Below are 71,168 nucleotides of genomic sequence, written 5' to 3'. Positions count from 1 at the left end.
CACTCTGATTTCTCCCCGCAGGTCGAGCGGCACAGGCAGCCCAATGTGTCCAGCCCAGACACAAGCCCCGCTTCCCCACTCTAGATCCTGAATGCGACCAAGTGCTCTGGACTCCCGAGCAGGGTGGGAAAGAGGACTCGCATCTGGTAGCCTCCGGGCTCCTCGCCTGCTCGAGGGATGGCATTGCAGGCAAGTTGCCGGCCGTCGCCATCGCCGCCCCCTCATGCGAGTGGACCTGCCCGGAGTGGTGGGCCGGGGGAGGCTCGCTCTCTGTGGGGATGTGGCCCGCACGCGCGGCCCCGCTTCCTCCTCCCCAGGGCTGAGCTCCTTACCCACGATCTCGGTCTCGCGCACGCGGATCCCACTTATTCCAAAGCTCGTGCCACTAGCCGGGGCTCTCACACCGTGCCAGGGCCAGGCGGCGCGGCCCACTGACGTCATCGCGGCTCGCCGCCGCCCTCGACTTCCCTGTTCCCTCCCCTCCCTCGGGTCGCCGTGGTTACCGAGGACTGCAAGCTGCTCGGGCGAGCGTGGGGCATTAAGTGGGAGAAGGAAAATTAAAATTAAAACTCACCTGAAGGCCGCCTCTCCGGATATGAAGCTATCTTTCGAATTTTTTAATTTTTCCCGCAGCACACCAGGCAACATCTCGCGGCACACTAGTGTGCCGCGGAACAGTGGTTGGGAAACACTGGTTTAGGGAGCATCCCTGACATGTGCAGCGTACAGACTGCAGCCCCTTTGCAGCCGCAGTGCTGGGAAGCTGCCTTCTTCAAACTTGGGTCCCCAGATGTTGTTGGACTACAACGCCCTTGATCCTTGACCACTGGCTGAACTGGCTGGGGATCATGGGGACTGTAGTACAGCAACATCGGGGGACTCAGGGTTGGAGCACAGGGTGTGTGGGACATTGGGACATAATCTTACATGAAGGCTTTAGGATGAAACAACGAATATGCCAGGTGCGTGCTATATTTTCCAAGATTTTCCTTCTCACACTTGAATAAGATTCAGCCAAAATATTAAATCCTGTCTCCACAGACAGGAATAGGATCTTCCATTGGGATTTGAGCATTACCAGCCTCCCCTGACTTCAGCACACTTAGAGACTAAGGACCTTCAGGATAAGCATGATTCACATGTAGCCGTGAGGTTTCCTATTGGCCGTCCTTGAACTCCGCAGCTGAGTTTAGGGATGAGCAAATCAGTCCATTTTGGTTTCTCTACATTTCTAATTTTTCTAACCAAGTTCAGTTCTCCAAATTTCCATGTCACTTTGCAATTTTGTTTATAGTTTTCTTGAAAAGGTGTCTGCATTTCAGTGCAAATTTCTCCTAATAGGCATGGCTTTGAATGCAATTTTACTTAATTCATACATTTTTGCAAGCCATTTCCCCTAATATAATGTGTCTTGTATGTTACTTTCAAAAATGTATGGAGTTCGTTCAATGCAGTTTTATTCAGAATAGACCCACTGAAATGAATGAACTTGAATAAGTTAGGTCCAAAAATTTGAACAGGTCTGTTCTGAGTAAAACGTAATTTAATACTATCCATGCATTTTGTGCACACGGTATATTCATTTTTGTAGACACTACTTGGCTGGAGAAGCACATTGCAGAATTCAGAGAAGTGCAAATGTGAGAGAATGACTGCCTTTTGGTTTACTTGCTGAATTACGCAGATTCACCTTCAAATGTGAACCTAATCATATCACTGCCCCAACAATCCCTAGCTAAGTTCTTTTCTCTTAATTGAAAACAAGCCTCTTCAAATCCCAATGTGAAATTCGTTGTAATACACAAGCGCTAGCTGTATATGTTGTAATGCAGCTATGATAATAGAGTGTGTCAGAAAGTTTAGCAAGCACAGACAATTCCCATTGGGGCCTGGCCATAGAACCGCTGGTTGAATTCACAAAGCCTATTCTGTGAGTTTTAATCCTCCCTTGTACCAAGTGGGGAATCCTCAAGGGAAACAGCTAGATGCTTTGGAAGGCAAAGAAATAATGGTTCACTGTTCCATATCTTGACATTTGTGGGGGGACCTTTCTGTGAGGAACTGAAATCTGTGTGCGTATGAAGCAATCAGGTGTCTGGTTCTCACGGTCTGAGAACTCAATATAAATTATCACAAATCCCAATATTTGCTAGGATCAAAAGATTAGGCACCGACTTCCTGGCGACTTTGCTCCACAGACAGACACACAAACAGTAACTAAGGCAGTGAACTTACCTGTGCATCTATTAATGGTGAACCGTTGCTCCTTGTTTTTCACTAATTGTGGCATCCATGCTATAAAATGAGCCAACGTCTAAGTATTTCCATCCCCATAATAGCTTAATTCACTGGAGGTAGGCATGGAAATCTCCCAGAGTGATTCAACACAGTGGCGTAGCGTGGGGGGTGCAGGGGGGCCGGCCGCACCGGGCGCAACATCTGGGGGTTAGGGTGCGCAAATCCATGGGTTAGGGTGCAGGGGGGCCGGCCACACTGGGCGCAACATCTGGGGGTTAGGGTTAGGGGTGCAAATCCATGGGTTAGGGGGCGCAAATTACTTGCCTTGCCCCGGGTGCTGACAACCCACGCTACGCCACTGATTCAACAGTCAATCCCTCTTCCCATGGAACTCTGGGAATTGTATTTGGGAGAGGAATAGGGGTCTCTCAGCACCTTTAACAAACTATAGCTCCCAGAATTCTTTGGGGGGAAGCAATGACTTCATAAAGTGGTATGATCCTGCTTTCAATGTGCAGGTGGAGCCCTGGCCTAAGAATTCAACGTGGGGCTAGATCTCGGTTCCTCATTTCCTTGGAAGAAGTTTCTTTTCCACAGGGCAAATTAATCCACAGTCTGAAGATATTCCGAACCATTTGTAAGACCAGTTCAGCCTGCCTACATCTGCTTTAAAAATCTACGCATGTTAAGCATTGTCCCGTGAATAATGGTTTCATGTCCAGATAGAAAAAAAGAGACTGTCTAGATCGCAAAGAACAGTTTGAGTGTTTTTCTTTCTTTCTCCCAGGACCCAGTGAATCACAAGCTAGTCATAGGCAGAACTATTATTTACAGGAACGGTTTCCTCGGTGCACAAATTCATTTAATGGGTCGAAGGGCGGGGGTACACACACCTGAATCAATCACATTTGTAATGACTTTTCCAACATGTAAAAAACGGTCCTGAGGTTCAGCCCATTGTTTAAGGGATTATTGAAAAATGCAATGACTGAACATGATTCAACAAAAGCTTGGATAAGTTCGTGAAAGCAGTTGGGGTTTCCGCGGTGGAATTCCAAACGGGAGGTGGTGTCTGAGCCGGGGATTGCAACCTAAGCCTAGAAGGATATTTGAACGCGTTGCCCAGACACAGCCGAGGAGCACTCAGGATCAAGAGGGATGGGTGTACTGCCGATGAGGAATGCAGAAGGAAAGACCAAGCTTTTCTCTTGAACAATGCTCCTTTGTTTGGGGTTGGCTGTGTTGCCAGGGACACGTATATATATACACACACACACAGAGAGAGAGTATCAAGCTCAAAGAGGTTCTTCACTTATTAAAAGTTTCTGATTTTCTTTCCAACAGGCAGTTATCAACTTGATCCAGCCCCTCATTGAGCCGAGTATTTATCTGAACATTCCTTTCAGGGAGATTAAAATAAATGGAAGCAGCACACCTAGCAGAGGTCTTGCCACTTGTGTCTGTTCCAGAAGGATGTGTTTCCCCCCCTGTCAGTATAGAATCCAAAGGGGATTCTCACAAGTTTTGTGGATGACATGGTGGTAGTGGGAGAGAGAACTGAGTACGAGGTCTGAAGTTCTGCATTTCTTTTTTGAAAAAAAGGACTGCTGCCCGCACAACTTTGTATCTGGCGCTGGGGTGGGGATCAGCAAGATAGGAAGGTTTGAGACGAAATGGAGACAGAGTAACATGTATTCCTTGAGAACATAAAAAAATATTTGTCGAATGGCCCATGTCCCCATGAGTACTGAAATGCCAACAGATCAACTTCTTTAGAAAACTTACTGATTGAGATGGCGCCCCCACACTCCAAACGAAGAAATGAGACCCAGGATTGGGGGGGGGTGTGTGTGTTAAAAATAAACAGCTATTTTGTTGAACTTTTGGGGGCTTCTGCAATGGTCTGTCTTTTAATGCAACACAAACATACCCTCTCCTGTATATTGCTATTATTACAGGACGTGGGTGGTGCTGCGGGTTAAACCACAGAGCCTAGGACTTGCCGATCAGAAGGTCGGTGGTTTGAATCCCCACGACGGGGTGAGCTCCCGTTGTTCGGTCCCTGCTCCTGCCCACCTAGCAGTTCGAAAGCACATCAAAGTGCAAGTAGATAAATAGGTACCGCTCTGGCAGGAAGGTAAACGGTGTTTCCATGCGCTGCTCTGGCTCGCCAGAAGCGGCTTAGTCATGCTGGCCACATGACCCAGAAGCTGTACGCCTGCTCCCTCGGCCAGTAAAGCGAGATGAGTGCCACAACCCCAGAGTCGGTCACGACTGGACCTAATGGTCAGGGGTCCCTTTACCCTTTTACCCTGCATTTCTCTCCAAGGAGCTCACACTTCTCCCCCTCTCCATTTTACCCCCCACAACAACCTTGTAAGTTAGATTAGGCTGAGAGGCAGTGGCTAGCCCAGGGTCACCCACGGAGGGCTTCGTGGCCGAGTGGGGATTTGAACCCTGGTCTTCCAGGTGCCAGTGCAGCACTCTGACCACTGCACCACACTGGCAAGCTAACATCAGTGCTACAGAGGGCTGAGGGTGGAAGGGGACAGAAACCCTGGAGGGAGGGAGAATGGAGTGGGTGGTTGCAATCCTGAACAGGGAGCGCTGCACCCTGCAACATTTTGTTGCAATCCCCTAGTTTGCAATACACATCTGGCCAAGTTGTGATGCTCCTTATTCCATCTGAGTCCCATTTCCCACCCATAGCTCTTCTCAGGCTTAGCATGATGAGATCCTGGACGTGGGTAGTCTGGACATAGGGTGGTTAGAGCGATGGACTAATGCCTCTGGGAGAGCTGGGTTTGAATTTCCACTGAAAAGCACGCTGGGTGACCTTGGGCCCAGCCACCTACTGCCAGGCTGATCCAGGCTTTTTCTTTTTCAGCTGGAACTCACCAGAATTCAGTTCCAGCACCTCTCAGGCCATTGTAAGAGAACAAGGGAAGCGTTCACGGTGAATTCCGGCACCTCTTTTTCTAGAAAAACAGCATTGAGCTGATCTACTTCACAGGGTTGTCATGAAGATAAAATGGAGGAGGGGTGGGAACCTTGAGCACCACCTTGAGATCTTTGCAGGAAAAGCTGGATATAAATGTAATAGATTAATTAAATGAACCAGAAAAGAACTGGAGGCGTGGAAGGAGAAGAGTTTTCTCTGAGAGAGATCAAAATGTCCAAATCCATTATGGAGGCGATTGGGTGGAAGCTTTCCTTTCCTTTCTCTTTGACCTGAACCCTGGCAGTGAAAAAAGATTCCAGGCAAGATTTCTTAGTTAATGTTGGACTCTGGGCTTAATGACCTTACTGACGGCAGGAGGGGAGGAAGAGGTCTTTAGATGGAGATATATCTGAAGAAGATATGGATGTATCTGAAGAAGTGTGCATGCACACGAAAGCTCATACCAAGAACTAACTTAGTTGGTCTTTAAGGTGCTACTGGAAGGAATTTCTTTATTTATATATATAAAAACTTCACTTCCTTCAAAATGAGGTATGCCTGTCTTGCTGCATTTGAAGTCCCTCCTGCTCATTGTGTTGAGTGAGGACTCTCGGCATCTGCCATGAAGTCCAGCCCTGAAGGCACTTCTGGTTGTGAGGGTGAAACTAGACACGGATGCCTGCCCCCAAAGTCCTGTCCTGAGCGCACCACCAGTTCCAGGGCTTGACCGCAGTACTAGCCAATCCCTCCTGAGCCTCACCGCTTTGGCCTTTGCAAAACTCTGCCCATCAAAGCTGTGGTTTCGATACAACTCTGCTGAACAGAAGGCTGGGTGGGCAACAGCGCAAAGCGCCCACCCGGAACGAAATCATGAACGATGCTTTATGGCTTCGTGAGAGACGTCGAGACCGGCTTAGTCAGTGCCGTCCTTTTGAGGAAACCATGACAATGGCACTGTTTCCAGAGCAAATCTATGGGAACATGCTGCGGCACACCCTGTCTGCCAAATGAATGACAAGCCGGAAAGCCTCGACCTGAGACACATCCCGGTCCTCTGTGATTTGAACAAAGATGTGATTGTACAGCGTTCAGGGCTAAATGGAGCATGACCTGAAGACACTCAGAAAACCATCACAGGAGAGGGATGGTTAAACTGCTTAGGGATCATGAAGGTTGCCAACTTTGCTGATGCTTTCCGGGAATGCCTCTTGAAGACATCTCAGGGCTATGCCCACTAGGCAGGCTTGTTTGTGGGTTTCCCAGGGGGCTCCCCTCCAGACTGGTGGTTTTTTGCAAGGATATTCTGCATCATGTTATTGCCTAAGATGCCATTGCAAGGGCTTAGCTAATCAAGATGTCGAGTGCACCTTTGCAATTAATGCTCAGACCTTTTCAAAGTGCAAATTGCACCAGCTAGGGAAGGGGAACCAATCATTAACGTGGTAATAGCAGGCACAGATGGGGGTGGGTTCTGACTATTTCCTCTTGTGCTGGGGCTCTGAGGAAAAGTTTCCCCCTGAAACTAGTTTTGGCGTTGGGAGGAAATCCCCCACTGACATCAGTGGGGGAATTTCCCACAAAGCAAGCAGCAGTTTCAGAGGAAAGACTTTATTCGAGATCACAGCAAGCAAGGAAAGGCCTAAACCCACCCACTAACCTACTGCAATCCCAATCCCAATCAGCTCCCTACCAGCCATGCTATTTTCATTTTTTAAAAATTCCCATATATTAAATGCAAAAATTGCACTTAGCTTCATTTTTGGTTTGGCTCTAAATAACTGCACTGATGAAGCTTTCTTGGTGCTCCATCAAAGACATACCTATCTCCACCCCCATAGTTCAGCCCGGACGTTGAGATCCAGCGCCGAGGGCCTTCTGGCGGTTCCCTCACTGCGAGATGTGAGGTTATATGGAACCGGGCAGAGGGCCTTCTCAGTAGTGGCAACTGCCTGTGGAATGTCCTCCTATCAGATGTCAAGGAAATAAGCATCTATCCTGCTTTTAAAAGACATCTGAAGGCAGCCCTGTTTAGGGAAGCTTTTTAATATTTAATGCTGTATTGCGTTTTTAATATTCGATTGGGAGCTGCCCAAAGTGGCTGGGGAATCCCAGCCAGATGGGTGTGGTATAAATAAATTATGATTGTGATTCTGATTGTGATTGTGATGATGATGATGATCTACAGGAGCACAGGAAGCAGCCTTATACCAAATTAGACAACTGCTCCATCTAGCTCAGTGTTGCTGACTCTGGCTGACAGCAGCTTTCCAGCCTTACTTGGAGACATTAGGGATTGAACTTGGGGAAGAGGGGGTTGCAAGCAAACCAGGTGATCTACCACTGATCTATGACCCTTCCCTAAATCTGGAGCACAGGGCTCTTAATCTCAAGCTTGCCCTAAGGTAGGCAAAAAGATTCCTGAATTGCAGGGGGTTGGACTAGATGATTCTTGTGGTCCCTTCCAACTCTACAGTTCTACGATTCTATGAAATCTGAGCCTCTGGAAGCAGAGTGTTTTCATTTGCCCACCAATCAATTTGCCCACCACCTACAACCCCTCCCTCCCCTTGCTCTGATGTGTGTCTCATTTCAAGGTGGGCTGGCAAAAAAACACCCAACCACCATTTCCCATGCACTGGATAACAATCAGCTTGAGTTTAGTTTTTAATCCCAGTCACATTACATGAGCTTGCTGGAAAAAAAATTTTTCCACGATTAGCAAGGGTTTGTCGAAACTTGCTTGCTAAAATACCGAATCCTTCGTGATATATAGATCTGGCAAGATGCTAGCGACTATCAATCATTTCCCTGGCATGTCTGCTGATAAATCATGGCCAGAAGCCAAGTGCCTTCTGAGACATGTTTTCCAAACCTGGAGGTTCAGCATCTTGTTCCAGAGACATTCGGAGCCGCTTTTTCTTCTGCACGGAGAAAGCAGTGCCAGCCTGTGCAGATTCTTAAGGTGTGGGTCAACAGGAGCGTCTCTGCAGAAGTTTCGACTCCCAGGATGCAAACAGACGTTCCATCTTTTCTTACTGGGCTGGGACTGCAGCTGCCCATGAAAGGGTTCAGCCTAAGCGACCGTTTGTGGCAAGAGATTTCACCCCGTCAGCAAGAACAACCTTTGACTAATATGAAAAATCCCTCATTTTTGTCACCCACTCTCTCAAATACAATAGTCCTTTTTATTGTTATTACTCAGGATACAATCCTTTTGCAACAAGAGAACACTTGAATTTTTTAAAAAACAAACAAACACCAAGGCTCAAGGCACATCTGCACACCCAAATTTCAAGAATCCTAAAAGTGGGCATCTGGTTGTGAGAACCAGAGTAATGTAGTGCTTAGACTGAAAAGGCCTGGGTTCCAATCCTCCCCTGGCCATGGAGTCTACTGGGTGACCTTGGGTCAGTCACTAACTCTCAGCCTTACAGGGTTCCCGTGAGGTGAAATTGTGGGGTTGGGAGAGATGATGTATGCTTGCCTCGAGAGCCTTGGAGGAACGGTGGGATACAAATGTTGCAAAATAAATGGACAAATAAATCATTCGGATATGAAGCGAGAATACTCTGCACATGCTTTAAGTTGCTTTTTAATTGCACTTTGAAAGGTTATGTTTCAGCTCTATCACATGCATGTTTACTCTGGGATAGGGATGGGCTAAACAGTTAATTTCAACTTCTTGCAGTTTCTCATTTTTTTCAGTTTTTATTTCACCACATTCCCACATCAGTTTGCAGGGGGCAGGAATTCAAAGTCCCATGAAAATCCACCAGCATTTTAGTGTTTATTTCTTCTACTGTGCACATTTTTTGTACGCAATTTTGTCTGGTTCAAAGCAGTTTACCCTAATAAAATGCACATCTGTATGTTATTTTCACAAATATATGCATTTTTAAGGACAATGTATATTGCAAGTGCATTTTTGCAAAAGGCTAAGGAACACTGGGGGCATATACAGAGTGATTCCAACCGGTTGCTGTTTTTGGGTGGGATCTAATCACATTCCAGAAAATTCAAGTTCCACAATTAAAGTTGCTGCTCTTGAACAACCCCACTCACTTCCCAAAAGAGCAGACTTTGCAATAAGGAAAGTGATGGGAAAACACAGTGGAAAGTGTGACAATCACATGATGCAATGCGGAATAACTTCCCTGCGAGGAAAGCAGAATGATTTTTCAATAAACATCCAAATAACCACACAACAAGCTTTTCATAAACAAATCAGGAAGAACAGGTCGTCTGGAAGTGACCTTTGTGGCACTTCTCTTTCTCTGTCTCTTAAAAAACCTCTGTCCCTTCAAGTATTCAGTGCCTTTTAAAATGTGCCCTCTATCATTTCCCATTTGCAATTTTCATCTGTCTCAGGCGAAAGATTTGATTTTGTTTGTCAAACCCTGAAGGAGGAAGAGGCAAACAAACTAATTCATTGCAAACTATCTTCTTGGAGCTTCTCAGACACAAGATTACCTAGAAGAGAAATGATGGGCTCTTGTACCACCTCCAGTCATTACCATGGGGCATTCCTGAAAGACTATGTTTTGCATTTCCAGAGCAGAGGGTGTTATCTCCAAAGTCCTGTGTCCAGATCTCGGCACCACAGTTTAAGAAGGTGGTTGACAAGCTGGAATGTGTGCAGAGGAGGGCAACCAAGATAACGAAGGGTCTGGAAACCAAGGCTTATGGGGAAAGGTTGAAGCTTAGCCTTGAACAGAGGTGACTGAGAGGAGATATGAGGGCCATCTTCAAATATCTCAAGGGCTGTCACGTGGAAGAGGGAACAAGCTTGTTTTCTCCTGCTCTGGAGGGTAGGACATGAACCAATGGCTTAATGTTGCAAGAAAGGAGATTCTGACTAAACATCAGGAATAACTTTCTGATGGTAGGAGCTGTTTGACAGTGGAAAGGTCTCCTTGGGGAGGTCTCTCCTGGCTTGGAGGTTTTTAAGCAGAGCTTGGATGATCACCTGTCATGGATGCTTTAGCTGAGATTCCTGCATTGCAAGGGGTTGGGGTCCCTTGGGGTCCCTTCCAACTCTATTATTCCACAATCCTGACAGCAATTAAGACGGGAAGGGGCGAGGAAGCAAAGTAAATGAATCGTGAATTACTTGTTAAACGTTCTGGGGAGGGAAAAGTGTTTTAAGTGAAAGGCATTCCTGAAAGAAGCTGTGTGCGTCTGTGGCTATTATGCTTGATTATATTAAATTAATCCCGATATGAGATGAGGCCAGGCGTGGCTGCAGACAGTGTCCCCCCCCCCCGGTTAAATGTATAAAAAAAGAAGGGAAATGTGATCTGCACACTTGGCACTGCCTAAAAATAACAGTGAGGCGCCCTGAATGAAACTTCCATTGTTTAACTGGGTTTTTAAGAAGCCGCCACACACACACACACAGAGGGGGCAGCCCACCAAGGGACAAGTGGCTGCATTTCAAAGACAGCACATCATCTTCACGGAGCCTCACCTTTGAGGGTGTGGTTTCAGCAGGGTGTATTCTGCTGTGGGACAGAACACGCCCCGTGAGGAGTATAAAAGGGAGCCGGCTGACACTGCCAAGGCCAGCTTTTTCCATGCTCAGCCAAGCCGAGTAACAGTCTCACAGCTGAACTTCCATTCATTGCTGCCACGATGTCTTTCTATCAGAGCTCCTCTTCCTCCTACGGTGGTGGTCTGGGTGGTGGCGTGGGATCCAGCCGCATCTCCTCTGGCCGCTTTGGATCATCCAGCATCCATGGTGGAGGTGGCGGCCGTGTGTCTTCCTCCTCCGTTAGGCATGTCTCTTCTGGAGTAGGAGGTGGTTATGGAGGTGGGATAGGAGGTGGGATAGGAGGAGGTTTAGGAGGCGGCTATGGCACTTCCTTGGTTTCTGGTGGTGGTCTTGGCTACGGCGGTGGCTTTGGTGCTGGAGGAGGCTATGGAAGTTGCTTTGGTGCTGGAGGTGGAGGCGGCTATGGCTTTGGGGACTTTTTGGGCGGGGGTGGCGGCGGTGGCGGCGATGGAGGCCTCCTGAGTGGGAACGAGAAGATTACCATGCAGAACCTGAACGACCGCCTGGCCAACTACCTGGACAAGGTGCGTGCTCTGGAGGAAGCCAACACTGAGCTGGAGGTGAAGATCCGAGAATGGCACATGAAGCAGGCTCCCACCAGCCCATCCAGGGACTACAGCCACTATTTCAAGATCATTGAGGACCTCCGTGACAAGGTAAGATCATTCATAGAATTGTAGAGTTGGAAGGGACACTGAGGGTCCTCTAGTTTAACCTGTTGCAGTGCAGGAATCTCAGCTAAAGCAGCCATGACAGAGCCCCGCCCAACCTCTGCTTAAAAACCTCCAAGGAAGGAGAGTCCACAGCCTCACAAGGAGGATATGCCAGGGATGAGAGATGGCTTTCTGAAGCTTCCATCTTCTAATACTTTGTTGCTGTAGAAAATGGCAAATTTAATCACGATGTATCAGATATCATCATCATTCCTATGATGCTTACAACCCATCTTTTGGCAGGAATCTATGGTACAATTCCTGATTTGGATTGTGGAAGTAATTGTTTTTATTATGCTAAATCAATAATAATAATAATAATAATAATAATAACTGATAAACGCAACTGATTCGAAAAAAAATGAAGTTAAGGGACATCACAAAAATAGCGAGACATGATTAAAAGTGTTTAGGACCAAGCCCAGACTAATTTAATTAGGCTGTTTGTGAGACAGAAAAGCAAACAGCGACTAGTCGTTCACTCTGATGTGCATAGCTTTGCTGCAATAAACTACTGAAGTTTCTAACTTTAGTATTGAACCAGAAGATAAGTCATGGAGAAAACTTCACTTCTGTGTTAGGAAAAGCTTCACCACCTTAATTTCTGACTTTGAGACTAATGTTAAAAGTACAGGAGTAGAGACTGTTATGGTACTGGCCAATCTATTCAATGAATTTACTGTTGTAACCTGGGATTTATCCATCACCCTATCTGCATCCTAGGCTCTGGGTGTGTTTCATGCCATGCCTTGGGTTGGCTTAAGCCCTCAGACCTGCAAGTCTTTTATCTTTGATTCTGAATAGTGCAGAGGGTGGTTGTGGTTACATAGCAATGAAGGAAAGGAACTGTGTACAAGTCCCAAGGCACTCAGCTACTGCCACATAAAATCTGAGGGACTGGGTTATAGAAATGTATGGCTGTTTGACACTTGTTTGAGTGCAGCCTGATGCCTTATTGCTAAGTGACAAACCAATCACTTAATGAATGAATCCCACTGAGAAGCATTGTGTTTAAGGGGAAATGAAGACTCTGACACATTTGCTCCGTGATGCCTCACTACACATGCAAGTAAACATGGGATGTTGCAGTCATCAGTGGGTGAGCATGCAGAAGCAGGCAACTGACCCTAAATTTCTAGTCTGTGCCCACCATTGCTCCTTGGAGCTAATAAACTGATAACTTGCTTGCATTATTCACTTCACTAGGTCTTTATTAGTAATAAACTAAAGGAATGGTCCATGATGGGAAAACCAGGGGGCTCTATTTAGTCCTGGGGTGGGGAACTTGTGGCGGTTGAGATGTTGCTGGGCTCCAGCTTCCATCGACCCCAGTCAGCATGGTCAGGGATGGTGGAAGCTGTAATTCAAGAGCAGGAGGTGAGCTATCCCTCCTTTAGGTGAGCTATTCCTGCTTTGGGATGTCATTGGAAGGAAGGTCTCCCTTCTGTCATTCACTTTTGTCCAAATGTTGAGGGACTCCATTCTCCATCACTCCCAGCCAGCATGGCCCAATGGAAACAGCAACCGAAGGACCAAAGAATCCTCACCCCCAATTCAGACCACTGATATTTGCTTTTGTGGTGTGTATTCAAACATGCCCCAAACTGGAAACCTTCCCACGCGTATATAAAATACTAATGCTCTTGACTGTGTCATCCGGCACTTCTTATCACTGAGAAATGGTGTCTCTGCTGTCCTCCATCATTTTCCTATGAAACTCTGTTAAGACCAATACAACCCTCTCCAATATTAGAAGAGGGCAGGCACACTGCTGTTTAGAGCTTCACTGTAAACTCATTTCTTATTCCTCCCTCATTCATCCTCACCAACAATCCTGTGGAGCAGATCATTTTGTTTCCCTTTAGACTTGGATGAGCTAAGATTAATATACCAAGGGCATCAAGTCCAGCAAAACAGAAGTCAGTGGAACTTAATTGCACAATAAATGCCCAGCCTGGGAGCAGCTAATATGGTGCCCTCCAGATGTTGTGGTCAGCTTCTATCAGCTACAGCCACCATGGCCAATGGTCATGGATGGTGAAAGTTACAATCTACAACATCTGGAGTTCCTATTGATTTCAAGGGGCATGGAATACTTTTGTTAGATCTTGAAGTCCAGACTGGCTTGAGCAGAGTCTGAACTCAGATCCACTGGATCACAGCCATAATTAATTTTGCATTTATGAAAGATGTAGCAGTGTACCTTTTAAAGCAATATATAAACCCATTTTTTGAAAAAGGTTTGCATTTCATACAACTACATTTCAGGAGGAACAGCTTCTAAACGCTGCTCTTGCGTCATTTAAGGTAGAATTCCATGTCATCCTAGACTATTTCAAAGAGTCCTTGGGGAGTCATTACCCCCCATGACAGAAGCTACAATCCCATTCTAAGGGCTGCATATTCTCCATACCCTTAGATATATGGCTGGAAGTCATAGTAATTTTATTTTAATGAAATATTAAGAAGTCTGACAGTCAATTATACTGCATTATAGATTAACTGCACCTAAACTTATTCAGTCAAGGGCTCACCTGTACAGGAATGGGTCTGCTACTTTAATTCGGATGGCTCATCTTCTACTGAAATACATAAAACTGCCCTTGGATGTTTGCCAAGAAAAAGATGGCAGACAACTGTTTGGGTAGAACATCCTTTATTGCAAAGGTTGGAACAGAGCCTCAGTTGGGTCCCAGACTATAATTCTCTGAGGGGAAAAAACATAATGTAAAAAAAAGAAGGAACAGATCACACTATGCCAGATGGGAGGCAGCTGAAGAAGTTTGTATGAATTAATTTCAAATTTAGTCATCCAGAACAGCCTTCCCCAAGCTGGTGATCTCCAGATGTGGTTGGACTACAACTCCCATCATGCTTGACCATTGGCCGAGCTGACCGGGGCTGATGGAAGTTGGAGTCCAACAACATTTGAAGGGCACCATGTTGACTAATGTCAGTCTAGAATATCTACTGCCCTCTAGATGCAAATTCACAATCACTAATGTTGATGTCATGACCTGTACAGATCACCCACAAATTAAGTCCCTGACAATTCTCCACTTGAACAACCATTGCATCCTCAGATAATGAAAAATGTTTGCTAACATTCATGGGCCCTCCTCTCTTCTCTGTCCCTTTGGTATAGATCCATCATGCCACAGTTGACAATTCAAGGATTGTCTTGGAGATTGACAATGCCAGGCTGGCTGCTGATGACTTCAGGCTGAAGTAAGTTTCTTCTGTATTCTGTTTTTCCGCTATTCGAGGTCTCTCACTGGGGGAATGGAAGTGAGAGAGGAATGAAGGAAAAAGGAAAGGAAGTGAGGGACAGAAAGTTTGGTGGAGGGTGTATTTAAAATATCAGCTGAAAGAAAACCAGAAGGTGAGGGAGGGAGGAAGACCTCAAGAAATACATCTCAAGCAATACAGGTGGCAGACTTTGTTGGAGAATGTTTATCACCCATTGCTGACTTTTTCCTTTTTCTTTTTTGAAACCGGCAGATATGAGAATGAGCTGCACCTCCGCCAGAGCGTTGAGGCTGATATCAATGGTCTGCGCAGAGTCCTGGATGAGCTGACTCTGTCCAAATCTGATCTGGAGATGCAGATCGAAGGGTTGAAGGAAGATCTGGCTTACCTCAACAAGAATCACGAGGAGGTGAGTGAAGGAAAAAGAAAGGGGCGGGGAAACTGCAGCCAACTTTACAATTTGGGGGCATCCATTAAGAGGTGTTGGGTCTGCCTTTCAATGTGAGCGTCGTACACAAAGGTTGCATGAATTACATAAGACAATAATCCCTACAGAAGTTCATAAACAGGAGCCCACAAGTGGCAAAGCAGGGGCTCACCAATGGCAACCCCCCCAAAAAAAATAATTATGAAACTTACCATATGAGCTGACCATTCCTGACAAAGCTACTGGCAAGAGAGCACAGAGTGCCTCTTTCAAAATGGCACCAGAATGCATCTTGGGGTGCAGCATCAATGTCGTGGATCAGAGGGAGGGGTTGCAACAAGCTTACAATCCCTCGCCCACCTTCTCTCTTGCACACATGGCAGGTTACTCCTTCCCTAGAAACCTCCTTCCCTGAGCGGCAAATACAAAGGGCCACAATTACTTTCCCCCTTCAGGAAGCAAGAAAGCCAGGCCTTCTTGACCAATAGAAACAATGGTTGGGTACCAAGCTTAGCAGAAATGTGCGCAGCCCTGTTGCATGTTGCCATTTGCTGTTGATCTCATGAAGGCCATTCTACACAGCAAGGCTTCCAAGTACATCACGACTTATTGCAGAATGCTGAAAGGTGCAACCCGTTGCCTACTGGGGGAATCCTCACCTATGTCCTCTCCCTTCTTGCCCTACCAAGCTAATGAAAGAGTACAACACTCAACTGACGGGAACCGTCAACGTCGAGATGGACGCCGCGCCCGGAATCGACCTCACCAAAGCTTTGGCTGAGATGAGAGAGCAGTACGAACAACTGGCGGACAAGAATCGCAGAGATGCGGAAGCCTGGTTCTTCTCGAAGGTAGGGTCTTCTCTCCTAGGGACTGGGGTCGCTTTACCGAAAGCATATTGCCTAGTTCAACAGATCACTTTCAGGGTCTTGAGCCCCTCCAAAGAATCTTAGGAACTGTAGTTTAATGAGGACTCTGCTAAAAACCCTTCTGAGAGTTGGTTTTCTGGGCCCCCCTCTAAAAAAGGAAAATGTGTATTAACACAGTTCCACTCTGCAGACCCAGATGTTGCTCCCATCATCTCTGACCATTGGCCATGTTGGCTGGGGGTGATGGGAGTTGGATTCCATCAATATTTAGAGGGCCCCTGGTTCCTCATCCCTACTATACCTCCTTAACTGGGATGAAGTCCCATTCAACACAGTGTGACATTCATAGGTTTGCACTGTCAGTCTGGCGTATGTATTACTTATAGCATGATTTTTTTCCTTTTCATTGTAAAGATTCCCACCATGAAACTTTTTCACCCTCCTTCTTTCAGACTGACGAACTGAACCGCGAAGTGGCCACCCACACGGAGCAGATACAGAGCGGCAAGAGCGAGGTTTCGGAACTGAGGCGCACAATACAGAGCCTGGAGATTGAGTTGCAGTCACAGCTTAGCATGGTATGTGGCAACTTCCTTGAATGAAGTTGACTGACAGATAAAGGGCCTACGAATTGCCACGCTGGGGTCACTCCAATGGCATAGCTAGTTGGCATATTTTGTCTATCCAACATGGCCAGCCAGATGTCTTAACGGCACAGACATTCCCAACGGAAGTAGGTAGTGAGAGCTACCCTCACCGTTACTTCCTGCAAGTATCAGTAATCAGCGATACTCAAACTTTCATGATAGATAGAGCGTTGGTCATCAGCATTCTGACAGAGGTTTGCGGTTTGCAGTGTTTGTAGATTTCTGGATCTTCTGCTTTTTCTCCCTCATTAGAAAGCTGGCTTGGAAACCAGCTTGGCAGAGACAGAAGGACGGTATTGCGCTCAGCTGGCCCAAATCCAGAACCAGATCTCTGGTGTGGAAGAGCACTTGGCCGAGTTGAGGAGCGACATGGAGCGCCAGAACCAAGAATACAAGATGCTCATGGACATCAAGACACGGTTGGAACAGGAGATCGCCACCTACCGCAACCTGTTGGAGGGCCAGGACTCCAAGTACGTAACTGGGCAATCAGAATAAGCCACCAAAGGGGAGAGATCTCCCAAAGGCTTCATCATATGTGATGTTTTTAGGTGTGCATCTAAAACAGTGTTTAAGGTCCTCCCCCATACAAATGTAAAGCATGATTATGAGAAAGAAATGCTTGAAATCAAGTGTATCTTATAGATGTTCTCTTAGAGAGCCAGTGGCAACTTTTGGAGTATCCAGTTAGTGACAAATCAGATTTCTTTTTAATAATAATAATAATAATTTTTATTTAGACCCCGCCCTCCCCAGCCAAGGCTGGGCTCAGGGCGGCTAACAAGCAATAATAAAAACAAGTTGAATGAATACAACTTAAAAACAAAATTAAAAAACAACATTAAAATATTGAAACATTAAAATATTAAAATGTAGCCTCATTGCAGGAGGAGAAAGGAAAAGAAAAAAGAAAGAGGGGGAGGGAATCAAATTGGCTCCAAGCCAAAGGCCAGGCAATGCATCAAAATGGCCCTGATTTTATTGGCCCCCCTCTTAGAAACACCAGTGCTGAGATTGATGTCAATTTCATTTTTAGAATGGGAAGAGGTGTGCAAATTCTAGGTCATCCCTAAGACATTGAAAAATGGTGCGCCTGCTTTTCTGACCTGTTTTCTGTTTCTGCTGCTTACTCCGTGGACAGTGGGGCCTGCCCCCATGTCTGTTATTCTAAAGGTGTAGGTTGCCTGTTTCTATCAATAGCGATACTAGAAGTGACACCCATTGCATCATAAGAACTCAAGCCCTGGTGGAGCAGGCAAATGACCCATCTAATCCAGCAACTTGTTTGCACTGTGGCCAATCAGATGCCTGTGGGAAGCCTGCGAGGAAGAGCCAAGCAGAAGAACCCTCTTCTCTCCTGTGGCTTCCAGCAAGTGGTGCTCAGAAGCATGACAGTCTCCAACCATGGAGGCACACCATGGATAGCAGCTGTCAATCGCCCTCTCCTCTGCGCAGTGGCATAGCAGGGGGGGTGCAGGGGGGCCAGCCGCACCGGGCGCAACATCTGGGGGTTAGGGTTAGGGGGCGCAAATCCACGGGTTAGGGGGCACAAATTACTTGCCTTGCCCTGGGTGCTGACAACCCACGCTACGCCACTGCCTCTGCAAATTTGTCTATTGCTCCATCACTTCTCTGTCCAGTGGGAGGGTTAAGGAGAAACCTTATTTTACCTCACTGAAAACAATGACCATAAAAAGTTTTCAGCTTTGTCTGACTTTAGATTTACTTTGGGGATGTGATGTCCTGTGGTATCTCAACACTAAGAGTGGGTATTTTCAGCTCTTCCTGTCCTGATGTCTCTGCTGTGACCTTGCTGATGTCTTCTTTCCCAGGGAATAGTTTCATAATTTGGGAAAGGGCAATATTGTGCATTACAATTCATTTTGCATTCTCTGTTAACTACCCACATTATAATGAATCCATTATTCCATGGGGTCAGCAATCCCAATGGCCAGCCATATCAGAAGGTGCCCTCCTATATCTCAAAGCATCTTTTGTCCTGCTGTTTCTGACACATCTGGGGACACAGATTCCCCAGGGCAACTACTATTGCTCCTAATCGTCTACTAATTGCCCTTTCTTTTCCTCCTTCTTTACAGGATGGCAGGATGGTCAAAGGAAGGTAAGGATTCCCACTGCCATACAAAATATATTTGTGAAGTGAGCCCGGGTGGGTTCTTTTGCTGTAGAAGATGACTTGCAATGCTGGTCTTTGTTTCTGGAAGGCTAATGATACTACACGCCCCAAGAGGGAGCTGCAGAACCATAGTCAGATATATGCATTGTATATAGAAGATCACAGGTTCAAATGTTCAGCCTTCAGTTAAAGCAGGAGCAGCCAAAATAGTGCCCTCAAGATGTTGTTGGACTACAACTCCCATCAGTCCCAGCCTATGGTCAAGGATGGTGGGAGTTGTGGTCCAGCAACATCTGAAGAGTGTCTACCCTTGAGTGAAAGGATCTCAAGGTTTGGGATGGGAAATATCTCTGGCTGAGATAGTGGAGGATTTCTTATCAGTCCATTTGAGCAGCATTGGTTTGGTCTAAGGCAGAGGTGAGGAACCAGTGACCCTCCAAATGTTGCTGGACTACAACTCCCATCATCCTTTGCCATTGACCCTCCTGGTTGAGGCTGATGTGTGCTGAAGTCCACAGCCTTTGGAGAGCCACAGTTTCCCCACCCCAGTCCTGGAGCAAAACTGCACAATATGTTAAGCATGGGTGCTGCTATCGAATATGTATGTCAGGACACTGACATGCACGGGGAATGGGGACTGAATTTTCCACCCCAGTTCTGCAGTCACAGCAAAAATTGCCTTCCACCCAAGTTGCATTTTGCCTTAGAAGGAAATCTTGCATTGGCATGATATGCAGTTTGTCTCAAAGTTGTAATGCTTCTTCTAGCTTGTTTCTCCAAAAAGCTTCTCTATACAGTACCTAGAGACCTTTCAAGCACACAGATGCACATCACTTCCCCTTAAAACTTTGTTAGGCACTTGCAACTGGGTAAAACCCTCGTTTCTTGAGACCGAGAGTTCTAGGTTACACAAGCAAAAAAACAGCAGTCTGTACTCCTTCACCCACCCATTTTCTTACCCCCTAACTACACTGTCAGAGTCATTTGAGTTATTCTAACAGGGATGGGGAATCTATGTCCCTCTGGGCATGACTGGACTCCGGCTCCCATCATTCCCGATCATTGGTCATGCTGGCTTGGACTGGTGGGAGTTGGAGTCCAACAACATCTGGAAGGCACAAGGTTGAGGAATACTGGTATACACAATCTTGGAAGCAAAAAACTGAAGAAGATCTGGGAGGTCATCTAAACCACATTCACACTATACATTTAAAGCACTATGACACCACTTTAACACACCATGGCTCCCGATCCCAAGAATTCTGGGAGCTGTAGTTTGTTCAGGGTTCTGAGAGTCGTTAGGAGACGCCCTATTCCCCATTTGCAGAGTAGTTTCACAGCCAGTCCCTCCTCACAGGGATCCAGGCATTTCCTCCTGGTTTGAAGATTTTGGGGGTGTGGGGGATATAAGAAAAACCTGCAATCTTGTACATACTTACCTGGGAGTTAGTCCTATTGAACGTAGTGGGCTTTACTTCCAAGTAGACATGCATAGGGTAGACAATCAGAGAAGGGATATTACTGTCTGACTTAAAATGGTCACCATGGCACGCTGTTTATGGAATTAGAAACCAGTGAGGATTTGAGGTTGTATGCAACACAGAGGGTCTCACGACGTCCTTCATTAATACGTTCTTCCACTCTTTCTCTCAGGATCCCATGGTGGAGGTAGCATCAGCTACCACAGTAGCAGCAGCGGTGGCGGCAGCGGCAGCGGCGGTGGCAGCGGCAGCTATGGCAGCAGCACCACCATCACAACCAGCAAAAAGCACTCCACCAGCAACTTCTGAATCTCCTGAGGAACGACGCTCCGGTTCCGAAAGCTGTGCTCACCTATGGGGAGAAACCTGCCCGCAAGACGCCCACAGCTCACTGCGAGAAATGCATGCACCCCTCCTTGCTTTACTCAAGTGTGCCTCGGCTTGGCCACTTTCTTAACGGCATCCCCTCACCAGCTTTGCCTTCCTCGTCATCATCATGACAGATGCATGTTTTTGTAACGCTCTCAATAAAGAGGTTGCCTCAAGCTCTTTTTGCAAATAATCACGTGTCGGGGTGTTTATTGGTAGCTCCATGAAGCCACTGGGTTTTGCAATTTGGGCCAGCCGCCTCTGTTGACATCATACACACACACACACACCACACAAAAAAAGGATGGAGGGGAAGTTACTTATTATTTTATTGCATTTTTATCCCACCTTTTCCTCCAAGGAGATCATGGGGGTGTACATGGTTCTCCCCTTCCTCAATTAATCCTCACAACAACCCTGTGAAGCGGGTTAGGCTAAGAGGCAGTGACATTGACCCAAGATCGCCCAGGGAGCTTCAAGGGCCAGTGGGGATTTGAACTCTCAGCCTCCTAGGTCCAAGTTCAGCGCTCTAGCTACTAAAGCACACTGGGTCCCACCCAACTCCCCCTTTCATACTGAAATTTGAACCCCAAGAAATTCAACACCTTGCATTCATGGAACACAAATTGTGTATTTCCTACAGCTGAACTGACTTTGATGCCCCCTTCATCGACCTAGGATCTCTTGTAATAACCATTTGAGGTTTTTTAATATAGTGATTATAACCCCCTGATTAAATCAGATTTAATAGATGGTTTATTCAAGCAGGGGGGTGTTTTGTACTGTAATGGCCACATTCCCTCAAGGGAAATCTTTCTGGAGATGGGTGGAGCCAAAAGTGAGTGGCCTGCCATCACTTCTCTTCCTCTTTCCGCCAATCCCTTCTCTCTTCCCTCTGCCATTTCCTCCTTGCCCCATGAGATGCTGGGGGAAGGGATAGATTAATCTTGCCCCAGAGGCATGAACTGATTGTTTCCAGAGGGTCCTTCCCATCCATTGCTCCATCCACTCCATGTTTTCACCATTGCCAATGGTCTGAAATTAAAATTTTAAGTGCCTCACCGCCTTTCAATTGCTCTATCCAGGTTGGGTCCCCTGCCCAACTCTCCTCCTGTCTCTATGGGGCTCCCACCACTGTATGAAATGTGGCTTAGGGCTGCACATTCCCCACCCCTGTCTCAAAGAGGGGGTGGGGGAAGTAAGCCAACTCTACTTCTTGGCCATGATCCTAGAATCCAGTTTATAAAAGACAACTCCCGCTGTAAAGCAGGTGAGGGGTGCTCTTATTTGTTTTATGAAAAACAAAGAAAACAGCACATTAAAATCTTGGAGGAAAACAAGGTCTATAAAATGGGAAAGTCAGTTTGAACAATGGGGTGCGTCAAAGAACCTTGAACAGGTTAGCAGGCTTTTCATTGTCATGCCTCTGTGTAATTCTGAATCACAGCAATGGCTGTGCCACATGGCTGATATTATTATTATTATTATTATTATTATTATTATTATTATTATTATTATTATTATTATTATTATTATCCAGGCTAGCTGAAAAGCCAGAGCAACATAAAGGCTGTCTACCAAATACAGTCATTCCTTGGAAGCCAAACGCCTTGGCACTTGAATGTTTAAGCTCCTAAATGCTGCAAACCCGGAAGTGAGTGTTCTGGTTTGCGAACGTTCTTTTGGAACCCGAACGTCCGGCGCAGCTTCTGCGGCTTCTGATTGGCTGCAGGAATTTCCTGCAGCCAATCGGAAGCTGCGCCTTGGTTTCTGAACATTCCATTCGGCTTCCAAGGTACCACTGTACCTGCTCCTTATTATAATAAACGATTGGTGCAATTCTACAGCAGCCCTTAGGTGGCAATGCTGGACGCTGAAGCTGAAGGACAACATCATTTCAAACCCTGGTCCTAGTTTGACGCTAACCATAGAATCATAGAATCATAGAGTTGGAAGAGACCACAAGGGCCATCGAGTCCAACCCCCTGCCAAGCAGGAAACCACTACACCGCACTGTCTCTCAAATGTGGGCATGCATAATATTTGTTTTCTTGGCTGATTTATGCTGCCTTGGAATCATTGCTGATGGAAGAGTCACCAAGAAACCAACAGTATAAGAAATAAGCAAAAGATAACAGATATGCAAACCTAGGTTTTGAGTGTGGAGCGATGATGGCAATGCTTCACTTTTAGACACAACCCAGGTAAGGCCCAATTCAAGGAGTTAATAGCAGCTGACTGCTCAGATAAAACAAATGAAAATGACAAGCTCCAGATATGAACTGAAATAAGGGATTGCATCCTTCAATCTTTTATAAGGACATTATTACAAAATCTTAATGATTCAGCGCCTGTTCATGGAAGCTCGGCGCATTCTCAGGTATTAAATATGAGTGTTGGCAAGCTAATAAAAAATAATAGTATGTTATCCAATCTGCATTCCAGCAGCCAGGTAAGACAAAACAAGGGGCTTTCAGAGGCTCATCATTATCACTTGTAAAATTACCCGCATCAGCTCAGCTGCTACTCCTGAGTCAGCACACACGACCCAATGCATATCGCCCTTTATGGGGAATGTCATAAAAAATCACATCTAAATTATACAGCCACCAATTCAAATGACACTTAATAGCAGGAGGGACAACAAATGAAAGTCGAGGACAAGAGAGTTGAGGGGGAAAGGAGCATATTCTCTCAAGGTGTCTTAAGAGGAAGACGACTGACAATGAAAACACAGATCTGATGTCGGTAAAGGAAAATTGAGACCTTTTTGGGGGAACGACAACAATGGAGTTGAAGAGCAAAGTGTGCTGGCAGAACCTAAACACAATGGATGGCAAATTATGGGTGAATTCCTGTTGCTTCTCTGAACCAGGATATAGTTGCCTTTCTTTCTATGAAAATGTGGTACCCTATTTCTCAAGTAAACTGCTGGGTTGTCACTCGAAGATGTTGTGAATGGCTGCAATAATCAAGGCGGCAACAAAATTATTGCTGGATGATGTTGTTCTTACAGATGCGGATGACGTGGATATTTGGAATACAGCCAAACTGGTGATAAACCATTCTATGGATGCAATTAGAGGACAACATGGGTTTCTATTATTTAAGACTGCTGTTTGACGTTTTTGTAATCAACCCATAGAAATGCTCAGTGGGTCCCTAGTTTGGGGACTAAGTGATGTGTCCAGACTCTTCACTAAGAACAGATCTTTTCCCCCTTTTTTGTTAAAAAAAAAACTCCACAAATTTGGGCTTGCATTTGGATCGAATGTTGATTAAAATGCTCCCAGCTGCTCAATATGATGCAGTCACAAAAAGCGGCCAAACTGCTGAGCAACAAAGGTGCATTAAAAAGATCTCATGTTGAATATGGTGTTGAGCTCTCCTGGTTTGTAAAGGAAAGTGCATCAATAAGTTTATACAGTCCAGAAGATAAATTACAGCTTGAGGCACAGAAGGGAATAAAGCCAATGGACAAGGTGAGAACTGTGAACATGAAGGAGACAAAGAACAAGAGCTGCTTGAGGAATTATCTCTTTGTGGATTCAGATTCAAAGTGACCTTATCTGTAGGCCATGGACCAATGTGCAGGTTGGAAGGTAGTTACCCTTTGATTTTTTGCAATTCTCCATATTTTCCGTTGCTGTTTTCAGCTCAAAAAGGCATAAAATTCCATTTAAAATTGTGTATCATTGAATGAAATACACATAAATGTATTTTGGGGGGGGGTGCAAATAAGTATATAAGCAAAATTTAAGTACAATTTTAAAGCATTTTCTTTAAAAAAAATTAATGTGGAAATGGGACTGAACAGATTTATGGTGGCTGATAAATAGACTGATCTGTTTGTAAGGAACATAATCTGACAGCTGGCTGGGAGACAGGAATCTAAACATGCTCATTTGCTAGAGCATTAATTTCTGTTCTTCCATTAATTTCTGTACATCCCTCTTTTTAAATGTGAAATTTGTGGGTTGTATCCCATGCTAGCCTACTCAGAAAAGACCCACTGAAGTTAATTATCATTACTAACTCAGAGCCACTAATTTCAATTAGTTTACTCTGAATAGAAGTTAGGTGAATACAGACCAGCACCCCTTCATTCTCTTAAATAAAGATTGCCTGCTTGGCTAATGTAAATTTTTGATGAGTAATATTGTGAAATAAAGTGATATATTATGCTTTAGAACAACCATTCTAAGCTCACTTATGTGGGAGTAAGCCCCACACGGAAACCAATGGGACTTACTCCCGAGTAGACAGTGCTAGGCTTATACTGTTAAGCTATTAAAAGGTATATAAACACCCCACCTGTCAAACAGGTGGCACCTCTGCAGTTCAAGAGAGAAGCTTATAAAGATTTAAGACACTTCTGAAATCTTTAACAGGAGAAGCATATAAAACATTTCTACAAAGGCCAGTTTTGCCAGCATCAATTGTCTGCCTTTTCCCACACCCGTTTTGTATTTATTAGACTTGCAAGTAGGGATGGGCAAAGATGTCCAGTTTGGTTTCTCTTCATTGCTGATTTTTCCAATCTTAAACTCATTTCCTCATCAGTTTGAAATTTTATGAAAAGAATCCTAATGAAAATTCATCCACGTTATAGTGTGAATTTTTCATAATATACACATTTTTGTACGCAACTTTCCTCAACATACACCTTGTTGCAAAGCAGTTTCCTCTAAAATAATGTATCTTTGCATATTTGTATGTGCACAATTATGCAGTAGTGTGTACATTTTTTTACACATTATGTGGTATTGCAAAATTCGGCGAAGTGCAGATATCAAAGGATGCTTGCATTTTGGTTTGCATCTTGTTCTGGAATGCATGGATTAGGCCAGAGGTGGGCAACCTAAGGCCCATGGGCCAGATGCAGCCCAATCACCTTCTCAATCTGGCCCGTGGACGGTCCGGGAATCAGCATGTTTTTACATGAGTAGAATGAGCCCTTTTATTTAAAATGCATCTCTGGGTTATTTGTGGGGCCTGCCTGGTGTTTTTACATGAGTAGAATGTGTGATTTTATTTAAAATGTATCTCTGGTTAATTTGTAGGCATAGGAATTTGTTCATTCCCCCCCCTTCAAAATATAGTCCAGACCACCACATGGTCTGAGGGACGGTGGATCGGCCCATGGCTGGAAAAGGTTGCTGACCCCTGGATTAGGCAGATTCGCCCTTAAATGTGAGACAAATTGAATGAAAGATTACAAGATTCAGGGCTTTTTTAGTGTAGATAAAGTCAAGTAGTGTATAAGATTGTGTGTAGTATGGAGAAATTGGATAGACAGACTTTTTTTCTCCCAGAACTTGGAGACATACAGTGAAGCTGAATGTTGGAAGACTCAGGGTAGACTCAAAGAAAATGCTTCTCCACCCAGCGCAGTTAAACTGTGGGATTTGCTCCTGCAAAACAGAATGATGGCCATCATCTTGGATTAGACAAAACCATGGAGGACAAAGTTAGCAATGGCTACTAGTCATGACGGCTATGTTCTCCCTTCACTGTTGGAGGGTGTATGCCTCTGAATGATGGTTGCTGTGAATCACAGGTGGGGAGAATGTTGTTGCACCTAGGTCTTGCATAAGCATCTGGTTGACCGTTATGAGAACAGGATGTGGACAAGATGGTCCTTTGGCTCATCCAATGGGGTTCTTCTTATTTTCTCATGGTCTTAAACAGGCATAGGCAAACTTCAGCCCTCCAGATGTTTGGAACTACAATTCCCATCATCCCTAGCTAACAGGACCAGTGGTCAGGGATGATGAGAATTGTAGTCCCAAACAACTGGAAGGCTGGAGTTTGCCTATGCCTGGTCTTAAAGAAGGCAACTGTTCAAGTTCACAAGTCTTGAGTATCAGTTTATTTCATTTATTTTTAAACGTTGTACACCGTTTAATTGTTGAATCTCTGAATGTCTTATATCAGAAGTAGATGTTCCTGTTGTGATCCATTGTGGATCATTGTGATGGCCCATTGTGGATCACTTCTCAATGATGAGTGTTTCCATGATGCCATACCTCCACAATACCAGTCCACATCATTCTATGAGCAGGGGAGGGCGGGGTTGATAGAAAGGTACCTGTTGTGGTCTTATTGCAGGGAGAAGCTGTTGAGAGAATCTCTAATTCTTCAGGCCGCATTCATTAGGAAGTAAGTCACTGAGTTGAATGGGGCATTTTATTATTATTTTTAGTAGACATGCTTACAACTGAACTGTCGTTGTAAGAATCCAGAAAGACACCCAAAAGTGTAACTTCTCTCACACCAGTTGCTACCTGGGATCCCCACGCTCCATTAATGACGACTGCTGCTTAATGGTGATGAAAGATCTCTTTGATGATGCTATAAAATGAACATTGTAAATGGTGAGGAATTGCTAATGATGAGTCCTGACTTATCTAAGCTGTTTGGGTTTTATTTTTTATAGGGAAGATGCCTCCTGATGGGCAGTTAAACCACAGGCTGTGGGATGCAGAGAGGAAAGCTGGCACAAACTTTCCCAAGAGAAACCGGCTGGGCAACACCCAAGATGTGTAGTATAAAAACCCACTAGTGGGGAATGACAGCTTCACTTCCTTGCAAATTTGAGGCTATCTAAGCTGCGCAGATCTGCTCAAGTGACCCAGGTTTTGGCTTCCCAGCTGGTGCCATGGCTTCCAAGTACTATGCTCAGACCATATCTTCTGGGTCTGTCAAGGGTGGGGGTCTAACTCGGATGTCTTCTGTCCATTCCACCGGCTCATGCAGAGCACCAAGCCTGGCCTTTGGCAGCAGGAGCATCTCCACCTCTTCCATGAAGCTGGGAGCTGGGAGCATTTGTTCACATGGGCCTGGGTTTCTTGGAAGCTACGGCTGGCACGATGAAGGGATCCTGAGTTGCAATGAAAAGGAGTTGATGCAGTGCTTGAACGACCGCCTGGCCAGTTACCTGGAGAGAGTGCGCTGCCTGGAGCAGGAAAACGCCAACCTGGAATGCAAGATCCGGGAGTGGTATGAATGCCAAGTCCCCTACGTCTGCATCGACTTTCAATCGTATTACAAGATCATTGAGGAGCTCCAGCACCAGGTAACGGTTGTTGTGAATATTTTGCATGCAGTGCAGGAATCCTGCCCACAGCCATCCCAGGGTGGGCTCGAACCACTAACCTTTTGGTTAGCAGCCAGATGCACTGACCCATTCCACCACCTGTATTAATTAGGGACAGCCTTATTCTCCACAATGTTGTCTAATCCCCTTTTAGATAAAGGGACCCCTGACCATTAGGTCCAGTCGTGGCCAACTCTGGGGTTGCGGCGCTCATCTCGCTTTATTGGCCGAGGGAGCCGGCATACAGCTTCCGGGTCATGTGGCCAGCATGACTAAGCCGCTTCTGGCGAACCAGAGCAGCGCACGGAAATGCCGTTTACCTTCCCGCTGGAGCGGTACCTATTTATCTACTTGCACTTTGATGTGCTTTCGAACTGCTAGGTTGGCAGGAGCAGGGACTGAGCAACGGGAGCTTACCCCGTCGTGGGGATTTGAACCGCCGACCTTCTGATTGGCAAGTCCCAGGCTCTGTGGCCTAACCCACAGCGCCACCCGCGTCCCTAACCCTCTTTTAAAGCCATCCAAATTGGCACCCCCATTCTTACATCTTATGGTAGCAAGTTGCTTGGTTCAGCTATGTCCTGTCTGTGCAGGAAAAGGTCCTTTGTTTCGTTTGTTCTATTTCTTACACCATCCATTGAATGGCCTGGAGCTCTAGGATTATAAGATGCTGAGGAAAGTATCATCCTATCCACGTCCTTTATGCCATGTTACACACCTCTCTCATGCTCCCACCTTACTGTTTATCTAAGCTAAAAAGCCTCAAACATTATAACCTGCCCCAGCCACCTGTTCATTTTGGGTGGCCAAATCTGGGGTGTGGGGATAGGTTGGTAGTTTTTTTAAAAAAACAGCATTCATAAGAACTCCACTTGTCTATTGTTAGCTTTAATAATGTTCCAGCCCCAGCCCTTCTGGAGAAGTCACTCTGATTTTCTCCCCCTAACTTTGTAGCCCCCTGCTTTCTTCGCAACTTTAAAAGCAATTCACAGCTCCACAATTTGTTCTCCAGATCTTGTGCGCCAAGACAGACAATGCCAGGCTGGTCTTGGAAATTGACAATGCTCGCCTAGCTGCTGACGACTTCAGGACCAAGTAAGTCCATCTTATTCAGAGCAAGAACTTGCGGCAGAGAGGTGACTTCAAATTTTCTTGGGCCTCTGGTGTTTTAATACCAGCCTTACTGCATTGTGGATGTTACAGTTTAATGAAATATCTCCCTATTATACTGCTTCCTAATAGGAATATAACTTATGCATTTACAAAGTTAATATAAAAGCTTAAAAGCTGTAGAAAAAAATCCCAATAAAGTAAAAGCATACTAAGTAATCATAACTCATTTGCAGCAATTCCACCAAAATATAAATAGGTAAATGTATAAATATTAAATATTGGAACTATAGAAGACTCTTATGATTGAAAATAATAGAAAGCCCACATCTTCTCCTGCAATTTCATTTTTTAAAATGTATTCTATGCTAGAGTCAAATAAAATAAATAAATTATAAACCTGGGAAAGGCCCCTCATACCTCCCCCACAAATGACGACTCCTTGCTTCTTCTTTTCCATGCTGAAATAGAAAAGAACCTTGTGCTTGTTGTTTTTAACATTTACTGTTCCAAAGGTACGAGACAGAGCTGGCTCTTCGCCAGAGTGTTGAGGCCGACATCAATGGGCTGCGCCGAATCCTGGATGAATTGACTTTATGCCGGTCTGACCTGGAAGCTCAGCTTGAATCCCTTAAGGAGGAACTCATTTGTCTCAGGAAGAACCATGAGGAGGTAGTAGCAAACTTTCGCTGGGGAAAAGGTGACAAAATGCCACCTTGTGTTGTTGTAGACACAGTCGCATTCCACATGCAAAAGAGGGTCTTCTTTCATAGGTGTGACATCATGGTATTGAGAAGGGTGGCCAGCATGGCACTGTCTGGGTCTTCTTGTACTACATAACCCATCCCGTTTAGCCAATAGTCAGGGATAATGGGAGCAACAACCCAAAATATCTGGAAGGCAACAAATTGGCTACCCCTGTTGCTGAGGATCAACTGATAATATCTCTATAATAGCAGCAGATGACCAGAAATGAAGCATTGAGGGCACAATGAGAGATTAAGCTGCCCTCACCTTCTCCACATTTATAAAACTCTCCCTGAGTTTTTCGTTTTCTGATTTTCCAGAGTCCAACAAGCTACACCTGCTGAAATTCCCTCTTCTACCCCATCATTAATGGGCCAGGAGATCCTCTTTTTCACCAGGCCACCCTACTTGTGGCAAACATGGGTTTGGGTACTCTGAGGGATGCGGGTGGCACTGTAGGTTAAACCACAGAGCTTAGGACTTGCCAATCAGAAGGTCAACGGTTTGAATCCCTGTGACGGGGTGAGCTCCCGTTGCTCAGTCCCTGCTCCTGCCCATCTAGCAGTTTGAAAGCACGTCAAAGTGCAAGTAGATAAATAGGTACCACTCCAGTGGGAAGGTAAACGGTGTTTCTGTGTGCTGCTCTGGTTCACCAGAAGCGGCTTAGTCATGCTGGCCACATGACCTGGAAGCTGTACGCCAGCTCCATCAGCAATAAAGTGAGATGAGCGCCACAACCCCAGAGTCGGTCACGACTGGACCTAATGGTCAGGGGTCCCTTTACCTTTACCTATACCTATACTCTGATCACAATTCCTCTAGTAGGCAATGGGAGGAGGAGGAGAGGTAGTTGGCAGGGGATACTGAACACTTCCAGGTGTCTACAGCTTCTCCTTCCACCCGACACAAATCAGAATTCCCAGGTGCATGTTAGCTAGAATGGATAGAGAAAAGTAGTGTGGCAGGTGCTGTAGCAGGAGAAAAACAGCATGCGTAAAGAGGAGTTAGCCTCTCTCATGTGCTGCTTTAAATCAAACCCTCTGTGGAGGTACAGTGTCCCTTACTCACTCCTTGCTATAGAGGTCCATATCAAACAATGACCACCCAGAAATGTGCATTATGCAACATGGGCCTTCTCATCCTCCAGGAAGCAAACGGACTGCGCTCAAAGCTCGGGGCCAGAGTTAACGTGGAGGTGGATGCTGCCCCGTCGTGCGACCTGAACAAAATCCTGGATGAGATACGGAGTCAGTATGAGAGCCTGGCTGAAAAAAACCGCAGAGACGTTGAGACTTGGTTCACTTCTAAGGTGGGTATCCTGAAAAGTCTCTAAGTGGTAATGTAGGACCAGTGGTTGACCTTAAAATGGAGGTGCATGCCCTCTCTGTCTTCTTCTTTTTACCTTCCTTCTTGTTTTAGATGGAGGAGCTGAACCAGCAGGTGATCTCCAGTGGTGAAGAGCTGCAGACCTGCCAGTCAGAGATCATTGAGCTGAGGCACACTGTGCAAGCCCTTGAGATTGACTTGGATGCCCAGCAAAACATGGTGAGTCAAGAGGATAATATTTGGGGGTGGGGGTGAGAGGCTCTTGCCTTGTGCAGTCCAGATGACCGTCTGCTACCTCCAGGAACAACATCCCATGCCTTGTCTACATAAATAGTTTTATTGGAAAATAACCTGACATGAATTTTGTGGGAATGTTGAGGAAGGTAGGGGAGGATATATTGATTAAATAATATCCCTCCTCTCTCATGCTAGTGAGCAAGCAGCAGAGCACATTCCCTTGCAGATTGCTGGAAGCAAGTTGATAGATTCATTAGAATCATTTAAATTAAGCAATCCAGTCTGGCTTATCCAGTCTGGATTGTCCCTGGTAAATTTCCCCTTTATCTCCCTCTTAAAATAATAATAACACGACAGTCTTCTTTAAAAGTAAGAGTAAAGCTTGCTTGCATTCAGTTCACAGCAGTAATCTGAAGGCAGGCTTTATCTTGTGGTTACAGTTACATTTGTAGAGAAAAGAAGTCTGAGCTAGGCCTCAGACTTTCTGCTTTGTGGCTTCCATCCTCTGTAAGGATGAGCCATGTGCTGGCTAAGAGCCAGAAGAGGAGTCCGAAAGGAAAAAAAATGGGAAAAGGGAGGGTCACAGCCATCTACCTGTTCACACACAAGGGGAAGAGGCTCCAGAACAGGTATGACAGGAAGTCCTCCCTGTCTGGGGCCACATTCCCATGTGTTTCCACTCTAGGCAACAGGAAATTGTTGTACTTGACTGCTTCAGTGATGATGCACCCCGCATCTTTTACTATAGATCTATAGTTAACACATCTCATTAACTTTCTTCTTAACTCTGTCCAGCTCCAGATCTCTTTCTCACTACCTGCACTGGAGTGCTTCTCATTTTTTATTGTTATAGTGAAATACATAAGGACTTCCAACCTGTTTTGAGAACATCTAAACCAATTCAGCACTTTTGTCTACTGACAAAACAACATAAGAATATAATAGGTGCATAGGGATGGAGAAGGACTCTGCCCTTCTCAGATTCCTTTGTGGACTAACTCAATGGCAGACCATGACCTACGTGGGATCAATGGTCCACTTCAGAATCCACAATCCAGTGGATTCTATTTGGAGGTGGCCTCGGGGAAAACCCTGTACTATTCCCCCTGGGAGCAAATGGAACATCATCAAGTCCTATCACTCCCAGGGGGGCTTGCTTGGTGTGTATGAAAAGTTTGCAATATGACCTTCTTGGGTTGTGGACCACTTGATCCACCATATAAAAGGTCAAATCTGAAGAGAGGGGGAAACAGTGGCAGCTGCAACCTCTGACCACCTTGTGAGTTGCTTTCATATTTATTTTAAATGTGTGTTTCTGGACAGAATTTTGCTTTAAAAATCCACCTGGAAATGGGATGGTACCATCTTAGTTCTCACTGAGAACTGGGATGGAGTGGGCTTTAATGAGTCTGTCCATTCCTTATCTAGTCCCTTAAAAAAAGATTCCTGAGTTAGTGAACATCACTATCTATGTCCACATTGAATAGTCTGAAATGGTAATAAAGACGCTCAAAGATTTTGTTATGTCCACATTTTAAAGCAAACCAACCAGAACAAACATGTGGATTATAACACAGTTATCCTTCATGTTGTGTATTTCTTCCATCACTGGATCGTAGCCTCTTTAAAGCCTATGATTCTTTGAAACTTATTACCTGGGGAGGCCTAGAAACATGAGTTGACTGTGCATAAAGAAGAGAAATCCTCCTGCTCTCCATTCAAAATTATCTCTCTTATTCCCCTCTCAGAAAAATGCTCTGGAGTGCACCCTGCAAGAAACGGAGGCCCGCTATAGCACCCAGTTGGCCCAGCTCCAGTGCCTGATCAGCAACATAGAAGGTCAGCTAGGAGACCTCCGGTGTGACATGGAGCGCCAAAGCCACGAGTACAAGATTCTCCTGGATGTCAAGACACGCCTAGAATCAGAGATCACAACATACCGACGTCTGCTGGAAGGAGAAGATTGCAAGTATGTATAACTCAATCGGGCATTGCGTTTGTACAGCTCCATCTCAGGGCTGTTGTTCTTTTTACTGTTTACTATTAGATTCTAATGAATTATTGAGTATTGCTTTATTTTTATATAAGTAGCTTATTTTAAAGCTATTGTGGCTTTTTTGCATTGGATCAGATTGTTATTATTAATGTTTGATGTTTTATTATGTTTTTATGTGTGTTGGAAGCCGCCCAGAGCGGCTGGGACAACCCAGCCAGATGGGTGATGTATGTATGTATAAATAAATAAATTAGTTAGCTAGCTAGTTAAATAGTTTGTTAGTTAGTTATTATCAAGCATTAGACAAAGTAAGGTCTAAAAGTTATGAAGTTCTCTCTGAGGTGGTAAATCTGTGTGTGGACTGTACAATTTCAGGTGGCAGGATGGACTGTGTGATTTGTATTGAGAAGAATTCCATTCAGTTCTATAGGGCCGTGCCTGCAGTCTCATATGGTACAGCCCAGCCACAGGGTTACAATACTGGGCCTTTGTGTTTAATAATCAAAATTGCCACCTGAAGATGTCAACTAAAGTGTCATTTCAAAGTGAATGTGGGGTTCCCACTTGGGAAAAAGATCTGAGGCATTCTAATTTCTCAGGACTTCTTGAGTTGTTCATTTTATTTTTTCTTAGAACCTCAGAAAAAGAAGACCACTTTCCAGAATTTTCTCCATCTATTGTCCACCATTTTCACGGTGGCCACCTTCCACACACTTGCCCACCCAATGCCCCAGAATGCCACAAGGCTAATGCATTGTGGAAGATACAAAATGCTGACCAGGTTGAGAATCTGCTGCAGAACTTCTCCTCCTGGAGAAATTTGGCAACTTTTTTTTTTTTAAGGTGGGGGTGGCCATTACCTGCAGCAGTAGCACAGCCTCTTTTCTTTGTTGTTATTGCCATTGTTGCAAGTGGCGGTGACAGCAATGGTGCTGGCATCCTGGCTGCCATTTTGCCTTCATGAACACCTGGGACTTAAAGCATTATGTGAGCCCTAGAAATGTAGTTGGATTCCAAGACCCAGGCAAGATGGTCAGGGACCAGGGTTCATGGGAGTTGTAGTCCAACAAGACCCAGAATGCAAATTGTAGTCTGACAGAATTGCTTGCAGATCTCCTCTACTCAATAAAGTTGTGACCTTAGTTAACTCAGCAGCAACAGGAAGCAGTGTCTTCCTTTTTATTCTGTGTGTGGACTCAGAAATTAAGGGGCACCACCATTGCTCCTATTTGGGAAAAGATGGGGGAAATTTTCAGGGGTGGGAGGACAAGGGGCAGCTTTACGGGATTAATCATGTTGTGCCAAATTTCACCTTCCCATTTTCACCCCTAATCTCTTGGCAACCTCAGGCTCCCTAGGGCTCCGTGTGTGCCAGAATGTCCCCCTCCAGTCTGTGCTCCGGCCCCCCAGATCACCAAAAAGATTCGCACCATCACAGAGGAGATTAAAGATGGGAAGATCATATCGTCTCGGGAACAAGTCCAGCACCTCACCCTCTAAGGCAACAAGACATCAAAAACGAAGCCAATCTGTCCAGGCAGAAGGGAGAAATCTTCATTCTGTCGTGCCACTGCACATATTTTCAGGGCTAATATTCTGCTTTCTTGATCGTGCCTCAGTACTTTGGTGCCTATGTTAACTTTTCAAATCAAAGAGTCGCTTCACTTCAACAGTGATTCAGCCACTGGGATGAAATATCAGCATTTTCAATAAACCTTTGTTTGTCTTCCTCCTATCGCATGGAGAAACGTTGGCTTATGTTGTCTTTCATTTGTGCTAGCCTCTATCATTTCTTGCTTAGAAGCTACTGGTTCTGGTTATTTGACTTTATCTGACAAAAGGATGTGTGCCAGTTATAGCATCAAGGACAAAGACTTAATAGTGCGATCTTGACCATGGCTATCTATCATCTGAACCAGAGTCTTCCCCAGGCCAATACTGGGCCCCTGAGGCAAGGGGTATGACATCCTCTTTCTGGCCTTGTAGGTACAGTGGTACCTTGGATTAAGAATTTAATTAGTTCTGGAGGTATGTTCTTAACCTGAAACTGTACTTAACCTGAGGTACCACTTTAGCTAAAGGGGCCTCCCACTGCTGCCGCGCTGCCGCCACACGATTTCTGTTCTCCTCCTGAAGCAAAGTTCTTAACCCGAGGTACTATTTCTGGGTTAGCGAGGTCTGTAACCTGAAGCGTCTGTAACCCGAGGTACCACTGTATAGGCTAGAAGAGAAATGAAATGCCTATCTGAGACTATCATAGTACCATGGCTGGAAATTCTCAGGTGGATGCCTGACGACTTGTTACTTTTAATTTGCCAAGAAGCCCCAGTACTTCACCTCTTGCCACCTCTATCTGAAGCAGTTCTTCAGGCTCTTCCCCTAAAAGAAAAACTTGCTCAGGCATAGCCCTACATCTTCCACAACACTAAAATAAATGAATTTAACAATCCTGAGTTGCTCTCATCCATTGGAATGTGATGCTCACTGATATACTTCCACTAACTAGGGACATTCAAGCTCCAAACAAAATAACAATAATAATATTTGTACCACGCCCATCTGTCTGGGTTTCCCCAGCCACTCTGGGAGGCTTCCAACAAAAGATTAAAAATACATTAAAATGTCAGACATTAAAAACTTCCCTAAACAGGGCTGCCTTCAGATGTCTTCTAAATGTCAGATAGTTGTTTATTTCTTTGACATCTGATGGGAGGGTGTTCCACAGGGCAGGGGCCACTACCGAGACGGCCCTCTGCCTGGTTCCCTGTAGCCCCCAAATGATGAACTACTTCTGTTAACATTGGTATCCATGAAATTCCAAGTACTAATGCAAGAACACATTGTCTATATGCAAAATGCTGTCCAGCAATTTCCCAGTCTATAAATGTACAGCTGAAACCAAAGGGAAGGCTGTGAAAGACATTCCTTTCCCAAATTATTTTTTATAAATTTTCCAAATTATTACAAACCAAACCAAATTAATTTAATTTAATGCAATTCCTTAAAATCAAGTTTCCCACTCCTGTTCTGAACATATGATCATCTTCATTTCCTCACATTGCCACATCATTTCTTATTTAGAGTTCAGCTGACAACCTTCACTAGCCGTTAAACATTCTTCCAACTGGCCATTTTTTTCAGCTTACAAACAGTACCTCCGTTACATCTTAAAAATAAGTAATCTGTTTCACGTGTGTAGTCCTTCATATACATTGTTGTTCCAGACCTGGTGTGCCGTTAGAGTTAATTACTATCTTCCATTGTTCAGTTATTTGCAGTGTTTATCTGGATGGTACAAGGTCGCATTCCATTCCTTCCACTGTTTACTGACTAGTGTATGAGCTGCAGCCATAAATAACTCACAGAGTGCATGTCCAGTCTCCGCCATTAAAATTCTGCTCTGGAGTTCTTCCTTGGCACACAGTTAAAAACAAGATCTTGTCTCAATTTCAGCCTCTTTACCAGATCTGTCTGGCAGCCATTCATTCTTTTTTCACTGCACCAACAGCACTCCTGGTCCAGTCCAGGAATAATTTTAAATAAAGTCCATTCAGCCTCGGTCAAGGGGCAAGGGCATAGTAAAACCTTGTTAAATTCCTTGTTGAGCATAAATCAAAAGTCTCCCCCCTCTTTTCCAAGGTAACAAACAGAATAGCATAACAGCAGCTACACACATCTTTTTCATTTTGCAGGGGACAACAAGAAGAAACGAGACCATTTGAAAACCATATGAAACCACAAAGCACCTTGTCCTCCCCCTTCCTTTTCCAACTGTTGTAAGGATTCTCAAGTTCCAAAAAACCCACATTCAGATACCTTCAAAGCTCCAATCCCAGTCCTTTCGGCAGCTGATTGATTGCAGCCCATGGATTGATTGATACCAATTGTCCAAATTATGAAGAATCAAGCACAAATCAAGCCAGGGACAGAGGCTCATCCATGACAGGGACATATTCCCAGGTCGCACCTGAAAGCTATTTCTAGATAGTCAACAATTGATTGCAGACAGTCTGTTCTGGATCTGGCAGTGGGGTGTATTGAGATGTAGCAAGACCGAGGACAGATATTTGGGTGGCTTGGGTGTACCAAGCCTTGCTAAGAAAGCCACCTAGTACAGAAGACTGCGGAATGGTTCATCTGAGACCAAATGAGCAGAGATCCTTTCCTAAGAATCTGCCCACAAAAGATAATTCAGGGTTCGAGAATGAGAAGGGCTGAGCAAAACAGTGACGATGAGACATAATAATAATTTATTATGTATACCTCTCCCATCTGGCTGGGTTTCCCCAGCCACTCTGGGCGGCTTCCAACAAAAGATTAAAAATACATTAAAACATCAGTCATTAAAAACTTCCCTAAACAGGGCTGCCTTCAGATGTCTTCTAAATGTCATATAGTTGTTTACTTCTTTGACATCTGATGGGAAGGCATTCCACAGGGTGGGCACCACCACCAAGAAGGCCCTCTGCCTGGTTCCCTGTAACTTCACTTCTCACAGTGAGGGAACTGCTAGAAGGCCCTTGGCACTGGACCTCAGTGTCCAGGTTGAACGATGGGGGTGGAGACGCTCCTTCAGGTATACTGGGCCGAGGCTGTTTAGGGCTTTAATAGTCAGCACCAACACTTTGAATTGTGCTCAGAAATGTACTGGGAGCCAATGTAGGTCTTTCAAGACTGGTGTTATGTGGTCTTGGCAGCCGCTTCCAGTCACCAGAAAGAAAGAGAGGCTCTGGGGGGAGCTGTAACGCAGAGAAATTAGCGTGAGCTTCAAGCGGCCTCTTGCTCTTTTGTAGACCAAGGCATGACAAAGAAATTGGGGGTGGAGCCAAGCACATGTGAAGAAGACAGCCTCCTCATAATGGGCTGTGTCCAAACTAATGCTGCAGCCCTAACTTATCAGGGAGGAAGCCTCATTGACATTACAGGTAGGGGAGATATTTAATTTGATTCTCATTTAAAGACAACTGACCTGATTTGTGCTTTCTGAAACAGTAAAAGGACCAAAAACACAGCCACCCTTCAAATTCACCCTTCTGAATTTTGCAATGCAGTTTTTCAGTCAGGTAACATATACAGAAAATGCATATATACTGGGGTAGTGTCCGTAAACATGCACATATTGTTGAAAATGACATGCAAAATGTGTTATTTTAAGGGAAATCACTTTGCAAAAATGTGTACAGATGCATCCATTCTGAGAAAATGTGTTGTGGAGCTTTTGTTTTGCTTTTAAAATGCAAACTGAGGTAGAAATTTAAGACTGGGGAAACCTTGGAAACTGAGATAAACCAAAATTGACAGATTGGTACTATCTCAATTTAAATGTAAAGGGATTTACTTTTAAGTAGACCTGAACAGACTTGCGCTGTAAATCAATGGGACCAGATAGTCACAACTTCACTCCTGCTGATTCATAAATGCAACTAAGGCCACGTCAACACCGTACTTTTAAAACATCATTATACCACTTTGAACAGTCACGGCTTGCCCCAAAGAATTCTGGGATCTGTAGTTTGTTAAGGGTGCTAAGAGTGGTTAGAAGGAGCTACAGTTCCAAGAGTGGTTTAACAATCAGTCCCTCATCCCAGGAAACTCTGCAAATTGTAAAGGTTCTGTGAGAGGAATGGGGGCCTCCTAGCAACTCTGAATGCCCTTAACAAACTAGAGCTCCCAGAATTCTTTGAGGAAAGCCATGGCTCTTTAAAGTGGTATCGCCGTGTTTTAAATGTATGGTGTGAATGTGGTCTAACTTAGCCTGGATCAAGTCTTAACACACCAAGGCAGTTTTCTGCAGCAGCTGGTGGTAGAGATGCCAGGAAGGATCCCTGTTTGAGAAGTGCCCGTCTTCCTGACTCACAGATGGCAACCGATACAGGAAGCCAGTGCACACACCAACCTCAGTCCCCTGCTGTTTTCACCAGTGCTATACTGAATAATTGCTATTTGTAATGTTTCCATGTATCATCCCCGCTCTGGCTTATGTCTTCTGCACTCCCTACTTCCAGATCTGTGGTATGTGAAGCATTAATGAATGGGGGAATGCATTGCAACATGTGCTCGCATTTCTTTTCCTTACCATTAAATAAATTTAACTAGCCTGTACAGATGTGTGGAGTAGGCATGGGGGATATCAGTTCAGTGCATATGGCTTTTGATGCATTTAAAAATTATGTGCTGCAATTTCTGGGCACAAAGGACTCAGCTACACTCAGTCAGTTATATTGTTGTAACTCCATTGTAAAGATGCGGCACCAGATGATGCTGTAGAGCAAAAAAAACTTTGTCTATGCAATTTTACACAGTGGGGGTTTTTGTTATAATGATTTAATTTATGACTTATTTGTAGTGTGTGTTTTTTCCTGTGTGTAGATCCAGCCAAATTTCTTCTCCAGCAGAACGTCTGTCATTCTGAGTCATACAATGGCTATTCTAGCAGGAAATGGGAATGAAAATACATAGAATGCATAGAAAATGCATAGAATTTCTCTTTCGTTATACAGTAGTACCTCGGGTTAAGTACTTAATTTGTTCCGGAGGTCTGTTCTTAACCTCAAACTGTTCTTAACCTGAAGCACCACTTTAGCTAATGGGGCCTCCTGCTGCTGCCATGCCGCCGGAGCACGATTTCTGTTCGCATCCTGAAGCACTATTTCTGGGTTAGCGGAGTCTGTAACCTGAAGCGTATGTAACCTGAAGCGTATGTAACCCAAGGTACCACTGTAGTTGGATAGAATTATATCTGAAAACTGGAGCACTAAGAGCTAGTGTCATTCAGAGCTCTTGGTCTCCATTCTGCTAATACTCCATCTTGCTTGATCTCTTGGAATCTTGAGTCAATAGTAAAAAAAAAAAAAAAAGTTCAGCAAGATTTTACTTTGATGTTTCTCACCCCACATTTTACTTTACTGTCATACTGTAATTGCCCCTTTCCACACTTCTGCTTACGAACTACCTAGAGATCTTTAATTAGAGACTTGGGTCACTTCCAGACGCTGAGCATTCACCCTGATTCGTTGGCACAAAGTTTGCAGGGAGATTATACAATATCAATTGTTTACTAAGTGTTTGTTCTGAAGTTGTATGATGCTGCAACATGCAATTGTTATCCCACATAAATCCATCACTTTCCTTACTGTAAAAAGTTTGATTTCTTTTATAAGAATGCCCATTCCACTTCAATCAAGCAATATGGATTTGCCCCTAGGCTGTTGAATCCCACCCACCAAATAGTGACAGTCTGGAAGCACCTTCACTGAGTTTGCACTAAAACGTTTTGAGGGGGACGTTGGCAGGGTCAGTAAATACATTGTGAGCAAGACTAGTGTCCCCTTAAAGTAGGAAAGAGCAAGTGAAAAAAGGCCAAAGCTCAACTTTTACAAGCAGAGAATAATTCCCCTGAAGCAAAACTGGAGGAAACAGTCTACCTGGTCCACAGCCTGTTGCTGTTTTCCTTCTTCCTGAATAACAGTGTAGAGAAATTAATAAGCAAAATAATATTTATTTAAATATTCATTTGATTCCATTGATGAATTGCTCCCCATAAAATATCTAAAAGCAATTTTACAGCAAAAACATCAAGAATAACAAACAATGCCATATATAAAAGCACACAAAAGATGCTGTTATGCATACACACACACACACACACACACACACACACTGGAGAAAAACCTAAAAACCTAACTTTCAAATCCAGTACATATACAGACTGGGATAGCAATCTGCACTTAAAAGGCTTTTTTTTATTTCATTAGTTCATTCATTTGCATTATGTACTTAATGGAATGCAAATTACTTCCAATATTCAGGGGAAAGTGGTCAGAATTGCACGTAAAATGTTGGCTTCAATTTCAGTCTTCTCACCGCAACAGATTGCCCTGCCGTTGTCTACACACCATGCATTCTGACCCAGAGAAAAGTCATATCACAGATACAGAGAGCCAAAAGAGACATTGGAGGTCCTCCATGTCAATCCCTTGCTGAATGCACGATCCGCAGTATGGGATGCAATAACTGCATTCCCGGCAGATCTGTTCCATGGCTGAACATCCTGTTCAATCAGGCAGGAAGCAGACTAGGAGAGCAGATAAGGCTGGCGGACGCAGTATAGGATCTGCAAGTCTCTTCTGCTGTAAAGACTGCGCACATCTGGCAGAAGAAGCTATCTGGGTGTCCTTTCACCAGTTATGAGGGCAGAGCAGGAGATATCTGGAGTAGAATTTCCAGAAGGCCTCAGGTTCATGACTGCTGTCTACCAGAGATCCTGACTTGGCTTTTCAGTTGGTCAAAGTAGGGCAGAAGGAGGGAAAGGGGCGATCCCACTGCGAAACACCAAGCCCATAATTCTGCTCAAATGACCAACGCCCAGGGACTGAAGGCTGGTGTTTGATGCTGACAGACCGCTTTGGTGGCATCCCATAAAAACTGTCATTCCAGGGACTCAGCCATCAAGGAGAGTCCTGACTCTGCAAGTGAAGTGTGAGGCGGAAGGGCAAATTTATAAGCCAAGAAATGCCTTTCAAGCAAGTAACGAGCAGGCTAATGAGAAGCCAGGCAGGAATCGCCACAAATATTAACAAGGAGAAAGCCTCATAAAGGAGCTAACACCCCAGTGCTCATGGTATAAAAAAGCTCTAGGAAGGAGATCATCTGTCAGACTTGGGTTTCGTGGGTCTCTTCACTCATTTCCTCCATCTAGCTGCTCCTTTCAACCATGGCTGCCACCACTGCCACTCGCACTTGCGGGTCTCTCAGGGGCCCTTGCCGGGTCACGACAAACTGCCACCCAAACAGCGCTGCCTCAGTCAACTGCCGGCCTGGGTCTTGTCTTCCTCCTCGCCGATCCAGCATCTGCCTGCCCCCTCCAGGCCATACGGCCTCGTCTCTCCACAACAGCTGCCGAAGTGGGGGCCACATGACATCTACTCGCCTTCCACCTCCTAGCATGGGCTCCTCTTGTGTCCCTCCACCCTGCATCCCTCCTCCTGCTCGCCCTCTGAACTGCTACCCTGTCGGCCACAATGAAGGGATCCTCAACTGCAATGAGAAGGAAACCATGGAGTTCCTGAACAGCCGCCTGGGGAACTATCTGGAAAGGGTGCGCTGCCTGGAACAGGAGAACGCTGACCTGGAGTGCAAGATCCGAGACTGGTACGAGTGCGAAAATGCTTACGTGTGCACCGACTTCAAACCTTTTTACTGCAACATTGACGAGCTCCAGCAACAGGTAAGGAATGGCTCATGGGGGGCAGGGGGGTCTTCCACGATTTTCCAGTTCCATGGAAACTTTGGTTATTTATGGAGTCTTCTGGATTTATTTGGTTTTAGAGTGCGGCAGTAAGACTGGTGACTGGGAGCAGCTGCCGAGACCACATAACACCGGTCCTGAAAGACCTCCATTGGCTCCCAGCACAATTCAAAGTGTTGGTGCTGGCCTTTAAAGCCCTAAGTAACCTCAGCCCAGTATACCTGAAGGAGTGTCTCCACCCCCATCGTTTAGCTCCAACACTGAGGTCCAGCTCTGAGGGCCTTCTGGTGGTTCCCTCACTGCAAAAAGTGAAGCTACAGGGAACCAGGCAGCGGACCTTCTCAGTAGTGGCACCCGCCCTGTAGAACACCCTCCCATTAGATGTCAAGGCAATAAGCAACCATCTGACTTTTACAAGACATCTGAAGGCAGTCCTGTTTAGGGAAGTTTTTTAATGTTTGATGCTTTATTGTATTTTTAATATTCTGTTGGGAGCCACCCAGAGTGGCTGGGGAAACCCAGCCAGATGGAATTATCATTACAAGGAAAGGGTGAGAGTCATTCTGTCCTTGCTTCAGATCTGCCCTTTGATGCAAGCTTTAAAGGGGTAGCTGAAGACTCCTTTTTTAACATTTTATTTATACTTTTCAGGTTTATACATTTCACTAATTTTACAATCATTTTCACATTTCAAAACTTGACTTCCTCCCCCCCACTTTCTGCAGTTCCTTAATTTTTTTCCAATATCTTCTGCATATCCAAATTAACTTAATTTGCTCATTTACTCATCTACTTTAAATATATACTCTCATAAAACTGCAGGTTATTACCATAATCCTGCCAGTGTTCTTATCTGTTTACAATTTGGCTGTAAATATTCAATAAACAAATTTCCATTCTTTTATATATACTTTGTTATCTTGATTTCTTATTCTTCTGGTAAATTTTGCCATTTCTGCATATTCCATAAGTTTTTGTATCCATTCTTCCTTTGCTGGGACTTCTGCTTCTTTCCATTTTGGGCAAGTAATATTCTTGCCACTGTAGTTGCATACATAAATAAGTTTCTATACAGTTTAGGTAGTTCTGTCCCTATAATTCCCCAAAGAAAAGATTCTGGGTTGTTTTTCACAAACGTTATTTTGAACATCCTTTTCAATTCATTATATATCATTTCCCAGGAAAGGAAAGGAAGGAAATGATAGGAAATAAAGACTCATTTCTTGCCCCCTCCAGGTGTCTGCTCCCATGCCCTTAAGGCAAGCATAGGCAAACTCTGCCCTCCAGATGTTTTGGGAATACAATTCCCATCATCCCTAACTAACAGGACCAGTGGTCAGGTATGATGGGAACTGTAGTCTCAAAACATCTGGAGGGCCGAGTTTGCCTATGCCTGCCTTAAGGCAAAAGAAAGTTACACATTGCAATATGGAATTTGTTCTCATGGTGTAGTGATGCCCATCAACCTGGGTGTCTTTAAAACGGGATTGCACAAATTCATGGAGAAGGCAGCTCTCAGTGCCTAACTAGCCATGGTGATGACTATGTTCTCTCTCTGTTGTTGGAGGCAGCAGACCTCTGAATGCTGGTGGCTGGGAACCACAAGTGGAGAGGGCATTGTTGCATTCAGGTTCTGCTTGTGAGCTTTCTATAGATATCTGGTTGGTCACTTCAGGTACAGGATGCTGGGCTCAATGAGCCTTTGGCCTGATCCAGCAGGAGCTATCCTTTGGTGATGCTCTCCATCTGCTCCCACCTAATCCATCTGGCTGGATTAAAATGAAATATCTCTGGGGGGTTTCTTTCCAGATTTGCTGCACTAAGGCTGACAATGCAAGACTCTGCCTGGATATTGACAATCTCAAAATGGCTTCTGATGACTATTGCACCAAGTAAGATATTTTTTTGGCGGAGGGGTGGATCAAAGCTAGCCAACCACTCTCATCCTGCATGTTGTCATACTCCCCCACCCACCCATGGTATCATTCAAACCAGCCTGTGTTACTATGCTTCCCAGGAAGAGAACAGGGGCTCACCGATAGCAGTTTTGTAGGGAAGCCAGGCTGAAAACAGTGGCTGCTGATAGTACTAAGGGTTGCCAGATCACCACTTTCAAGCTAAATTATTATTGGGAAGTGTTGATGTCTCTTCTACAAAGACCCAGGCAGTTCTAAAATGAGGACTGTTTTGCTAAGAGATAGCCAGCAGCGCCAAGAAGGCAAGCTTCCACATTAAAGGGGGAAGTTCAGTGGAACTCAGATTAAAATTCCGTTTGGAAGTCCTCTGACAACTGGTTGTACATTTTTGTACCAGGAACATATCAACATAAGCCTGAAATCCTTCATTGGTTTACAACAGGTTTAAGGCCCTAAGAATAATTGTCCAACTGTCCTGTCCCCCACAAAAACACAGAGAATGCACACATAGTATCACACTCCTTGATTTCAGAAAAGACACATACAAAATCACTCACATTTTAGCAGCCCCATAACATAGCTGTTAACGTTTTCCTTTTTTTAAGGGAAATTCCCTTATTCTGAATAGGATTCTTTGCAAGAAAAGGGAAAAGTTGACAGCTATGCCCCATAAACATGCACTAGAAAAGGCATGGACACACAGACACACATTTGTTGATCACCCTGCCACCTAGAATACAAAAGCTTAGGACAGTTATCCATGTCTGCTTAGAGGTAAGTCTCCTTGAGGTGTGTGGCACCTACTCAAAGCAGAGATGGATCCAGATCTGGCCCACCCTCCAAGGGCCATCTTTGTCAGCTGGATAGGGCAGCCAAGCCATCAATCACCAGGTGTCAAACTTCAGAGGAGGAATCGAGAGCACATTTGTGTGCTCATCATTCTTCTTTTTCTCCTTTACAGATTGACTTTAATTTAAATTTGGGACTGGAAAGGAAGAATCATTGAAGCTAGGGCTTGGTCCCAAGCTGGGGCTGCAAAGATTCCTGCTGAAAATAGGACTTGCTTTTGGTGTTTACTGCAAGTCCCACTCCCAGTGGGAATTGTCTCCACACAGGCGCTGCTGAGCAGAAGCAATCCCAGTGGCTTGCTGTGCTCTGGATGAGCTTAGAGTCGCAGCAGAAAGCGAGAACTGCTGCCCACTGGAGCTTGGATTGGTACTCAGCAGTCCTTGGTCCAGGTTTAACATTCTGCCCTCTCAGCTATGCTGCAATAATCTGTCTTTCCTCCCCCTGAAGGTATGATTATGAGCTGAGTCTGCGTCAGAGGGATGAGGCTGACATCAATGGCCTTCGGAGAGTGCTGGATGACCTCACCCTATGCAGGGCTGACCTGGAAGCTCAGCTCGAGTCCTTGACTGAGGAGATGATGTGCCTGAAGAAAAACCACGAGGAGGTATGCCCCAAACATCTCTTCAACCAAGCCCAGAACAGGTGCTGAACCACGAGTGAAGGAGCATAGATCTTTGGAGCTGGAAGTGCACTGGGATCATCTTCTAGTCCATGGGTAGTCAACATGAGGTCCTCTGGATGTTGTTGGACTACAACTCCCATCAGACCCAGTAAACATGGCCAGTGGGCAGGGATGATGAGAGTTGTAGTCCAGCAACATCCAGAAGGTACCACATTGGCTACCCCTGGTCTAGTCCAGTTCACATAAAAAACCAGGGACATCTACCGACCCAGTTCACCTTGAGATCGGTCTTCACAATCTAGACCACCAACAGAGATAAGGGCATTCCAGGATAAATACATGCAGAGTTTTGGACAACTTATGCAACCAACCAATGCACAATGGGTAAAGGGCAAAACCCCTAAGGGTCACCAACCACTAGAGTAAATTTCCATCCAGTCCAAACTATGGCCATCTGTGTTCCCCTTCCACTGAATCTCCCCAAATCAAAATTCCATAAGGATCCAAGTTCTAAGCAGGAAACCAGTTTGCAATACCAGTCTACCATCAAAGAGCCAACCAAATTATATTCAGCAGTCCCTTTGAATAAGTGATATGCAAATGGTGATAAATGGCTCCAGATATACTCCCCTTGCCTTCCTCTTTGTCCCCTCCTGCAGGAGTCCTGTGCCCTTCGCTCCCAGCTCGGTGACCGCATCAATGTGGAGGTGGATGCTGCCCCATCTTGCAACCTCAACAAGGTCCTGGACGAGATGCGGTGCCAGTATGAGGCTGATCTTGAAAAGAATCGCCGGGAAGTTGAGGACTGGTACTGTACACAGGTAGGTCCCCCTCCTCCTCGGTGGCAATTCCATCCCAATCAGGTGTCTCACTGGCCATCTTTCATGGCAGAACTCCTGTGACCTTCTAATTTCTGGGCTTTTTTAAAACATTCACCAGATGGAAGAGCTCAACAGGGAGGTGCTCTCCAGTGGAGAACAGCTGCAGTGCTGCCAGACAGAAATCATTGAGACAAGACGTTGTGTTCAAGCACTGGAGATTGACCTACAGGCTCAGCAGAGCATGGTGAGTAGGAATCCAGAATGCTCAGTGTCGGGTACGTTGTTCAACAGTACCATTTGCATGTTCACACTATCTTGTGAATCGTACTCCTGTCATGCCTTTCCCCTCTCTCCTTCCAACCCATTCTCTGCTCTACCCTCTAACTCTGAAGCTTCCCCTTCCTCTGACACTTGCATCCAGGCTGGTAGAGGTCCCCACAAATCACTGCCCCCGTCTCCCAAGTCAGACTCCAGACTCCCTTCCCCCTGTGCACACGCATCAGCATTTTGCCAGTCCCTGCCAGTGCCCTCCAGATGTTATTAGACTCCAACTCCCATCTACCCCAGACAGCAAGGCCAAGGGCCAGGGATGATGGGAGTTGTAGTCCAACAATATTTGGAGGATATCAGGTTGGCTACCCTTGCATTATGGCACTATTGTGTTCGTTTAGCTGTGTGAGCAGAACGTGCCCTGATGAATTTCTCTCTCTCTCTCTCTCTCTCTCTCTCTCTCTCTCTCTCTCTCTCCCCTCTCCCCCCCTTGCCTTCTTCTCCGTCTCTCAGAAAGGGGCTCTGGAGGGCACTTTGCAAGAAACAGAATCCCGCTACTGCACCCAGCTCTCCCAGCTCCAGTGCCTGATCAGCAACGTGGAGGCCCAGCTGGCCGAAATCCGCTGTGACATTGAGCGCCAGAACTGCGAGTACAAGACCCTCCTGGACGAAAAAGCCCGCCTGGACTGTGAGATCGCCACCTACCGCAACATGTTGGAAGGAGAAGACTGCAAGTAAGTAAGATGAGGGCAGTAGTCGATGCCAGAATGGCCTCTTCTGGATTGATTTGGCTTTAGGCATGTTAACCTCAACTCAGCTGTGATCCAATAAAGTGGGGTGGGGGAAGACAGAGAGAGCCTTCTGATCCCAAGGTGGACCTTCCCTTCGGGTCCACCTTCCAAGCGCCACGTGCCAGAGACAAAAGTGGATGGAATAATGAATGCAGTCCCAGCTGCAACAGCTGGCATTTCTAGGTAGGCATCAGAGAGACCCAAATCTGAAATCCTAGAGGACTTCTGTTAGTCAGTGTAGACACCACTGAGCTATTCCCCCCAGCAGAGGATAGACAAGTTGAGTGGATCCACAAGCACCATACATCCTGGAACTTGTACCTGAAACTTCTTCTTCTTTGGCGATCACTCATAGCCGAGTAAGATTGTCTTCCATAAACACGGTTTTAACAACTTACCTTTGCTGTGGTCCTAAGAGCAGCTATTTGGAAACACCCAGTTCAAATCAACAGATGGGCATTTTTGCATCTTGAGGATACAGCTCACTTCCTGGCCCTTTTGAGGAATAACACTAACTCACACCAAGCTGTCGCTGTGAAAGCATCCACAGCTCCAAGAACACAAGACCCTTTGCTTTAGCTCCTTAACATTTGCTCTCTCCATCTCACGTTGGGAAGCTAGCCTTCTCCAGAGACACACTCTTCTTGTCTAACCATGGATGTGTTCTTCTTTTCCAGGCTGCCCAATCGCCCCTGTGATCCAGAGTGCACGACCGCCATTCGATCATCTGTCTGCCGGCCAGTTTGTGTGCCGGAGCCAGTCTGTGCCCCCGTCTGCCCACCAACCTGCAAGCCATGTGTGCCCGTGGTGGAGCCTAACCTGGCTCCCTCATGTGTCAACCCCTGTGGGCCAAAGTTTGTCTCATGTGGCCCTCCACCCTGTGGCCCTCCTCCCTGTGGCCCACGTGGTCCAGTGTGCCCGCCCCCTTGCGGCCCATGCCCACCAGGACCACCAGGCCCACGGATCAACACTAAGATCTGCCGCATGTGAAATCTCAGCGCCTGGGGCACCAAATCCATAGGCAACATGGAACAGACGAGGACCTGAACCTAGAGGGGAGGGGGAATTTATGTACTCCTATCCTATGCTTAGAAAACTCCTCTAGGAACCTTGCTTAAAAAGTTAGGCACATTCTGCCTACAAGGTGGCTCTGGTAGCATGGTTCCTCCCTTCCCTGCTGCTTTCACGCTTTCCGGGATGCACGGAAGATCCTCGGGTGACTTCTTAATAAACGTTTGTTTTCTGGCATACAAAAAATGTGGCGTCTGCTGTATGTTTTTCTAAGCAGATGATTGCTTATGACACAGGACCAAGAGTTTCCAGAAGGAGATTAGGTTCTCCAGGGGCAGAAGTGGTGACACTTTTCAGGGATGGAAGGGGCCAGAGGCAAAAGCCGGTGGAACAACAAAGGTACATTTTACCTTTGTTCAGTAGGATAGTTAGTACACACATTCAAACACCCCTCTGTCCACTATCCAGACAAACACGAGGCATTGTCAGAGTTCAATGACACATTTCAGCAAAGCGAAAACTCTTGGATATGAAGGAGGACCAATGAAGGGTGTACCCTGTGGTGGGTGGGTGGCCTGGGGAGTGTTCTGGGGGCCAGATAAAAGGCCTAACAGGACCACTCTGAGGTAGGATGAGGTGGCTGTTGCGGGCCATTAATTGTAGGAGTCATGAAAGGTAGCACACTGATCGTGAAATAATTATTGCAATTCTTTTATTTGCCGGGAGGAAGGAAGGTGCTTGTGGGATTTTCTGCCTCTAGGGAAGCACCATTTCCTGTTCCAGGCAGCAAAATGTCTTGGGTCAGTCCTGGGTTGGCTGAACAAGGGATTCTTCCAGAGTTCATTGTCGCTTCAGTGCTGTTCATTAACGCATGTTTCATGCAGAATCCACACAAAGTTGTCCTTATCAAAATGCCGTCCCATCTCATCTTCCCATTTAATTTGGATTTACCATTTCAATCAATCAATCAATATCCTTTATTCGACCGATAGTCAGAAATGATTTACCATTTCTACATAATATCCCATTATATTCACACACACATATACAAATGTGGACTTCTTAATTAAGATTAAATGAGGGGGTATATAATAGCATTTTGATGAGGATTGTGAACAAAGGTGTTTCCAGGACCTGGAACATATGAATTGTCTCTCGCAAGAAATAGATAGCTATTTGAGAGTATTTCCAACCTTAATGAAAATCCTAGTGGGTCTCTGGGTAGGTAGGAGATTGATCATGGCTTCTTTGGATCATTCAAGGCAAAGTAGTTATTACACTCATCCGTTTTAACCTCTTGCAATGAAGAGTATTTAACCTTAGGTGTTGCTGCCACCTGGGGTTGTCAGAAGAGATTTTCCTGAAGCACAATGGGTTCTTCAACCGAAGCAATCAGGTGCGCTGCTCCAGTTACAAACTAGGAGAAAGAAAACCAGCAAGTGCTACAACATGGATGGTTTTTTTATCCTTTCAAATTCCCAGCATAGTAATTCATTTTTTTAAAAAAATCTAGAGTTAGGTTGTCTTTTAGTTGGGCCCTTTTATTCCAGGATTTCTGCAGAATTCACACACTGAAGAAGATAATTTACCTCTTTCCCATCCACTCACAGAAACAACCCCTCTTTGAGAAGGCATTGGGAAGAGGAATAGCAGCCCAGGGGTGTGGAGAAAGGGCTGGGTGACTACCCACCACCTCAATTATTGTTTGCAATGTTGGTGGGGTAGCAGACACTACAGCTTTATCGCAGCATCATAATTCCTCCCCGGTGTTAAAAGTGAAAAGTCAACAACACCTATGGTTTCTACAACAGAGAGCCTTGTTAAAGGCCCGGCAGCACAATCCTAACCTAATTAGAAGCAAGTCATACTGAATCCAGTGGGGCTCGCTCCTAGCATGTGCATTTGCGGACTAGAGTAAACATAACCAGATCCATGAAACTACCATTCCTGTCACAATGCAGACACAGCAGCACTCATCTGTGTTGTGGTCTTACTAAACTTTAAAGAAAAATTCAGGGTCCCTAGAGTTCTACTGGAATCAGTGGACTCAGCCACATTAGTTTTAAAAAACCGTGCTTTGAGTGTGTTATAAACATGCAACACCAGATGGCCCTGGAGAGCAAAAGAAATATTTGCAATTTTACATAGCATTGGGTTCCCCCCCTTTCATTATAACAATTTAATTTCTGACTTATTTATAGCAATTATTTCCCTATGTGTAGGTCCACCCAGTGTCCTGAAGTCTCATTAAAAATCATACTACTTTTGGCTGCAGGATAATAGGTACACTTACAACTGCAGGAGGGTCTGATTCAATGCTTGAACTTGAACCAAGACCTCTGCCTGGAACACACAAAATAATGATATATAACCGAGTGCCTTGGAATAGATGGATCATTGATACAACCAGGCAAGATCATTCTTAGAAATCTTAAATGTGCCTCTCGAGACTTCATATGACCTATAACCTAAAAACCTCAGTGGTGTTTACTTTAATTCATCATCATCATCAATCTTTATTACGGTCCAGAGACCCAACAAATCACTACAAAATAATACACACTTCATACAGCCTACCTCCAGGTTAATATATACTTTAGAATATATACTTTAATTCATATCTCATCAGCGCACTGCGGTTTTCACAATGTTATGGCTAATCTACGCCTTAAAATATACCGAGTAGGTTGTCATAAAACCAAAATGTTGAAACACACAACTAACCGCGCAATCCAATTCCCATCTGCTCTGCAGTAAGCCTATGCATGCCTTCAATGCATTTGCTCCAAGGGAAGTATGGAGTGAGCCTCACTGAATATAGGCAGCTGATTTCTGAGTAGGCATGCATAGGATTGTGTTGCAAAACCTCTCCATCTATACCTGAAAATCAGGGGTGTGGAACTTGTGGCCCTGTAGAAATTGCAGGATTCTCAATGCCCAGCAGCCCTGGCTGGCATGACCAATGGTCGGGGATGAGGGGTGCTGAAGATCAGCAACACCTGAAGGACCACAAATTCCCCATCCCTGCTATAGATCACTTCTTCTTTCTGTCTGTTTTGCTGGGATATAAATTTTATTATAAATAAATATGATATATAATCTTTCTTCCTAACCTGGCCTTTCCTCCCTCTCTCTCTCTCATTATTTCTCATGCGCTCTCTCTCTCTCTCTCTCTCTCTCTCTCTCTCTCTCTCTCTCCCACACACACACACACAGAGAGAGAGAGAGAGAGAGAGAGAGAGAGAGAGAGAGCTCAGTCAGTTGAACACGAGACTCAGGACCATGGGTTCAAGCCCCATGTTGGGCAAAAAGATTCCTGCATTGCCGGGGGTTGGACTAGATGACCCTTGTGGTCCCTTCCAACTCTACACTTCTATGACTCTGTGAATGCAGTTCCCATTTCCTTTGCCTCCAAAAGGTCCCCAAACCAATGCTTTCCATGGCTGCATCAGTAAAATGATGGGCACGATTGCAGCCAAATCACCTCCCACCCACGTTTGACTTGTAGGTTGCTTTGTAATCCGATGCACACGGCCACAGAAAGAAACAATATCTTGGAATGAGGGAGTAGCAAAGGAAAATAAGGATTCCACGAATAAATTCCCCCAGTCAGCATCCAGTACTGACATGTAACCACAAGGGGGAGCAAAAGGGCTATGGAGCTTGTGCTAGGTGGTAGGAGAACCATGTAGTTTGTTCCATCACCTGGAAGACACGGCTGTCAGGTCCATGAATGGGTAGCTGGGGGGGGCAGGATACCCCACTGCTAATTATGACAACTGAATGAGAAATCCAACCTAGGGATTCTCTTGCCCAAGGCTGGAATTCAAGGTTTTTAAAGCAGCTTTGATTTAACAAGCAGTCATGGGTTCCTTGAAGAAACCACCACAGGCTTCCCCCCTTTTCCATCTGGTCACTAGGGATGGGGGAAATTTGATCTGGCTCCTATTTATAGGTGAATCTATCAACTCTGCACTTTCCAGAGCAAGATGAGAACCAGAAGACAGATGTCCTTCAAAATTTGCAGTTCTCTGAATTTTGCAATGCAGTTTGCTAAGCAAACAGTATTTTTAAAAAATGCATTTATTAGGGGGGAATATGCAAGGGGGGAATGAAATAATAGTGAACACAGCGTACAAACTGTATTGTGTTTGGGGAAATTGCATGCAAAAGGGTGTGCATGAGTAAAAACAACCACCTTCTATAAAAACACTACTTGAAAAAATAGACTAAACAGTACAACCAAAAGAAAAGTCATCCTCTAAGAATTCACAAAGGATTTCTCTTGGTTTTTTCATGTCCAAAGTAAACTGAGTGCCTATAAATATGCAGGAGTCTCATTTGCAATATGTCATGTGATGAAAGCCAATCTTTGGACTGTTATCTTATGTTTTGGAAATGTACATCCAGGTTTTTTCCTTTAGTTTTTTTGGGGGCCCCCAAGAGAGTGGGGCCCTAAGCTATAGCTTGTTTCGCTTATAGGTAAATCTGGCACTGGATATGGGTAACTTCAGCCTCTTCCACATGCCGAACTGGCACTGCACAGGTGCCACACCAGCCGTGTCACAATAAAGCCATCTTTTAATATGGTGGCACTTACACTTGGGAACTGTTCACATCAGTCGGTCATCTTTGCCGCAGTCTTTTCCAGCACCTGCTTAAAACATTTTTGTTTAGGCAAACCTATCCAGTCACATAGATGTTGAAGTGCTAAAATCTCCTTTATACTGTTAATTTTAATTATTTCTGAATGTATCAATTGTTCTTTACTGTGTACTGATCTTCTTAAAATTTCTTGTAAATTGCTCAGGGGGTTTAAATGCAATCCTGTGGGATATAAACATTGTGAAATGTTGTCCACTTGCTCTGAACTTCCCAACACTGCCTAAAGGGCAGAGGGACAAAGTTATTCTCGTGGGAGGAAAGTTCATGTTTAAGTGTCTGAGCCAAGCTGGACAGAACAGCAACAATTCTAGCAGATACCAGTGGTAACTAGGGACTAACAGAACAAGTAAAGGAAGCCTGAACAACTTAAATATCTCTCAAAAGCCAGTTCAGAGAACCCCTGGATGTTTCATGCACACAGGGAAAAGCTTTGCTGGACCAGCAACTACAAAGCGTCAGAACAGCTTCCAGCTGGTGTGGATAAACAGGATAGAGTAGGTGTCTGATTTGGATTCTGAGACATTCCAGGAAATTGAGAAACTGGACCACACCAGCAAGGATGACTGGTTCCACAAAGTTGAGAAGAATCTGGAAAGGAACAGGTCTCTAGCAGGAAGTAGAGCAAACCTGAATGGGGCCACATCCTGATACAGAAGTCAAAGCCGTGCCTAGTGATGAAAGAAACCAAATTGCTGCATTGCAGACAATGTTCCCTTAAGCCTTTTCCCCTTAATTTCATTGCAGTTGGGGGAAAATGTGCCTCTTTTTTTGGCATTGTGTAATTGGCAACCCAGAAAATTCACCAGACATTCTAATAAGCGCACGCGCACACACATTTATGTGTATTTTAATGAACTGAGTGGGAGACTATGAGTGCTTACTTTGCTTTTGGTTGTTAGTTTGTTAATGATGTTAATATATTTGGGGGATCAGGAGTGCTGCAATGCTTTGTGAATTTTTAGAATATGACTTTTCTTGTGGTTGTACTGTTTAGCCTGTTTTTAAAGCTGTTTTGTTAACAGTGTTTTATAGAGGTGGTTGTTTTTATGGATGATTTGTTAATTATTTTATATGGTTTGTGCTGTAATTGCAATGTTCTACTATGTTGTTAAACACTGTATGTGACTCATGCAAGTGAAAAGCAGCATAGAAATATAATAAATGAAAAGGAAATTAAAATATATATCTCTAGCTAGAATTCCTGGATTTGCACCAGTGCAGACACTGTGAGAATTAACTGCCGGCTGCAATCAATCAATCAATCAATCAATCAATCAATCACTTTAATGACCAGCATAGCTTGCAATCTAATCCAGAGCTTGGCATCAATAGGATGCCCTTTTGTCTTCAATGCCAGGGGATGGGCCACACTTTGTGCTAAGAGGTCTCTCTTGTGTGGAATTGCTGCTGGATGAGAACATAACAAAGAGCTCTGCTGGATCAGCCTGGTGGCCCATCTAGTCCAAAATCCTTTTCTCATGTTGGCCAAGCAGATGCCTGTGGGGAACCAACAAGCAAGACAACAGCCTACTTGTGATTCCAAACAATCAGTATTCAAATCATTCATACTCCTCTTCAGCTGAGAAGTGAGAACACAGCCTTTGTGGCTAATTCTTTGGCGATCACTCATAGCCGAGTAAGATTGTCTTCCATAAACATGGTTTTAAAAGTGAATCCGTAAGTGACTGTGGAGGCCAATTCTGGATCCACATGTCCTTCCACAGTGGGGACATAGGTTTCTAGGTGGAAAATGATCATGGTGAGGGTTTGCCAGGCGTGCCTTTCTCTTAGCACATTTCTCCCTTTTGTCCTGAGTTCGAGAGTCTTTGAAACCCATGGCACCTTTGGTAAAGGCTGTTCTCCAATTGGAGCACTTGCAGGCCAATGTTTCCCAGTTGTCAGCGTTTATACTACCTTTCTTTAAAGATTTACACTGAAAGAGCTTTTGAACCTCTTTTGTTGACCACCACCAGCATTACGCTTTCCATTTTTAAGTTCGGAATAGAGTAGTTGCTTTGGAAGATGATAATCAGGCATCTGCACAACATGACCAGTCCAATGAAGTTGAAGTTGAAGAATTATTGCTTCAACACTGGTGATCTTTGCTTCTTCCAGTACACTAACATTAGTTCGCTGGTCTTCCCAAGTGATGTGTAAAATTTTTCAGAGACACTGTTGATGGAATCTTTCAAGGAGTTGGAGGTGGCATTTATAAGTGGTCCATGTTTCACAAACGTACAGTAGGGTTGGTAGAAGTGAGAACATAGCGTTTGTGGCTAATAACCATTCATAGACACAGCCTCCGTGAGGTGCCACTGCCTTTATCAGCAACATGCATTTGTCTGATGGCCAAGGCGGACCTGAGATGTTGACAGCCACCCTTCAAACTGTTTGTGTTTAGCTGGCTTCTCCTTTTGCCGAAGGGCGGAGGTGGAGGAGAGGCCATTAAGACAAAACAGTTCCACAGTTCGCTGGGTGCTTTTCAAACCCGTGGCAGGTAGGACAATGGAATCACTCACTGGCTCTCCGGTGTTCCTGAACAATTCTGTATACAGTTAAGCCCTTTACATATTTGGACGAGAGCTGGAAACGTCAGGAGCGATGCTTACCTTTAGCTGCATGAATAGAAATTGCACAACGGCACGGCCCATTTGTGTAACACCAGCAGCCAGGAGAAGCAACCAACCTTCTTGCACAATGGTGGTGGTTGCTGGTGGTTGTTTTGTGCAGGCAACTTTCAGGGTGGTTTGTTTTCATTTGGCACACAATGTGTGGTTTCACCTCTTTTCACCGGAGGCCTTCAGCTACTGGAATGGAGGGGTGGGTCACATTCCCTTAGCATAACATAAGTGGAGCCTGCAGGATCTGGCCAAAGGCCCATCTAGTCCAGCATCCTGTTCTCATGGAGGCCAATCACATGCAGTGGCGTAGTGTGGGTTGTCAGCACCCGGGGCAAGGCAAGTAATTTGCGCCCCCTAACCCGTGGATTTGCGCCCCCTAACCCGTGGATTTGTGCCCCCTAACCCTAACCCCCAGATATTGCACCCGGTGCGGCCGGCCCCCCTGCACCCCCCACGCTACGCCACTGATCACATGCCCATGAGAAGCCCCAAAGTAGGTCTCCAGCACTCTCCCCTCACTGTAGTTTCCAGCAAGTGGTATTCAGAAGCATTGCTGGCTCTGACCATAGAGGCAGAGCAGGCCAACACAGCTAGCAGCTGTAGAGGAATGGCAGCCAGAGTGTGGAGGAGAGTAGTCATGGGAGAGGGGTCAGAGGCTGCAAATACGTACACGAATGTTACACAAAAGGTCTTGGGCAATAAAATAAAAGTCTCTAAAAGTTCAAAAAAAAACATTTTTGAAAAAAAAGAAGGCAGAGGGTTGTATCTCACGAAGTCATTGCACAAGTAGGATGACTTTCACTCACACAATAACATTGCTCCTCCCCTTCTCCTCTCTGCATAATCCCAGCCATCACCCCCCCCCAAAAAAAAAAACTTCTCTGGGGTTTCTCTCAACCCTCTGGGGCAAATTTGGGAGGGCAGAGGCATAGGAAGGGGGTACGGTGGGGGCAGACCGCCCTGGGTGTCATTGCTGAGGGGGGCGACATTCACTGAGGGGGGCGACATGCCCGCCCGCGACTTCCAAGCCTACCCCGAGCCGTTGGGGGAAGGGGGAGCTGCACCACTTTGCCAGTGGCCTTTCCCCCTTCCCTCTTCGTTTTGACAGCTCGGGGGAGGCTTGGGAGTCGTGGACAGGCGGCGCGCCGTTGCTCCACGTTCCTGGGCTGCTGGAGGAGGCAGGCAGGGAGAGGGCAGGAAGGAGGATGGGAAGGAGGCAGGCAAACAAACAAGGGGAGGGGAGAGGGGAGGAGAGAAGCGAAAGCTCCCTCAACTCAGGACCCAAACCTTGGAACGCACAGGGGGAGAGGTGGGGTGTGAGAACAAAGATGGGGGGGAGTTTTAAGTGCTTATGCTCACAATGTTAAGTAAATAAACCAGAAAATAACACTTGCAACTGTAATTATCTCATTTTACCCTCTTTTAATAATTTCAATGGGGGGGAGGGTGACAAAAAAAATCCGCACAGGTGTGCATCACAGTTCAAAATTAGCAGTGTACAAACATAAAAACTGAGGTTCACTGTCCAGGAACTCTTAGGTAAACACAAAAGTCTTAAATAGGTGTTTTAAGGACATTGGTGCTGCCACCTCATGAATTACCTGAGGGAGAGCATTCCAAAAGGTGGGTACTACTCTATTGCTGAGAGGACCTTTTTTCACATGGTCACCAAGGGGCAATCTTCTGGTCATGAAATGACTACAAGGATCCCCTCAGAAAACCTCAAAGATTGGCTTAGTCTGTACCAGGGGAGGCTAACCTAGCAGTGCTATTTATCTAGAAAAAGAGGTGCCAGTACTCACCACGAACGCCTCCCTTGTTCTCTTATAATGGCAATGGCGCCCACCTGTGAGGTGCCAGAACTTGGTTCCAGTGAGTTCCGTCTGAAAAAAAACAACAACCCTGTAACCTACCATTTGCTGCATTGTTTCTACTAATTAATCATTAAATCTGAATGGAAAAGAAGTCTAAGGCTCCCTGTCATTTAATTGTGTCTGACAGGATTGTGCAAGCTAAATATCGTAAACGCTCTCAAATTCCAAGGCAGAGGTATAAGCAAAGCAGTTACAGGAGCTATGCAGGGTGCGGTGTGTGGATAACATTGAGAGAGGCTGGAAATGCATCAAACTGTATTGGAGTCAAAGGCAGAGAATAATTCTTGGTAAGCCTTTTCCTTGATTGCAAATAAGTGTGGAAACACCTGGTGTGCTGAAGTGAAAGAGAATTTGTGTTGATGATTTTCTAATTTTGATACAGAACATCCTCTTCTGGCTATCCTATTTATTATAGGTGTTATGTACTGAAGTTCTCACCCTGGGCCAGCAGGGGGATACTGTAGATAGTTATGCAAATGAAGGATCGAAAGTGAAGTTCAGTGATTGGATAGTTTGTATGCAAATGAAGGATCGAAAGTGACATTCAGTGATTGGCTAGTTACAGAAAATGGTTACTGTTGCATTCTAGTGGAGCTCTATGTAAGCAGGCTGACTGAGCTCCTCAGTTCAGTTCTGGCCTCAGAATAAAGAAGAGCTATTTGAAGAATCGCTGTGTCATCTGATATGTTCGCCCGCAACTTAACAATATGGTTGTTATTTTATTTATTGCGAGGATTTCTACAAGGGACAGGGAATCTGTACCACCACCCACCACCCCACCCCAAAATGTTGCTGGACTCTACTTTTCACCATCCCAGATTATGGGCTCTACTGGCTGGGACTTATGGGAGTCCCACAACATTTGGGGACAGCAGGCTTCTATATCCCTGATTTTTATAACTTGCCCTTTGATCAGGAAATTCCCAGGGCAGGTTGCAAAACATCAAACGCTCAATAAACTGAGATGAATGTACACTAGAATATACTCAAAGCAGCAAAATCTAAATAAACATCATAATAAAAAAAAATACACATTAAAAGGGCAAAACAGATCAAATGGAATTGAAAGACTGAACAATAAAAGGGTCTTCATTCTATACAGTTCTCAGGACGTTCCGCAATCAAAGGTGCCACCACAAAGAAGGCCATTTCCCACCTACTCTCAAGGTAAACAGAAGCTCGGGTGGGTGCTGTGCTCAGCTGCTGTTTGTGAGCTTCCCATGGGTATCTGTTTGGCCACTATGAGGACAGGATTCTAGATTGAATGGACCTTTGGCTTGATCCTGTTAGGCTCTTCTCACTCCCTAAATAAGTCCCTGATCTAAGCCATGGATCTGTGTTAGTGCAAACCAGGCCTTTGTTTTTTTGTTTTTATTTTACTAATTGCTTCATATCCGTGCCTACTGGCAAGCACATTAACAGCCTCTCCCCCACCCCCCCTGCCTTGGCTGTCACCTGCCCATAAGATGTTCTCATGACTTCATTCTTTTTCTAGGGTAATTATGGAATTATCTCCATTCATATACTGTGCAGGTTGTTTGGACTTGCTGGGAAGGATTCAAAGCCTCCCTTAAGCTTATCTGTGTTTATCTTGTACAGAGACAACACCTTATCATGAAACACATGCCTCTTCCCTCTTCAAGAGTTATCAAGTTGTTCTCTTGGGGTACGAAGGGCAACTAATTCAGATTAACACCATCAGCTTCTGTCTCCCTACCTTTATAGAAGGAGTAAAAATGCTTTATTCTTAACCATATTGGATTTTTTTTTTTTAAAAAAAAAAGGAAGGGGGAAATCATGTTCCCATTTGGGAAATCTTAACGCACTTCTTGTCAAACAAACTCATCATGACATTTCTGAAAGCTCTAATGGAAACGGGATGTCCCTATTTTTGGAGCAGGGCAGAACTGAAGCAATGAACAGCTTCATTTTAGGAAGAAAGTGAAGAAAACTGGATATGTTTTTTTTAAAAAAAGTTATTTCTTGACTGTTGAATATTTATATGCAGAATGATAAAAAGTACAAAAATGCAGATACTATAGACATTAATGGTTAAAGGAATAAATTCACAATGAACAAACAAACAAAAAAAGAATCTGCTCTGAACCTTACAAATTATTGCCAAATGTTACGAATTAGATATGAATTGTGGCCCCGCCACCAACCGTAAATTGAAAAAGTTCCTTGACTAATGATCTAAAAATCTATGAACTTTTACAAGTAGTATGCATTCCACAAACACTGTACCTGCCTCTAGCTTTATAAAACTCAAATAAGTCTTCAAGGTCAGTAAATGATTATGTAAGACTGGAGATTAAAACAGCATTTCACACGTGGTCCAGAAATGTGTCGTTGTAAATCATCTTTCCTGAGCAAGCTCAGAGTGACAAATGCTTTATCTTCACAACAATCCTGCGAGGTTGGTTAGGATAGGAGTTAGTGTCATGACCAAGGTCACCAAGAATTGCCTTGTGGCTAAACAAGGTTTGGAACCTGGGTCTGTCTGTTCTAAGCCCAGTCCTCTAACCACTGCACCACACTGACTCACCTTGCTCTCAAGTTCATTAAAAGAAACTGGAAAAGCAACCCATTAAAATTCTTTTGTTTGTTTCTTCCTTTTTGATAACCACCCATGAAAGCAATTGCTACAACTGCCCAAGGGATAGTGTGAGACTATAAACAGGAAGGGAGGCTTCCGAAAGCCAAGTGCCTTATTAAGTGTCAATTGTCACAGTCGTTGTGATTGGAAAGGTCAAGAAGGCCTCTTAAGAAACATTTCCTACTTGGCTGTTCCAACGATAAGGGTGAGGGCGATGAGTAGGAATGCTGCAGAATTCCTTTGGAAACGGTAATGGGAGCAGAAGTTGCCACAATCTGTGTGTTTGCTCGAGGCCAAGAACAAGAACCACACAAGCAAGTACGATTGGTAGACTATGAGCAATATTTGCTATTGTTGTTTTAGCCTGCAAATGATATACTGTATAAACAATTACGTCATTTTATGCGTTGTTTTTGGCATTTCCCTCCCACTGACATGCACTGAAATTAATTACGTAGAGGCAACGACCACTTTGTGCAGGGGGTGAGTTCCCAACATGTCAAGAGAGTGCACATAAGACTTCTCCACCCTCATCCCACCCCCATTATGCCCCTTTCTCTGGCCACTTCTGGGGCTAACGCAGTGCGCGTGTGCACGGACACATGATAATTGGATGCCTAAAACGGTCGTTGCTTGTAATTAATGACATTAGTTTCAGCAGAATGGAAACAGAGCGAATGTCACCATATAAACTCCTTCTGATGCAGTATAATAATTGTGCTTGGAGGCGCCAAGACCTCCCCCCGAAAGAACTTCACACACATATTTTAGTTTAAGTTATTGGGTAAATTTTGGCCACAACTTTATTAATTACAAAAGGATGGGCGGTATTGGCTTAGGCATTGGCAGCAGACTATAACTGACTCTACCTCTCTGGCTGGTAGTCTGAAAGGGTAAACACCAAACAAGGGAGCAACATCAATGAAGACCGACTGATGCTCACCCCGGGGTTCCTGTGGTCCTGGCATGGCCCTAGCCCCTCAAGCGAACTTTGGATGAGAACCAGGACCCCCAGATTCCTTTACCGGAATACCCTATTCCTGGAGGGGCATGTGATGGCTGCACCTCCCCTCCCCTGCATTCCAAAAGCCAATGCCTAACGCCAAATCGTTACAGGTTGTGACGATTGCTGAGGGGGTAGGCAAAAACCAAGTGGCCAAAGCCAATCTTCCAAATGGAAAATTTCCTACCCAGCCCCTGTTCCAAAAACAGGCGACCCAATCCAAAGCAAGGCCAACGCAACACTGCCTAACATAAGAGGGAGGGAGGGCAGGTGTCTGGCAGCACGAAGCAAGTACCCCCAATTGCATCGCACTGCTGCCTATATTGAGCCCAGGGATCACGCCACCTCGTGCAATTGGCCAAAACAGCCTGGCGCGATCCCTGGACTGAGGGGGCCAGGGCTAGCTACACCCCTAACAATTTAATCCTGTGGGGTCATTCCCGGGGCCCGTGCGCAACCAGGACCCTCTGTAAGGAGGATCCTATTTCCTTGGAAAAGACTCTTAGCACCCAAGCAAATTTTGCCCCATATGATCCTCCATCAGTTAGGCCAATTTATCTGTCTGATGGGAACATGGCTCCTAGTTGCGGTGGCTTGGTTCTCCCTCCACCATTGGAAGCAGAATGCTTCTGCAGGCCAGTTGCTAGAAGCCACACAGTCCCAAAATAAGCGTGGAACCACATGTTATCACAAACAGTCAATGACATGAGAGGTCATGATGTCAGGAAGACCAGGTACATTTTATTACAAGTAATGAAGATACAGAACTTGACTCAAGGCTGCTAGATTTTGGCATCTGTCCCGAAATTATCATAATGTGCTGTTCCACCCTCAACCTGTTATCTCTCTCTGCATGTCTCAATCACTCCAGATCAGTAATATGTCAAGTGGCCCCAAGGCACCAAGAAAAACCTGTTTGTTTCCTGCAGTTGTTCTCTGGAGCCACGTTCACAAACACTGTACTAGCAGCCAACCCATTCTCTGAGGAGGGATTCTTATGTAGGCAAAATAGTATCACCCAGCCACTCAAAAGCGGGAGGTAGCAGCACGATTGGGGGGACTCCAGGGTTTGCAGAAGACAAAACAATATTTAGGGAGAATGAAAGCCCAAAGGGAGAGGGACCCAAAGCATTCCAATAAGGACAGAGCACGGTCAGTGAGCACAGACTGGTTAATGGCTGTTGGTGGGAGGAGGGGAAATAGAAAAACAGGAGGAATGAAATTGAGTATCATGGAGCTCAGCATGGATGGCTAGAACCTTGAAGAACAGCACTCCACACAGCAACGTGTGTGTGTGTGTGTGTGTGTGTGAGAGAGAGAGAGAGAGAGAGAGAGAGAGAGAGAGAGAGAGAGAGAGACTGAAACTGACTATTTCTAAATTTTGCTAGTGTGGTTGTAGGTGGCCGTTGTTGTTTTGCCCATAAAACTATGTATAAAACACAAGCATTTTTTATTCTCTCCCCATAGAAATTAAGTATTTGTAATCTGCCCAGAAAACAATGCATTGAAGACAAGGGTGTTGTTGGGGTTTTTGTCTTTTTTTTTACCTTCCCATAGGATTTTTTTTTTTTTTTTTGTAATCTGTTTGCTTTATTTCCAAGCCCTAATGCTACTCCACCTTGAAAGAGCTGCTGGAAACAAGATTGGGTAGAAATAGCCTCCCTATTTGCAAATGGAAAAATGGTGGAAGAGGTTGCCAAGTATTCTTGGGGAAAGAATTTTCCAGTAGTTTTTTTTGGGGGGGTGGAGGGCGCAAATTATTTCAGAAAATTCCCTTTTGAGAAATTTCAGGTTTGTTCATAATGAATTAATCTACAGTGTTAGTTCATACTGGTGGCGGATGACGGGTGCAAAGAGCTAAGAGAAGACTGAAAAGATCAGAGGCCAAGCCTGTTGCTTCCTTCTACAAGAAGAAAATCATACTAAAATAGTATTAAATTGGCAATTTCTGCGAAAATTCTGCCATGCATGGGTTGAAATTCTCAAGTAGTTCAGAGGATGCACGAAAAGAAAATTCTGTGAGCAGTACTGAAAAATTCCTTTCCACAGAAGTTCAGCCAAACTCATGATGGAGACATCTTTTCCTCTTCCTTCCCCCACACCCCACTGTCACCTTTTTTGCAGTTAAAAGGAGATCTGCTATTCCCCTGTCAAAGCACTTATTTTATGCTTGGATGGAGATAAGCCTAGGGCCCCAATCATCAACTCTTCTTTTCTCTTCCACAGCTTAGAAGCAATACTCACTGTTCTGACAAGCCTGGCTTTGCATCTGAATGAGAAGGATTGCATCCCAGGCTGCTGATTGCCGCTCTATACTCAAAACATTTCACATTATCTAGCAGGGTCCGGTGAATCTGCTCTCCGAAGTCGTTACAGTCATGTGACTGGCTCTGCTCAACACTGCTGCATCTTGTAGTAACTTAAACCTGTACTGTTCTGCATGCACAGCTTATTTGTGGCACACAAGTCTTTTCAGTGATGTCCCCGGGGTCTGCTCTGCTTACCCCACAATTCTAGAACTAGAGTGATGCTGTGTGGATCACAACACCACTGCTTTGCAGTTCGATGTGCAATGCCCCTGAAGCAACCACAGTCTATGGATTCCAGCACCAGTTTCCTGGACCAACACAAGAGACCAAAGAGGAAGCGGCGGATTTGGAAGAGCTTTCACTCCAGTCAATCGAAAGCTTTTTCCACCCAAGGTTTGCATTCCCTTCTGGACAACAGGACAGCATGCTGGTGGCAGACAGAGCCAGATGCAAAAGCAGGTGGAGTTTCTACATGTGCTCTCACTTATCTATCCTCCATCCAGGCAAGGAAGAGACATTACCCAAGCTTAAGAACACTTTCCAACCTGACAAAAATACTCATGGAGTTACAAAGCAGGATCAGTTGAGGGGGTATGACTGGGGAATAGTCCTGAGGGCCAGATAGGGAGAGTTGGTGGGAGGAATTTGGCCTTGTGGCCAAAGGACCCTCACCCCAGAGCCATACACACCTATTCCTCTTCGTGTTTCAGCTCCAGAAAAGCCACTTTCCCAAGGCTGTAGCAGCCACAGCTGGCTGTGCACAGTGCTGATTGGCTGACTCTGTAATGTCACCAAGAAACCCCTCCTTCTGGGGACAGTTTTTAACTTTTCTTTATTTAAAAAAAGCCATAAAAACACACAAATTTATGCAACTGATACATTTATAAACACAAGTAACTTCACGTGGCACTTTTAAAAATTAAAAAGGGCAAGCAGGTTGTGTAGAGGAAGAACAAAGAAGCAGGACTGGTGGCTGAGCCTGTGTTCAGATATCTGGCTTGCATGTCTATCATTTCAGCTGTGAAACTGGACTCACCCTGTGATAGGAGAAAGCGCAGTGAGCAACCCTTTTCTGCCTTGACCACTAAAACTTTGTCTGAATCAACCTCAGGCAAATGCCTGCATAAACTGGGTTGCCCTGTGTCTGTGGATTCACCACCCCCACCCCTCTTCCTATTTTGAGTTGGCATTAAATGCATCGTGCCTGGAAAACAGAAGATGGTTGGGTTCCTTCTGAGCTGCCAGCATTTTCAAACAAAGGGTCTGTTCATGGAACCAAAGACACGTAAGCATCCCACAATCCTGCTCACCCGGTTTAAATCCTCTGCCTTATCACTAGCTGCCAACAAGCATTATTATTTCGGTGCTGCGGGAATTGCAGTACTCCTGGTCTCTGCCATTCTAGCATGCGAGAGGTTTTACTGCAGGCAAACCAGCCCTTGGAGGCCTTGGAAGAAACACCCAGAAAACGGTGCCAAAGAATGAAGCTGAGGGTGGCTAAGTCCTTGCTCTGTAGTATCCTAAGTGCCACAGGCAATCTCACTCCAACCTTCCTATCTCAGTGGAGTAAAGCAGTCTTCCTTTTATTTCCTTCCACTCCTAATTGCTAGGCAAATGGAGTTTCTATGCACTTAATACAGTAGCAGGGGGGAAACAAAAAAGCCACCCATAGAGGTGCCTGCAGATGACAGAGAAGGGCAACGATAGAGATCCGTCAACCAGCTACCATGTCTCTGTTATCAAATCCTTTACGGAATCCCTGATAGTGGATGGGCAGGCCCTCTCTGAGTTTCAAAAGCAGGGTATATTATTGACTTATGGAATGTATAGCCCGCCCTTCTTCACAAAAGGTTCCTGGGTGGTTTACTTAACCATTTGAATAAAAAGTGAGAAACACAATAGCAGAACAACAAGCTGAACAAAACGTGAATTAAGACAGCAGACAGAGAACTCCCTAAAAAGGCTTGGAAGAATAAGAAGAAGGTTGCCTGACACCTGAAGGCTGATCAGGTAGGTCTGGGGTGGGGAACCTCATAACCCAGGGGCCAAATGCTACTCCACCTGGCCCACGGGGCACTCCCCAGGACACAGCTCCTTCTCAAGTCCTGCTCTGCAATGGCCTTGCTCTGCACCCCCCTTGAGTGCCTTGGCCTCCGAGGAATGTGTCCTTGAGCAGGTATAATATCTCCTGCTTTTCTGTCATGAGTCCCATGGAGATGTCATGGACTGGGTGGCCTGTTCCCAAGGAAGAATGGGAGGAGCTCAGAGAACTGGAGCAGGACGACCTTGGGAGAGGGTCCTAGAGGGGTAGGAGAAGACTTGGAAGGGGCTGATGGCATGGAGAATTGTGAGCTGGAACCCAGGGAGGATCTGAGCAGGCTAGCAGAGGAGTGCTCTGCTCCGAGGACACCAGGCACCCCTAACCAGACCCTGCCTGTCATAGAACCATTCCCAGAGTCTCCTTCCCTGTTAGTGATGAGCCTGCTTCAGAGAACAGGGCTACTGAGAGTAAACTGGATGCTGAGCTGCCATCGACTCTGCCTCCATTTCCTAGGACACAGAGAAGCCAGTGCAGGCACAAACAAACCTCGCAAGCTCAACCCACCCAGAGCAGTGCCTGTTTACTTGCCCAGTCTTGGGACTCTGGCCATTTGCTGCCCCAAGTGCTGTGCCTGCCCCCATCCTTCAAAAGGAAGGTGCGGGAAGCATGTCACTTGTTGACTCAACATCTTAGCTTGTGCCTAGCCATGTATCTAATCTTCTTGGCACACCTGATGTACCTTGCAACTGTGCCTCGCTGATGTGCCACTCTCATTTAAGCATGAAAGTCTTGGGCATAAACTGAGCTGGGTATTTGAGTTCTTTTTCTGGCGTTCTTTAGTGCCAGGGCTGGCTCAGACGCAGGTCAGCACTCAAACGCAGAGACGAGCCGGACGTTTAATTCTTTATTCAAGAAAACAGCAAACAACACAGAGAAGTTTCAAGGCAGGACCACAGTTGCACAGGACTGATGGTTCCTGCTTCCCACTTCCCCATAAGACCTCTCCTCCTCGGGAGACTGCCTACGTAGATGTAAACTATGACGGGAGGGAACTGTTACTCATTGTTCAGCCATATGCATAGCTCTTCGTGTCCTTGGAGCTAAGGCGGGGTGTGGGGGAGCCTAACAATAGGACAGGCGAGCTCCTGGGAAGCCTCATGTGCTGAGTCTGAACTGCTTTCTGCCCTTGGCTCTTCCCTCTCACTCATGCCTGTTGCTTTTTCAGTGGCCAACCATTCCTCCTCTGCTTCATCCTCTGACCTGTCCTCAGTGTCCCACCCCCATCCCCTGTGCTCTGAACATTCCTCTATGAGGCTTAATAGAGGCATCTCGCCACTCCTCTTTGTCCAGCCAGTTCCTGACATCTAGGCAACAAATGGGGGCAACCAGCCAAGTGATGCCATGCATCAGCAGCGGGTGAATGCTTTATGCCAGTCTCCGTACTCTCTCCTGTAGGTCCTGCCCACATCCGCACTGCCAGAACACAGGTGCTAAAGGCAAGTTGCACAGCTCTGCTGAAGCCAACAACGGATTTGTGCTGCAATTCGTCCATTGAAAATCACTCACCGCCTAGGAAATCCTACCACAGTATGAAGACACTGCGCAGGAGACAGATTTCTTAAAGGCAACAGGGCTGCCTGCTTGGAGGGAGCATGAGAAAAACATGGGATCCGCTGACACTGAAAGGAAGGTGTCGCTTGGCAGCTTTTGCAATCTTTCAACCATAACAGAAAACGGTTGTAGGCAGAGGACAAGTCAGAATTTGTTTGGACAAGGCTTTGCAGAGCTTTGCCATTCTCTCTGCCGCTTTATAATTAGAAACCACACTGGGATTTTCTTCCTAACTGTTCTTAGCAACTCCATCATGTCATTAACACCTTGACTGTGTAGGAACTGGGGGCGAGGGAAGATGAAATTACAGGGGTCTTGTGTCTGAAAGCACAGGAAGAAGAACCAGAAATGGAGGGTGAGATAATTCGGCATCAAAGAAAAATATCTGCAGGTGCTACAGCTGCCCTTTGCATTCCCACTAGTTGACCTCATATCAGAGCATTTGATGTCATGATTCCTAATACTATCCATGTGAAAACACAGTCCTTGTTTTTAAAAAGTAATAATGGGCTAATACATCAATTTTAGTTTCTCTTGGTTTCCCATTTTTCTAGTTCTCCACATTTCAACATCAGTATGCAATTCCCCTTCCATTCAACCCTCATGGAAATTCTTCAGCATTTTAGTGTGAATTTCTTCTAATACACACATTTGTATGTGCAAGTGTGTCTGCTTTTGCCAAGCGATTTCCTCTAATACAATGCATTGTTGCACATTGTTTTCATGAATATATGCATTTTTGTGCCCATCATTTGACTGGATATCTCAAAATTCAAGAAAGTGTACATTTTGAAGGACGGCTGCGTTTCATTTGGGGTCTTGTTTCAGAAAATGTGCAGAGGCAGTTTTAGGGTAGCATGACCAGTTCAGCTGCACTGGCCAAAGTCTGCCACTGAAGTGTGAATTAGATAGGTTCACAACCGAAGCCGCTGCCCCAATCCTTGTGATAGACAAACTCCCCCAAACTTGTCTTAGAATGAATTCAGTATTTATGAGCTTTCTCCCAAAATGTTCAGGGGCCAGGGAGCTCATCTGGTTTTATAATTCCATCCCAGCTCATAAGGTAGGTTCCATATTAGGACACTGCCATATAAAAATCAAACACTCAAAATGTAATCGATATTTCATCCTAGCAATGGTAACTCATCACAACTCAGACAAAGCTCTGCAAAATCAGGGGCTATTGCAACTCCTGTATGTGGGGAAAAAAAGATAAGGTACCTTAGTTTTTCAGTCTAGAAAAAAATTGTAAGTAAGGTATGACATGATATAAAATTGTGTATGGTGTGAGCAAAGTAGGAGGAGATAATTTTTTCTCATAATACTAGAGCCAAATAAGGTGAATGTTGGAAAATACAGGACAGACAGACACTGTGCATAAACTCTGGAATCCAGTATCACATGTAGGGTTGCCATACGTCTGGAATTTCTTGGACATATCTGGAATACTATATCTGAAAGCAGTGTCATATGGCAACTGATGTCAGCAATGTTGTTTTAGTCAATTTATTTGTGATTTTGCAAAAACACACACACAAAAACTCAATAACTTTCCTGTCCAGATTTCCCCTTTTTGAAATATGGCAACCCTAACCACATGAGATTTATTTATACAATTTACAAACCGCTTAACTACAATAGTCTCTACGTGGCTTACAAAGATACAATACTCTAGAATCAAACATCAATTAAATTAATGTTGATGGCCACCAAGTTGGGTGGCTTTACGAAGAGGATCTGACATATTCATAAAACTATTAGTGGTTACTTATCATGAAGGCTATATGTAATGGGAAGTATTCAGCTAAATATTTACATTAGCACGACGACTTGTAACTGCACAGTGTAGATTCCCTGGCCTCTCTTTTTTCCTACTACCTGCCTAAATCTGCTCCAGAGGGTTGGGGGGAAACCCAGAGCACATTTAGAGGGCACGCAGGGAGAGAAGAGGATGCACAGCTAAAAGTCATTGCACTAGTGCAACTGTTTAGTGGTCTCCCTGTTGCTGGGGAACATGGGGGAAGAGTGCTGCTGCCCCCCCCCCCCGTTGTCCTGCTCGTGGAACTTCCCAATAGGTCTCTGATTAGATCCTGCAGAACTCTTCTTATGTTGTTTTGTGTTTCAAAGGATGCTTTTTAAAGGTTCCAGGAAAGCCTCTCCTCCTCACAGAGGGGAGGTATTGTGAGCGGGAACCATTCCCATGGCAGCAGGGGGGCATGTTCGGCCCCCTGCATCATCTCCCGGCTGCCACGTCGCTCTCTTGGCTGGCCAGCCAATAGGGCTGGTCTGGGGGAGGGGCTTAGTCTCATTCAAGCGACCATGGCAGCCTCAGCGCCTCATTCTTAACCTAAATTCTTGTGTCCTTGTCTCTTATTTACCACCACGTGGGTTCGGTTCCTTGACTCACAAAGGGATAAGCCTGAGCTTCAGGAATAAATGAGCTGTCCAATGAATTGATCTGACAAAGCAGGGATGTCAAGAGAGAAAATTTCTTCGAAAGTAATTTGACATTTGAATTTTTTTAAAAAAAAAACAACACATATCAAAGTAGTCCTCATGGGGGACCAGGACTTTGATTGACTTCCTGACACTCCATTTTTCTGTTCTTTTCATTACACATACATTTTGAATTACATATGTGGGACACCATAATCTTTTCAACAATTAGGTCCTCTAAAGGTCTTAATTTGGCCCTGGGTGCTATGTTGTGAGTATGCAAAACTACACTGACTTTCAACAACAGGTTGGCTCACTAGCCATCCATCATTTGTGGTCACTGCAACAAGGGGTGGCAGAGAAACTCAATTCAGCTTACATTTAAAAGTGAATCTATCAAATTTGCACTTTTCAGAATAATGAGAACCAAAACACAACCATCCTTCAAAAGTTGCACTTTTCTGAACTCTATGATGCAGTTCTCCATTTAAATAATGCTTACAAAAATGGGTGGAAAAGGAAGCGTGCCATGTTAGTGAATATGACATTGCAAATGCCTATGTTAGCAAGAATGGCTTGCAAAAATGTGTACATTACTCGAAATAGCATACAAAGATGCATTTATTCAGAGAAATTCACACCGAAATGATGATGAATTTTCATGATAATATTTTTTTTAAAAAAAAATATCAAATGACTGCAGAAGTGTAGGGAACTGAATGGAAGACAAGAAAAATGAGAAACAGTAACCTCAGGCATGCACAGAGGGCATGTGAGAGAGGGAGGGTGGGGAAGACGGGGGCTTCTCTCATTTGTGCAGGATATATATATATATATATATGCTTTCGTAGATTTTCACGGGTACAGAAATGCAGGTTTTGGTGTCTTCGGGTGTCTTCCCGTGTAAGAGTCGGGGTGTCTGGGCGACGTTTCGACGAGGTCTCACTCGTCATCTTCAGGCTGGTGCTTTCGGCTTCTTGTTACTGGAACGGTTCCAGTAACAAGAAGCCGAAAGCACCAGCCTGAAGATGACGAGTGAGACCTCGTCGAAACGTCGCCCAGACACCCCGACTCTTACACGGGAAGACACCCGAAGACACCAAAACCTGCATATATATATATATATATATATATATATATATATATAGGCAAAGGGAACCATCCATGTCCAAGATGGTGCAGACGTCTTCTCTGCTCCTCACATGAGACAGTTGGTGGAAACTGCAAGGAAACAGATATTGGCCAGCAGCAGCAGCTGGTGTGGTGGATCTGTGGAACCACTCTTCTGACACCCATCTCTCTGCTGCTCACCTGGATGCTGCAGGGATGAGGCAGGGAGGCAGTG

The 71,168-nt window shown here is 45.1% G+C and overlaps 2 protein-coding genes and 3 long non-coding RNA genes across 5 annotated transcripts; 3 read left to right on the top strand and 2 right to left on the bottom strand.

The window, feature by feature from the left end:
• The first annotated feature begins 760 nt into the window (after window positions 1–760).
• Window positions 761–4,123, top strand: LOC309517883. The gene is made up of 2 exons (XR_014213325.1): window positions 761–962; window positions 3,583–4,123. It is a non-coding gene; the product is annotated as an uncharacterized lncRNA (long non-coding RNA).
• Window positions 4,124–10,735: 6,612 nt separating this feature from the next.
• On the top strand, window positions 10,736–20,815 carry LOC309517787 (keratin, type I cytoskeletal 19-like). Its single transcript, XM_082197312.1, has 8 exons — window positions 10,736–11,386; window positions 14,589–14,671; window positions 14,945–15,101; window positions 15,809–15,970; window positions 16,441–16,566; window positions 16,888–17,108; window positions 18,735–18,757; window positions 20,426–20,815. The coding sequence occupies exons 1-8, from the start codon at window positions 10,811–10,813 to the stop codon at window positions 20,560–20,562; spliced, it is 1,485 nt and encodes a 494-aa protein (XP_082053438.1). The 5' UTR covers window positions 10,736–10,810; the 3' UTR covers window positions 20,563–20,815.
• On the bottom strand, window positions 17,585–18,728 carry LOC309517848. Its single transcript, XR_014213269.1, has 2 exons — window positions 18,232–18,728; window positions 17,585–18,077 (listed from the first exon to the last, which is right to left on the bottom strand). It is a non-coding gene; the product is annotated as an uncharacterized lncRNA (long non-coding RNA).
• On the bottom strand, window positions 20,534–22,021 carry LOC309517884. Its single transcript, XR_014213326.1, has 2 exons — window positions 21,877–22,021; window positions 20,534–21,756 (listed from the first exon to the last, which is right to left on the bottom strand). It is a non-coding gene; the product is annotated as an uncharacterized lncRNA (long non-coding RNA).
• A 661-nt stretch (window positions 22,022–22,682) lies between these two features.
• On the top strand, window positions 22,683–48,893 carry LOC309516615 (uncharacterized protein). Its single transcript, XM_082195375.1, has 15 exons — window positions 22,683–24,224; window positions 26,903–27,700; window positions 28,734–28,816; window positions 29,347–29,503; window positions 30,726–30,887; window positions 30,998–31,123; window positions 32,890–33,110; window positions 34,487–34,634; window positions 41,836–42,363; window positions 44,194–44,276; window positions 45,597–45,753; window positions 46,431–46,592; window positions 46,711–46,836; window positions 47,376–47,596; window positions 48,331–48,893. The coding sequence occupies exons 2-15, from the start codon at window positions 27,284–27,286 to the stop codon at window positions 48,641–48,643; spliced, it is 2,904 nt and encodes a 967-aa protein (XP_082051501.1). The 5' UTR covers window positions 22,683–24,224; window positions 26,903–27,283; the 3' UTR covers window positions 48,644–48,893.
• Window positions 48,894–71,168: the final 22,275 nt, after the last annotated feature.

Source organism: Podarcis vaucheri (assembly GCF_965113315.1).
Source record: "Podarcis vaucheri genome assembly, chromosome: 13".
Taxonomy (NCBI): domain Eukaryota; kingdom Metazoa; phylum Chordata; class Lepidosauria; order Squamata; family Lacertidae; genus Podarcis; species Podarcis vaucheri.
Note: the sequence above shows the minus strand (reverse complement) of the source record. Positions and strands in the feature narration are given on the sequence as shown.

Excerpts from the sequence above, each read along its gene's own strand:
- LOC309517787 (XM_082197312.1), top strand. The coding sequence starts at position 10,811 with ATGTCTTTCTATCAGAGCTCCTCTTCCTCCTACGGTGGTGGTCTGGGT. Across the intron at positions 14,672-14,944 it reads GCTGATGACTTCAGGCTGAA|ATATGAGAATGAGCTGCACC; the intron begins GTAAGTTTCTTC and ends TGAAACCGGCAG. Across the intron at positions 17,109-18,734 it reads TTGGAGGGCCAGGACTCCAA|GATGGCAGGATGGTCAAAGG; the intron begins GTACGTAACTGG and ends CCTTCTTTACAG.
- LOC309516615 (XM_082195375.1), top strand. The coding sequence starts at position 27,284 with ATGGCTTCCAAGTACTATGCTCAGACCATATCTTCTGGGTCTGTCAAG. Across the intron at positions 30,888-30,997 it reads AGACTTGGTTCACTTCTAAG|ATGGAGGAGCTGAACCAGCA; the intron begins GTGGGTATCCTG and ends TTCTTGTTTTAG. Across the intron at positions 45,754-46,430 it reads TGAAGAAAAACCACGAGGAG|GAGTCCTGTGCCCTTCGCTC; the intron begins GTATGCCCCAAA and ends CCCCTCCTGCAG.